This window comes from Sceloporus undulatus, chromosome 5 (genome assembly GCF_019175285.1).
Source record: "Sceloporus undulatus isolate JIND9_A2432 ecotype Alabama chromosome 5, SceUnd_v1.1, whole genome shotgun sequence".
NCBI classification, from domain to species: domain Eukaryota; kingdom Metazoa; phylum Chordata; class Lepidosauria; order Squamata; family Phrynosomatidae; genus Sceloporus; species Sceloporus undulatus.
The window spans coordinates 82,855,350-82,927,438 of record NC_056526.1 but is presented as its reverse complement, the minus strand read 5'-3'; the positions used below and the strand labels follow the sequence as shown (position 1 = coordinate 82,927,438).

Sequence of the window (72,089 nt, the reverse complement as noted above, 5' to 3'; positions counted from 1 at the left end):
CCTCGCTCTCTGTCTGTCTCCAGCAGCAGCAGCAGAAGCAGCAGCGCCGCCGCTCGCCTTCCAGCAGCAACTGCGGCCCAGAGTCCTCTTCCTCTCCTTCTCCCCCGCTTTAATTTCTTTCCCCTTCAGGGAGCGCCCAACACCTCCGATCCTTCCTCCCCGACAGCCCGGCACAAAATGGAGCTCTTTTTAAAGACCACACTCCCTTTTTCCACGCCCCTCAGAACCCTCGGCCTCCCCTGGTTGGCCCGTTTGAAATTTACATCACTCTCTGAAGCCCCGCCCCCAGCCTCGCCCCGCCCCCTCCCCGCCGTTGGCCCTCTTCTCAATTACTGTATCTCAACTACCTCAGGGCTTTTTTAAGGCCCTTCATGGAAGCCTCTGGAAGGAGTTGGCAGAGTCCTCCATGGTAGAGGCAGGCCTCTCAGTTGTTGTTTGGCTGAGGGAGCTGCTTCCAGCTTGAAGGGTTTGAGACAAGAGGCATCATACCAAGTCCACACAGAGGTCCAGTGTGTCCTCCTTTTCCCAGGGTGTGCCCTACATTTTCAACCCTCTGCCCAGGTGGAGTTGCAAAATGGCCTCCATTTTGAACATGACCAAATAGCCAGGTGTCCAGGAGGAATTCCAAAGTGTCCTCCATTTTGAACATGGCCAGTACGCATTTCGACCTTCTGTCCAGGAGGAATTCCAAAGTGTCCTCCATTTTGAACATGGGCAATGCACATTTCGACCTTCTGTCCAGGAGGAATTCCATAATGTCCTCCATTCTGAGCATGACTAAAAAGGATTTCAACCTTCTGTCCAGGAGGAATTCCATAATGTCCTCCATTTTGAGCACAACTAGGAAGGCTTTCAACCTTTTGTCCAGGAGGAATTCAAAAACATCCTCCATTTTGAGCACGACTAGGAAGGATTTCAACCTTCTGTCCAGGAGGAATTCCACAATGTCCTCCATTTTGAACATGGCTAAGAGGCACGAATTTACGTTTATAGGAGCGTTTTATAGGTTTTAGTTGGCCATGCCATACATTTTTCTTGAATGTCCTACATTTTGCTGTGCCTCATCCTCCTTTGCGGTGAGGACGCCATCTGGTCATCCTCGTGATATCTTCATTGGGACAACCAAAATGTACATGGACATGTTGCAAGCTTTCAAAGCTCCACTGGCTTCATCAGGCAAAGGGTTAAAAATGATACAGGAGAAAGAAAGGGTGGAATTGATGATGTTAGTTGTGGCCCTCCATTTGATCAGTTCAGATGTTATGGAAAGCTGTTCATAGAGGTGGGCCCTTCTTCCTTCTGGCCATGTGGATACAGTACTGGGAGATTCAATCCAGGAAGTAAAATTTAAATCCCATTAGCAACTTGAACACATCCAAAGGTTGTATCCCCTGAATCCCATTGGAGTCATAGTTTCAGCCTTGCATAGTGGTTCCCTGTTGGTTCCACAAAGTGCAATGCCTTCATTAATACCATCCACTTTTCCGTTTCTGTGCATGTAATCTTGGATCACACACCTTCCGGCAAAGAATAACATCCAAAATCCACACACACACACACAAAAATCCAAATGCAGTAGAAGAAGTAAGGTCAAGTCTACAAAAGCTCATGCGACCAATTTCTGTCTTTCATTTAGTCTCAAAATGCTGCAAAATCCCTTTGCAGACTGATTTTCCAGACTAACAGTCTTTGAAGCCTATCACAAAACAATGATACCGTTATGGGGCCAACCAAAAGGCACAAAATACATGATGCAAGCTTTTGAAGCTCCGCTGGCTTCTTCATCAGGCAAAGGTGTTTAAAATCCAGCAGACTGTTGAAATCAGAACAGTTTTGCTTCAAGCCACTGTGCATAGCTTGAATCTTAGCCACACCTGTATAAATACAGAAAAGCTGCTTTCGGCTCAGTTGAACTTACTTCTGAGTAAATATATAAGAAAGTGGCAGCCAGAGTTGGGAAAATTAAGTACCCATACTTCCTCCTTGAGAGCCGATGTGGTATAAGAGATTTTAGGAGACCAAGGTTTGAATTCCCAATCAGCAATGGAAACCCATGGGATCATCTTGGGCAAGTCACAATCTCATCCTTCGAAGAAGAGCATGGCAGACACTCACTGAACAAATCTTGCCAAGAAAACCCAGTATAGCCATTGTTGTGGCTGTGTGCCTTCAAGTCATGGCAACTCTATGGCAACCCTATCATGGGCTTTTCTTGGCACGTTTCTTCAGAGGGGGTTTGCTATTGCCATCCTTTGAGGCTGAGAGTGTGTGACTTGCTCACAGTCATCCAGTGGGTTTCATAACAGAGCAGGGATTCATACCCTGTTGTCCAGAGCCAGTCCAATGCTCAAACCACAACACCACACTGGAAGCTTAGGGTCGACATAAGTCGGAAATGACTTGAAGGCACACAACAACAACAACAAACTTCCTCTTTAACAATGCTCTTGTGATCATATAACAAATTACATCTATACTTTTCACTAAAATAATTAACATTAATAAGTTAACTTTAGGTTTAACATTACCATAAATGTTAGCACTGATGTTAATACAGTATTTTCAGTGTCTTAGCCTGTTGGGCTAATACAATTCTTGGGTTGTGCAGCCATCCTAGGAGTGTCATTGAGCTCAGTTGCTCTCAGAGTAAAAACAGAGAAGTTTGTCCTATACATGTATGTAGGGTTGCAAATTAAGTCTTACAAATTAATCATTAGGAGGCAATCCAATGCTCCCCATAAGTTTTCAACTGACTATTGCTTATGCTGGCTGAAGCTGATGGGAGTTGTGAGTCTGATAGGACTTGTGATCAAACAGCACTGCTTAGCTTTCTCTGGAGTAGGAGCTAGACATGACTAACTTCCTTTGGATCAGTGCTACTGAACTGTATATTTTTGTTTTTTAGGGTGCTATATGGGATAGTCAGTGGCATACAAATATTTGTTGTTGTGTTCCTTCGTTTCCAACTTACGCTGACCCTGAGGCAAACTTATCATGTGGTTTTCTTGGCAAGATTTGCTCCGAAGAGCTTTGTCATAATAGTACATGTAAATTAATATTGCTGTATGTGTCACAGTACACAAAAGGGACAGGTAGCCTGGTGCCTCTCCGATATTTTTTACTATGGTTCCCATAAATCTTAAGCACCACGGTCAATGTTACTTAAGGGAGCTGCATTCCAAAACACCTAAAGGGTACCAGGTTGCCTGGCACACAGTCATTTTTGTCTGTATACGAAGGCAGCAGTTTCTTGGATCAACAATCAGCCTTGTTCTTGGAGTGTCTGTTAACTGCAGCCTATAATTTTTAAAAGGTTACTGTGAAATTTTAGATGAGTGTGTACTAGCCACAGGTCGTAATGAGAGGAATGAGGTGCCTTTATGATGCCCCACAGACAGCAGCAGAACCATGGGGTTCGTGATGTTCAGCTCTTTTTCGTAATGGTACTTCACCATATGCAACAGTGATGCCAACTGGTGGCTTAACAGTTATGCCTCACTGGCACTAGTGTAGTAGGGTACAGGGGTGCAATTTCACCTTCCTTCACAGGAAGACTCCAAGAGGCTTGCTCTTGGAGATATTACAAAAATTGCAGAAACTATGTGCAGTCCTGCAAGTTGCAAATAAGCAATGGTCATGAAGAATACTCAGATGTAGCCACTCTCCCACCTTGCCTCAGCAACATCCTGCCAGCTTGCATCGGTAGTGCAACAGCACAGAACAAAACGTACAGACGTTGTGTTAAAACTGCCAGCTCAGCAGTTCATAGAACTGAGGGTCTTAAAGGATCAACATCTTACCTACACACAAAAGCTTAAATAGTTCAAGCCTTTTCATTCAGAAAGGAGGTGACATGAGAAAGGTTTATGAAATTATAAATGGCATTGTCAGAGGACTTATTTTCTTAGAACACTGGAACAGGCTGCTTTCCGCAACCTTCCTTTCGCCCGTTGCAAATAGTTGGAATTGTTCCCCAAAACATTTAAAGAGCACCAGGTTTATTTTCAGAGACTGGAAAAGTAATTGTAGGACTACAGTTCCCAGAATTCCCATCCAGTATGGCCACTGGGGCTCTGAAAGCCATAGTGGCTAACAATAAAATCAAATAAAACAAGGATAATTAAAACGGGAACAGATTAATTGAAGCACCCCACATAAGCTAATTAAAACAGGTGAAAGCATGTTGAGGAAGGTTGCACTAGACTAGAATATGGGAGTCATCTAATAAAATCAAGTGGGAGTTTCAGGACAAAGGAACAACTACGTCATTCATTCATTCATTCACATGTCTTCTTCTGATTATTAGTTTGCCCTGTGCCCAAAGGCACTTGAGGCAACCATGACTAATCTCTAAATGTCATGCCACAAGCTGTAGTGTTGGCCACTGCTTCATATACAAAACTAACAAAATGAATTTCAACATGGAGAAGTATAAGGTACTGCACTTAGGCAGAAAAAATGAAATGCATAGATATAGGATGGGGGACACCTGGCTTAACAAGATAACATATGAAAGAGATTTAGGAGTCCTAGTAGACCACAAGCTGAACCTAAGCCAACAGTGTGAAATGGCAGCTAAAAAGGCCATTGCAATTCTAGGCTGCATCAACAGAGATAAAGTGTTTAGATCAAGGGAAGTAATAGTGCCACTCTTCTGTTCTGGTCAGGCCTGTTCGACAGTGGAACACACTCCCTTAGAGGGTAGTGGAGTCTCTTTCTTTGGAGGTTTTTAAACAGAGGCTGGATGGTCATCTGTCGGGGATGCTTTGAGTGGGAGTTCCTGCATGGCAGGGGATTGGACTGGATAGCCCTTGAGGTCTCTTCCAACTCTATGATTCTATGACTTTTTAAAAAGAATTAGACAATTTCATAGGGGATAAGGCTATCATATGCTTTGTTGAAGTTACTTTGTACTTGCAAGTCATTTGTGAGTTATGGTGGCCCTAAGGTGACCTTATCATAGGGTTTTCTTGACAAGATTTGTTTAGGGAGGATGCCATTGCCTTCCTCTAAGACCGGAGAGAGTGTGATTTGCCCAAGGTCACCCAATGGCTTTCCATGGGTAAGAGGGGATTTGAACCCCGATCTCCTACATAGTTCTAGTCCAAGACTCAAAAGGCTACACCATGCTGGCTCTGGTATATCATGTGCTGTGGTAATTTAAATTAGATCTCCCTGTGACCTTTTTGTTGTTGTTTTGTTTTTATTTCCCAATATTTCAAAAAATAGGTCTGCTGAGGCAAATCCAGTCTATCACATCTCAGGAGCGCCTTATATCAGTTTTGGATGGTTCTTTACCTGCAGCAACATATAGAGAAGTTTAAAGTTCAAATTAAGAACCAGAATTTTTAGTGTCCATTGAGTTAGGAACTTCCAGTTCAGAATCTACTGTAAATGATTGGATTTCTTTTCCTCAATATACAGTCGTCCTCCCAATTCGCGGTACAGTATTGCCATTCCATTCCCTTTGTCTTTCATGGATGGCAAGCTGGGAGAGACATAATGGTACATATGGCCAAGGCATGCGCACCACACACAGAAACGTGCCCCCATTATAATAAATGGGGCTCCAATAGTGGCGGTTTTCCCAATTCAACAGTGGGGAGTCTGGAACGGATCCCCCACAAATCGGAAGTGATGACTGTAAATTATTTCTGTGAACCAATATAACTCCCTGGGTCAGACTGGTTGTGTCCCTGTGACCACCCACCCACTTCTCCCCTATGCATTATTGCAGTGTTTTACCATCACCTCTTGATTCTTTAGTAATAGTGGTGAAGTACAGTAAGCCCTCCACATCGGCAGCTTTGACTTTAGCAGATTTGATTATTCATGGATTTGATTAATATGCTCTCTCTAGGAATCTCTAGGTCATCCAATGCAATTTTATTGTCAACCTCTGGCAGAGTTCTGCTGTGAAGGACCTACAGATTCATGAAAAGAACACTTTTCTAGGCATTTGTAGGTCCTCCAACATGGTTCTATGGTCAGCTTCCGCCAAAGGTTGCATTTGAGGATCTAGAAATTCCTAGAGAGAAGACTTCTCTAGGCATTTCTAGTCCTCCACGCAATTCTATGGTCAACCTCCAACAGATGTTGACCATAGATTTGCACTGGAGGACTTAGATTCCTAAAGAGGTGTTTTCTCAGGATAAAAAAAAAGTGGTTTTGTTATTTGTGGTTTTTCACTTTCACGGGGGTCCTGTGCCCCTAACCCCAGTGAACATGGAGGACCCACTGTAGTGCTGTGTCAATATTGACTCACTATAATGTTATATTGAAAAAGCTAGTACAGTATAACATTTTGTCTACAAGTCTATGCAAACTTCTTGTTGTTGTGTGCCTTCATAGAGACACTAAAGGGAACCTATCACAGGATTTTCTTACCAAGATTTATTCAGAGGTGGGTTTGCTTTTGCGTCCCTCTGAGAGTGTTACTTGCCTAAAGTCACCCAGTGGGTTCCCATGGCTGAGCAGGGATTTGAACCCTAGTCTCCAGTGTCATAGCCCAACATTCAAACCACTACACCATACTGTCTCTCTTATGCAAGCTTGAGTGAGTGACTGTGCCTTCAAGTCACCTATCCATTTACAGTGACTCCATGAATTTCACAAGGTTTTTTAAGGCAAGGAATACTCAAAGGTGGTTTTGCCAGTTCCTTCCTCTGAAATACAATCTATAGCCCCCAGTATTCACTGGCGTTCTTCCATCCAAATATTAGCCATTGCTAACATAATCTTACTTTGGAGTAAATCCCTTTCTGAAAGACATTAGTAGAATTACATTGTTTCTCTTTCTTTGGAATCATTATCTTTTTCCGGGGGGGGGGGGGGAATGTCTTGACTACTTAATTATTGACTATTAAATAGTGACTATTTAATTATTGCATTGCTTCACTTTGTATTAGTCAAAAGAAATTAATCATGTGCACTCATACATTGCTCAAAACTGTAACTTCAGAGATATGACAGTAGTTTCTCACTAGAAATAAACTAATCTGAACCATACCAACCTGTCATTATTTTAAAATACCCCATGATAACTGCAGTTTCAAAACAGATGAACAGAGACTTGGAATAGAAATATGACAGCATAGTCATATGCATGTTTGCTCTGAAGTAAATCTCACAGTGTTTAATGAGTAACTATGTGTTCAGACTGTAAGCTGCAGTCTGAAAACTATGGAGAAAAAGGAGAGCAGGGAATAAATTTCATAGAAGACAACTCTGTCCATTATGCATAATTTTCTGAATTCTCTTAATATTTTGTGCCAATTTGAAATAGTTAAAGAGTGTTTCAGGCACTGTCAAATATGGTGGCTGTAAGCAGCTTTGCCAGTTCACAAAATGGCTTCCATAGTTGGTATAGTGGCCAGTCATAAAACATCAGTTTCACAGAACACTTGTGAGACCAGTTACATTTTTCTTGTTCCCATTTCAAAAAGAACTTCTTGCCAATATTCCTTACATTATTTTTCTTGTCAACAAAGCTGCTTTGTTACATTTCTCTTTTCATTTTTTAACAAAAATAGTTTTATTGTACATTATATTGCGGTGGGTTCTTGTTATCCACTGGGATTTGGTTCCAGGATCTCTTGCGGATAACAAAATCCATGGATGCTCAAGTCCCATTAAATATAATAGCATAAGAAAACGGTGTCCCTTATATAAAATGGAAAATCAAGGTTTGCTATTTGGAATCTATAAAATATTTTTAAGCTGTCGATGTTTGAATTCATGGATATAAAATCCGTGAATGAGGAGGGCTGAATGTATACACATACTAACATATACCTATTAATATAAAGCACATAACAGAAACAAAACAAACCATATAAAACATATAAACCACCATGGGCTTTCTTCCATTCATATTAATTCCTATCCCTGTTTTCTTGCCACTAATTCTTGCATCTAATCCTTCTTTCTCAAATCCCTTCTTCTTCCCCCTATTTCCTCATCCTTATTTCTTCCTTACCTTACCTTTAAATATCCTCATCTTTCTCCCCTTCTTCTAACTCCTCCATCTCCCCTTCTGTTAACTTACTTTACCTTTTCTTCTCCCAAGTACTAATGTTTCTAACTTTCTACTCCTTCATTCTTCTTCTTTTCCCTTCTAATATTAAATACCTATCTCTTCATCTATCTTTCCCTCCTACCATTTATCCACTTTCTCATACAACAACAGGCTTTGAAGAAGATGAAAACAAACTTGACAAAATAATATGGGTACCAGAAAAGAAAAAGATTAGCAACATTTATAAGATATTATTGAAAAGGGAATTAGACAGAGATGAAATAAAAGACGTATGATAAAGTGGGTGATGGAACTGGGACATAATATAGAACTAGAAAAATGGGAATCAGGAAGAAGAAAAACCAACAAATTTACAGCATCACAAAGCTTAAAAGAAAACTATTAAAAAATTGTCTACCAATGGTGTTATACACCACTTATCTTAGACAAAATCTACAAATTAAACAATGATAGATGCTGTAGGTGTAAAAAAGAAAGAGGTTCACTGATACATATGTGGTGAAGTTGTAAAATAATAAGAAAATTCTGGTTAAAAATAGACATAAATATAAAAGAAATGATGAAAATAGAATTTGATTTAAATCTGGAATTGTATTCATTGAATATAACTTCAGCGTTGGGGAAGGAGGAAGAAAACAAACATTGGAAAATCATTTTATATTTAATACTGCAGCAAGTATCTTAATCGCAAAAAACTTAGAAAAAAGAACAAACTCCAAAGGCAGAAGATTGGGGAAAAAATAATCTATGACATGAAAGAAATGGATAGATTGACAGTGATATTAAAGCCCCCCAAAATATGGACAAATGGGAAAAAGAATGGGAACCAATGATAGAAATAATAGAAATAGAGTAGAGAAACTAAATGGGAAAAATAATGATTTACAATAAAGAGATAAGGGTTGGAGGGAAAAAGAGAAGTGAAAGGTCAGATATTAGATAATAAAATAAAAAGGAGGAGTCTTGGTTATAGACTATGCACATTATTTTCATGTTATTACCATGAAAGTATTTATAAAAAGTAACTACAGGATTAATAATAGAATCCTTTGGAAATATAAATTTGTTGTTGTTTTTACTTGTAAAACGATACTCAAAAGAAGAGATGAAGAGAAGAAAAGGAAGGAAGAAAACCTTTGGAGAGTGGGAGAAAGGAAGTTACCAAAGAATTCAAGCAGAAGAAAATAAGAAGACAAACCAATAAGAAAACAAAGGGAAGACACACTTATATATTTTTACAATATCAAGAATGTAAGATTGTAATTCTGAAAAAATTAAATAAAGAAAGAAAAGACCCATTATTATCCCTTTAGTTACCCCTCACATGTAATGTGTCACAAGTGTTACCCCCATGCTCTGAGATGAAAAGATGAGCAGCTACTCCCCTAAGGAAATGAATACAATGTAGAGGTTGGGGCTGAACCCTAAAATGCAGAGCCACTCTTTTGAAATCACAGTTTTCATTTTACTAAAAGACAGACTACATACACTAAATAAAAAGTAGCTTGAACACCTCTCTCACAGAGAAAACAAACAAAACCAAGGGAGGTCCACTTCACTGATGGCCTCCTTCTGCAAAGGGTCATAATGGCTGAGAACCACAACTGAAAATCACTTGCTGGTTGCAACTTTTGGCAGTTGGTAAGACCATTGCTTTTGTGTGCTAAGCGGTTGCAAATATGGATGTGGTTTGCCAATGTTAATACTGTAGTGTTTTAAGCCATTTGGAGATATATAACATGGTTAGGATTCAAAGACATAGCTGTATTAGTCTGTACAAAGAGAGAAGTTGGCATCATGAGCTCCTAACATTGTTAAGAGATTGCCATATTGGTACAGTACCCCTACTATGATGCGCATATGTATTTGTAAAATGGATCCTCTTTGGCTGTCTGGTATGGAACAATCTGGGTTACCTCTGGTCAAATACTAAAGCTAGCATCCATATGGACATTCATTCTTCACTATCACTCAATTTGCTAAGAAAATTGATTAAATCATTGGGACACAGCAGAATACCCCCAGGTTTTCTTTTGCAATGTGTTCTCCTGTAGTTGACAAATAAGGCATTATAGGCAGGAAATGCCACTGATAGGAAATGTCACCTTTGGGACAATGGGGATCAGCTTAAAGCTTCTGTGATGTCTTTCTTAAGTGGGTGCTTGCCTGAGGCCAGGTAATACATCTCAGGGCGTCCGAAGAGACACCTTTTGTTGGTAAGACATCCCTCTGTTTTAGAGAACTTTGTGTTGTAATGCTTAGTTTCCTGCCTAAGGCTTTAAAGTGATTCCAAATTCAAAGATAGATGGTTTAGGGTGGCTGGGTTGGGTCTACTTGAAGCATCAACCCAGAATCATGACCTATCTTCTGTTTCAAGGCATCGTGCTGAAATCATTGCTTAGCCTAGACTTTCCTCCCTTTAAACCAAAATTACTATTTCATACTCCTCAAATCCATGATTGTGGAGAATCTTGCTAGTTCATTTTCTTTCTTAATTCTGGCTTAGAAGATTTTGTTTAGCTTGTCCTCTTTTCCTTTGCACTGTTCCAGCCAGGAGGGTGAATGGTCCATAGCTTCCCACAGTAAAGGTCCCGTGGAACCAAAGGAAAGGTAACTTTTATCATTTCTATAACTTTCTATTATCTTTACTTTTGAACATCTTTGTCCCATCTCCCTGGTCCTCTCAATAACTCCTAAAGCTCCACATTGCTTAATTGCAAACTCTCAAAGCACTTCAGGTTTGCTCATTTCAGTTATTATTTCCCTAACTATTCTCTCTTGTTGTTGTTGTGTGCCTTCGAGTCGTTTCCAACGTATGGTGATCCTAAGGCGACCCTAATATGGGGTTTTCCTGGCACAATTTGTTCAGAGGAGGTTTGCCAGTGCCTTCCCCTGAGGTTGAGAGAGTGTGACTTTCCCAAGGTCATCCATTGGTTTTCCATGGTTGAGGGGGAATTGAACCTTGGCCTCCAGACTTGTAGTCCAATACTCAAACCACTATGCCAGTGGGTGGTTAGGGGAAAGGGGGGCAGCAGCGAGGCTTTCAAACTGTGCAAGAAAGCCAAAGGAAACCAGCATCCTTTAAGACCATGGTGAGGGTGAGGGTTGCATTAAACCTCTTTTTAGAATCCCTTAAAAGCACCACACAGCTTCACTGATGTCTTCATGCAGCAGTGTCTCCCACTCTTCACCTCCCCACATGAGCTCATCCCCTTACACATGACATTCACTAGTAGTAGTGGTTGAAAAATTAGTAGTGGTGGTGTGGAGAAGTGGTGGCAAAAAGCAGGTTTCAGATTTGGGACCCTGCTTAAGTTTTGTGAGCTTTGCCAGGACATGTCTGGCAAGCTGGAGTTGAGCTGCTGTCCTGTTTTTCTTCTTCTTTCATTGGATAGGCCAAGAGAAGATGAAACAATGTTTGTTGGGAGGGATAAAAACTTGAAGCTGTGTGGGGTAGGCACATCTCTGGGGAAGGAGGGGGAAAAGTGTCCAGGGTCAATTCTTGAAAAGAGTTTTTTGCCTTGGTATGGCTCCTGTAGTCAAAATCTCTCTGTTTCCTTGTCGATGCCAATCTGCAGTCCAGAGCAGTGGCCTCTGTAGATCCCCTACACACACATGGGCTGTAGCTTTTGCCACTTAGGGTTCCCATATCCCGGTTTTGGCCAGGACATTCCTGATTTTTCAGCCTTCAGGAATGTCCTGATCTGGTTTTTGAAGGATATCCTGCTGCTGCTGCTGCTTTTGAGAGTCCTTTACTGGGGAGAAGTTTCTTCCTTTGCACTTGGTCACCTTGGAAGCAGAAATTGAGCAGCGACTGAGAGGCCTCTTGCCCATACTGACCTTTGCAATAACTAATGATATCACCCTGCACTGATCTTCTTCACTATGGGACCATACTGAGTCTTTAGTAATGTTTTTGTAGTAATGTTACACCTTAATAATTCCATATATCACTGAATGTAATGGCAATAGTTGTGACATAAACAACTCCTAAACAACTTCTTCATCCTCATAACTCCTGATGCTGGAGGTTGCTGTCATACAATAGCAATAGCAATAATAAGCTAATTGCCCCCAACAAGCTGTGTGTTTATTTTAGCGATCTATGAAAGAATGCCAGGCCTAGTCAACCCTGAGCCCCTGGCTGACATTGAACTCATAACCTTGTCACTTGTGAGTGAGTGGCTGTAGTACAAACATTTAACCACTGCTCCACCAGGGTAGTAAAAGAGACTCTAGCTTCATGAGTGGAGTACAGAAGGAATCCAGGGGTTCCTCTCCTGTTTTACTCCCAAAGCAGAAGGCTGTTGTGTCAATGGGTGACAGCAGCCTCCAGCTCCTCCTAACTCTTGAAGCAGAAGGCTATTGCTAGAGTGAGAGTTAGCAGATAACTCCTGAAGCATAATCTGTGTATTACCCCTACACTGGAATCATGAGGCTGGAGGCTGCCATCTCCTATTCTAACAAGAGTCTCCTGCTTCAAGAGTTAAGAAGTAGAAGAATTGCTGGATTCTTCCTGCATCCCACTCCTGAAGCTGGAGACTATTGTCTCCCATTGACATTCTCCTGCTTTGGGAGTTTGGAAGATGAAGAATCCCTGGATTCCTCCTGTACTCCACTGCTGGAGATACTTGCAACCAACCAACTTCTTCTCTACACAAATTACTAGGCAATACTGATGGGGTCACATTTATCTTTTTGCAGATGATGTGGATACTTTAAAGCAAAACCAAAAAGCAACAGGATTGTCCTCACCTGCTTGTCAATCTCTTTTCCTTAAAATGTTCCTCTTGTACTATATGAGCCCTAGGGACATTCTGAGATTTTTATTTTTATATGTTATATTTTTCTTTTATATTATATGTTTACATACTGAAGAGGGTCATGGAGGAAAGTGCCAAGTCAGGCTTAATGTTAAACATTAAGAAACAAAAATAATGGCCACAGAAGATCTACAAGAATTCATCCTAGATAATGATAAAGTAAAAATAGTCAAAGTGTTCCCATATCTTGAATCAAACATTGATCAGAATGGAGGCTGCGGTCAATAAGTTAGAAGAAGACTACGATTAGGAAGGACAGCTATGAGAACTGGACAAGATCCTAAAATGTAAAGTTACTGTATAACTGTCCAAGCCATTGTATTCCCCATCACTAAGTATGGATGTGAGGACAATGAAGAAAGCTGATCGAAAGAAAATCAATTCATTTGAGATATGGTGCTGAGGATACTGTAGATAGCCAAGACAAACAAATGGGTTCTAGAACAGATCAAGCCAGAAATCTCCCTAGAAGCCAGGATGATTAAACCGAGGCTCTCGTACTTTGGCCACATCATGAGAAGGCATGAATAATTAGAAAAGATAATAAAGATAGGAAAGGTAGGGGCAGTAGACCACATGGCAGATAGTTGGACTCAATCAGAAATGAGCTGTGGTGTTCACCTGTGTCCCTTTAAAATGCTGAAGAGATGGTGTGTGTGGGGAAAAGCCCTGGTGGTGCAGTGGTTAAATGCCTGTACTGCAGTCACTCATTCACAAACTGCAAGGTTGCGAGTTCAATACCAGCAAAAGGGCTTAAGCTCAACTCAGGCTTGCATCCTTCCGAGGTTGCTAAAATGAGTACCCAGGTGTTGGGGGCAACTAGTTTACACTTTGTATACCACTTAGGGAGTGCTTAAGTGCACTGATAAGCAGCATAGAAATGTACTTGCTATTGCTTTCTATAGGCTCAGTGAGAGGAGAAAGAAGAGTATTAAAAATCTATTTTTCTAAAAAATTAAAAATTGATTTTAAAAATTATTATTTAAAAAAATTATTTAAAAATAGCACCTGTTAGAGTCTGCCCTCATATCCACAGGAGATCTATTCCCACCCCCCACACCTAAAAAAGTTGTTTATGTCATAAGCATTACCATTACATTTAGTTATATAGATGGATTATGATTTAAGAATAACATTAGTACAAGAAATATTACTAAGGCTTCTGTATGGCGTGGTATTGGTCACGGGGGTGGGGTGATATCATGAGTTTCCATACTGGGTGATGCCTCTCAATAAGCCAAGACTTGTATCCAGGACTAATCTATTACAGAACAAATGGAGGGCAGAAAATGAAAGAATCCTTCCAGCTGCCAACTGGGACCACTCATCAATGAACTGCAACCTATTCTGGACAATAATGTGGCCCTCACAAGGTTGAAGGTCTTTATTTGCCTATAGATAGCTTCCAAACCTCAAGCAGTTAGTTCCCTACAGGAAGACACACAACAGATGTTGACATGGGTACAAAGCATTGCCACAAATTCAGATGCCAACTCTGCCTACACATCTATTCAGGAAATGTCATCAGAGGACCTAATGACATCACCCACAATCAGAGGATCTAATGACATACTCCAATGTGATTTATATCTTACTATGGGGCCATACTGACTGCCATGGCCTCTGTAGAGCACAAGAAGGACCCAGAAAAACTGGCTCCTTTTTGTGCCTTCAAAGGGGTGCCATAGCCACCGCTGTGTGGTCATGACACCCTTTGGTGCTGTACTGTTTGGATGCAGAACCAGAGGTGCGTCATCATGCCATGTGCCATGTGGACTGGTGCATGCCAAAATGGCGCCCTGGTGATGGGGTCATGGCATCCAGCATGTAGATGCTATGCTGTGGCTCTGCTCACAGGCCAGCACTTTTCGCCAGTCTGTACAGGGCCTATGTCAGCAATGCCCCTCTACACTCTACAATGGGCAAACAGGCCAGAAGATAAATGGATATAAACCAGACACTAGGAATGGGAATACACAAAACTTGGTTGCAGAACACTTCAGTCTTCCTGGGCTGTCCATCTGGGACCTCAGAACATGAGACTTTGAACAAAACAAAACAAAAACTACAAAGGAAGATTAAAAAGAGAAACACCAGAAGTGGACTATATCCACAAACTGCAGTCTATCAATAGTGGGTTGAACAGAGAAAATGTTTTCCTGGCACACTACACACATTATAACACATTATAAACCTCATGGGGGTTTGCTTGGCCGGTTCACCCCATCCTCTTTTTGGTTCCCACACTACATCCCAGTATCATTCATATGGATATATACTAACCTTGGCTTTCGGCGACATCCTTCCTCCTGCTTTGTCCACCAACCACCAAAGTTCAAATTGAACTTGTCACCTCCTCTCCACACCCCAAAAGTTGTGCATTTCTATGGACATTCTCACACAGAGACTGCTTATAGAGGTGTGTCCCTGGACTCTTTACTCCACCTCATTCATCTTAGGAAGTAGGATCAAGTCAATGAAAGTTCAGGCTACCATCTTCTCTCTTTCAGTTAGTTTTAAAAGTGATGGAAGATCTCTTTGCATACTGGCCTATGATGTTAGGATTCTAAGGGGAGCCAGCCAGTCAGAACAGACCTCATTTGCATTTGTCTCAGAGCCTCATGGGAAAAGAGTTGTGAGCCATAAAAAAAAAATAGCATGTTCTTTCCAACTTATTGAGCTTCTGTCCCCAGAGTCTTTCTTTTTAGCATTAAAAAAGACTATCATTTAGCTAGGACTAGCATTTAGACAACAGGGAACATGAGTCAGTTCACTATAACCTCGTGAGTCTGGCTGGGAGAGGGTTATATATAGCAAGCACGCTTCTGACTTTTCCTGGCAAAGTGTTGGTGAACCTCTGTGGTGCGTCCTTTTCCTTGCCTGCCTTGGCTGAAAAGGCCTCCTCTGCAGGGAGGACAAACAGCCTTCCAAGCCCCATCAATAATCCAATACCCAGGGCAACACTACTCTCACCTTCCTTTGCCACTCAAAGAAAGAAAGGCCACATGGAAAGCCTACCATGGCTGCAAATTGAGTCTCAGACAAAATCGAAAAAGAGGAAACTGGAGAAAGGCACTGATGTAGGGATAGGAGGTAGGCCAAGCGCTTCAGAAGCCAGAGAGAGAAGAGGACACACAGAAAAAGGAGCAAGAACACATGCCAGGGATTACTTGATACAACTCTGGCAGGGCCAGGAAACTTTCTAGCTATTCCAAGGGCTTCTAAGGATTGCAAGGGATACAGAACAACCATCTAACAAACAAAACAAGGAATCTTGACAAGCAGCCAGGAATGTATCCACATTCTTCTTCATTACACAGACTGGGTCAATCACATTCATCTACTGGACATCCTGATAGTTCCTGAGTCCAAAACCAGAGCAAAATAGAAGCCACCAGCATGCAAGGTATCTCAAGCTCGTCCATGAGCTTGACTTGGAGAATCTACATTCTGTGCACTCATTCAGAAGACAGCCTGAGATACCAAACGATGAAATAAATCAGAAAATGGAAACAAATATCAACACTGAATCATAAAGAAATCAGTTCACTAAAAAATCTTTTCCCATCTTTTTTTCAATTTTCGTAGAATCATAGAATTGGAAGAGACCACAAGTGCTATCCATTCTAGCCCTCTCCTGCAAGAATACATAATCAAAGCATTCCCAACAGATGGCCATCCAGCCTCTGTTTAAAAACCTCTGAAGAAGGAGACCTCACCACTCCCCAAGGGAGTGTGTCCACTGTCAAACAGCTCTTATTGTCAGGATGTTCTTCCTAATATTTGTGGTTTGAATCCATTGCTCTGTATTCTATTCTCTAGAGCAGCAGAAAACAAGCTTGCTCTATCCTCACCATGACATTCCTTCAAATATTTAAACAGGGCTGTCATATCACCTCTTAACCTATTCTTCTCCAGGCTAAATATCCCCAGCTCCCTAAGCCACTCCTCATAGGGCTTGATTTTCAGACCTTTCGCCATTTTGGACACCCTCCTGTGGCCACACTGCATATTGGGAACATCCTTCCTGAACTGGGGTGACTGAAACTGGACACAGTATTCCCAGTGAGGTCTGACCAAAGCAGAAGAGAGTTGCACTATTACTCTGTTTCATCTAGACATTATAGTTCTATTGATTTAGCCTAAAATAGTGTTGGCTTTCTCAGGGGCTGAGAAGATCAGCAAGAAAAAATAGGCTGATACCTGTTTTTACTAACGAGCAGAAGCCCTGCTGTCCACAGGACCAACTACAAAAGCAGACCAAACACCCATGGGCTGTATGCAGCACGGGACATCAAGCCACACTGCTTGGGTTTTTTTTTCTTGCTTCCATGCATGTGCACCTCTCTCCTCCCACGCAGCTGCCATCAGACATTGTGTGACCAATCACACAGTTGCATGTGCAATACGCCACCTGTTCAGTGTATTAGTGTGCCCGCAGTGACACACTGGCAAAGCATACTCATGGAGGCCCTCCCCTCCCCACCTTCTCCCATTCCCCCCGTTGGACTGTTTGCTTTGTGTATGTTGTAATTACATCCATTGCATTATTAGCGACCTGCCGTGTTTGTCGTACTTTTGCATTTTTGCTTTCTCTCATTCCTGCATTCGTGCCTTGCTGTTTGTATGCGTGTGTGATGATATGCATTTTCTGCATTGAGGGGGAGTATCAGAACTTCTTCTTGCTCTGGTTTTTAGCCTGAGTGCAGCTTCGTGTCAGGCTCCACCTGATTTTCTGTCGTATGTCGTCTAAACAGCTTGGCCTCAAGTTGGTTTGCTATTGCTTTATTGTGCCAGTGAAGACAACCTCTCAGCTGCTGCATCACACTGCTGACTCATGTTTACCCTGTGGTCCACTAAGGTTTTGCAGGGTATTGTGAGAAGATAGCTGGAGTTTCTCTCCTTGGTAAAAGCAATTCAATAGAGGAATGAAAGAATATTAAGGAGGTTCACCTTGGGGTTGCTCTAAGTTGAAAATGACTTCAAGACACACAACAACAGCAGGATTACCCGACTTCTTCCCAGAGCTTGGAGAAGTGATGTTTCTGGATTATATGACTCCCTCTGGACATGGCTGCTGGGTTTTCTTGGCAGATTTTTTTTTTGGGGGGAGGGGGGTGTCTTTGCCTGCCTTTGAGGCAAAGAGGGTGTCACTTGCCCATGATCAATGGGTTTCAGTGCAGGGATTCAAACCCTGCTCTACAGAGTTGTAGTCCAAAGCCCAAACCACTACACAGGGCTGGCTCACTCTGCTATTGAGTATCTGTTGTCATTATATTACATTTTATTTATGTATTTGGCTGTGACATTAGCTAACTCAAATAAACATGAGACATCTTGTTGCCCAAGTTGAGAAGGGACAGTTGGAAATCTTGAAGTTCTGGGTTGATATGAAGGACGGTGGTCTCCCCTCTGAGCCTACTTGGACTTTGGGGTGAGGAAGCCCCTGTTCTGGCCTTGCCCCCTTCTGAAGGGGATGCTTTGATTGTGATTTCCTGCATAGCAGGGGGGTGGACTGGATGGCCCTTGCGGTCTCTTCCAACCCTATGATTCTATGATTCTATGAAGAGGCAGACTGGATGAAAAGAGGCTTCCCAAGGGGAGCTAGGCTGTTTCCTTCCTTGTTAGCTCCCCCCATCTTTTTTTTTTTTTAATTCAGGGAGGTCCTTGCCAGTTCCCCTCAGAACTGGGTCTTAAATGGGTGTTTGCAGCATTATCAGCAGGTGAGTTTCACTTCTATCAAAACATTCATTGATGGCTTTTGAAAGGCATGTGGTGTCAAGCTGCTTTATTTGTTCAAGCCTACTCTGCTCCTTCAGCTAGAGTGGCCAGTTACTGGAGGGGCTGGGCAACTGTGGCCTGACTTGTCTTCCCCCAAATAAATTTTCCTCAAGCACACGCCTATGGATGGGTGACAATCAAGATTTTGTCCTTGACCAAAAGAAGTGGGTGGGCAGGAGGAGAGGGGCCACCGGATCTTCTTGGAGATGGCCAGCAAGGGTTGCACCTGCAGAGTCCTGCCTTGGAAAAAACGGGGGTGTCTGGCCAAAGCTTTCAAGACTAAAAGTCCAGTCTCACAAACTAATAGGGTGAAAACATGAGAAGCTTGTGTTGGGGTGTGATCAACACTGTGGGTGGTTGAGGCCACCAATGTGGACAACTTTGTGTGAAATGTAGGTGGCTAGAATCATGTGCTATGAACCAGATGATGGGAAGACAGTCTGGAGAGAGGATTAGCTGCTTTTGCATGCCCAGACATGTTCTGTGGAGACAATAGCAGAGGCCTCAAGCACTCTTCAGAGGCTTCCTATTGGCTTGCCAGTTCGGACCTAATGATTTTGTGGGGACCAAAATTGGTTCATATTGGTCAAGCGTGGTGAGACATGTTCCCCGGGAGGGGGGGTCACATGACCCAGTGGGTCCAACTGGAGCATTCATAGGAGATGTACCACAATTGGACCACATGATTCTGAGAGGTCCAAAATCAGTTCCTATTGGTCGGGGTGGTGATGCATGTTCCTAGAGGGGTCAGATGACAAGTGTTTTTGGAAACCTACCATCATTGGTCCACATGGTTTTGAAATCCTTTTTTATTGAGGTGAGGTCCGGAGGGGAGACTCTTCTGATTGATCAGCACATATGCTCTCTCCTCCACATCCAAGTGTGCAATAAAATTTAATTAAAAAAATAAATATTCAAACAAAGGTAGCACACATCCCCCAGCTGGAAATGAAAGCAAACAAAATTAAAATTGGCAAGATCACAATTACATGACCTAGATAATCATCTACCTACTCATCCCACCCTTAGTCACCTCCCCAATTCCACTCTGATCCTGATTTGGGTGCAAGACACACATATAAAAAAGCCAGTTTTTCTTAAAAATGCAGAGTAAAAACTGAATTTTTTTCTAAATTGCATTAAAGCCTAAAGGAAGTGCTTTCACTGTGAAAATAATTGTGCATTGTGTGTTCCAACAGCACCGGAATCGGCATGAGTACAGATTTTTATTTTTATTTTGGTACTGTGGGTCCAGCCACAACAAACAACTTTCTTTCACAAACAATTTATTACTTCTTTCGCCACGTACATGGAAATTCCACAAATTTCCTGAATTGCCTAATACAGTATTAAACAGTGTTTCAAAGAATTTGAAATGTTGCTTCATTATAATAGGTTATACACCAGATATGGTTGTCTAACTAAACCAGACTCCTTCATTACAAGAAAATTGTATCTTTTTATTCTTTTTGTAAATGGATGCAGACCTCCTCCTGTTCATCTATAATACTGGAGCAGTGTCTGTTTCATATAATAGTTTCTCAGAGTATAAAATATGATGGTTCTGCTCTAAATGTGAATCTCTCTTGTGTTCAGTATATGTTTGCATTCCCCTATTATTCCGCATGTATTAGATTTTCCCCCTTCACTTTAAAAATAGCTTGTAACTCTACTCATTTTGGTTGCCCTCCATTCCTCCACATTTCTACTTGTCATATTTAATGCTAGATGTGCTAATCCCCATTAAATGTAAGCAATCCTAAAATTACATAGGCCATGAGGCAATGATATGCTTTGCCAATTGGTATTTTCTTCTCCTCCCCCTCCTGCTTCAAGTCTCCAGAGTACCCAAAACCTGCTGCAGAAGTTCTCCAGAATATTATTGCTGTTGTTGTTTTTAAAATACCAGGATGTAATTTTTGGAAGAATGAATGAAAGCCAGAGGAAGTCCACAGGTATACAGCAGGTATAGCATGTTTGTAGTTGTGTTATGACTTTAGTTTTAAGATGCAGGCTACACACAAACTGTATTCTAATACATTCTTAGTGTTCATGTATCATTCCCTCTGTTGACATTGTTCAGGTTGTGGGCATCTTTGTTTGTGCAGCCAGATTAACAACAACCCACATAAAAGAGCAAGGCATTTACAAAAAATGTACGAGATGAATATTTAGAGGATGAGGGATCCCAAAATGGCTCATGTGGACTAAATGTGCTCATTGTCCCTAAAATGCTGTCTGATTGCCGTGTGTATGTGTGTGTAAAAATAGGTGAGGAGGGGAAAACTGAATGGTAGGGCTGCACAGGAACACTCCACACTTCATCATTTTTATTATAGATGTCAATTTTTAAAAATATATAATTACTTAAAACATTGCAAGTTTTTCTTTAAACTTTGTGATAAAGTTTCAGTGATATTAATTATTAAGATACCCCCCCCAAAAAAACTTGTTTTCAAATATTTGACCTCTATAGCAACTACAAAGAGTCTGAAATTAATAAAATAAATTAATTTAAAGGTAATTATAGAGTTTATCAGAAGCTCCTTAAAGATGTGCTGTGCCCACACACCTTTTACAGTCTGTCGGATTTCAGACCATAAACTCGTATGTAAAAAGGTTTGAGAAAACTATTAGTCTATTTTCTACCTGTCCAGCAGATGTCACTATCTGATGTTGTTGGGGTTTTTTCCCAAGCAGAGAAGAATCTATTTACTCATACAATAAAACTAGAAGAGAAATTCATTTAAATATCTCTTGAAATACGTTCCTTTTAGCTGTGTTGGCCAGTAGTATGATCTTTACCATGACGTTAGGTTTACTGAGCACAGTTACTCTCAATTGTGTGCCTAGGATTGTAACAGTCAGTAGCTTTCTATCCATTACCCCTCAACCATTCCCTTCTCCTTTTGTGTCGTGTCTTCTTAGATTGTAAGCATGAAGGCAGGGAACCGTCTAATTAAATGATTTTATGTACAGTGCTGTGTAAATTTACAGCGCTATATAAATAAAGTTTAATAATGATAATAATAATAATAATACTGAGTCTGGTTACTCCCAAATCTGTGCTCAGGATTGTAACAGTCAGCGTGGCAAGTAGGACAGAGCTATCAACTGCATGTATTGCTAAATGGCATGTATTGCATGTAACACTCAATCAGTCAAAATTCTCCATTGCTCCAGGGACCTGAAAAGCAATCCGATGCTATGTATTTATGTAGCAAAGTATTGGATATCAGTCAAAGTTAGAAAGAGATGTCTTTTCTCTACAGTTTGATAAGAAAAGAGGGAGGGTACTTTTTCATCCAACAGAAGTTAGTTTGACAACCGAACTGATTCATGTCTGCACAGCTTTTACCAAGGTACAGTCTCTTGAGCAGAACATTAGATGGAATTGGAAGCCAGCAATTAAAAACAAAAATGATAAAACATTGAAATAAAGCTGAAATGCATACCAAATAAACTGTGACCCTTCACAGTAACCATCTTTCCATAAAGCTGATTTACCGTACCCCTCAATAGCTAATTTGCAGCATTTCCCCTCTGATTAAAAGATCTAGGAAAAGGTCTATGAATCATTACCTCTGAAAATTCTGCTCTTACCTATTTTTATATTAAGTGAAAGGAACAGGTATTCTTATTTATATTCTTATTTAAAGTAGGGATGCAATGTTTTAACTGATTATTTTAAAAAGCTCATATGACTAAAAAGGTGCTGCAGGTTGATCGGACAAAGGAGGGACTTTGGAGCAGAGGTGTAGAGCTGTGAATATCCTCCAATATCCTCAACAGAATGAGCAGAAAGGTCTCCAAAAGTAGTGTTGCTAGCATTGGATTTTGGTATGAATTTGGGGTTAGGGGTGAAGGACCCCTATGAATGTGGGGAAATCACAAACAACAAAACACTATTCTTTTTACCTGAAATAACACCTCTTTAGGAATCTCCAGGTTCACCAGTGCAATTCTGTGGTAAACATCTGGCAGACCTTAAAGCATAAGAATAAGAATAAGAATGGCTTTATTTTTACATGCTCTCAGCCTTAGGGGAAGGTAATGGCAAAACTCCTCTGAACAAATCTTGCCAAGAAAATCCCATGATAGGTTCACCTTAGGGTTGCCATAAGTCAAAAAGACTTGAAGGCATACAATGCAACATACACATACATATATAACATACACACACTACACTAAGCAAAACTACAGATTTTAAAAAGTACTTATTTTAAAAATTGATCTACAGGATGGATGCTTTTGTCCCTGCTCTGCTGCATTTGTATTACAGTATCTAAAAACCCCAAACCTGCCTGTCACCTCAGGACTATTGTTTTTACTCAAATACAGATATAAAAGCTGCAACTCCATACCATCCAACATTTTACAGATGCAAACTGGAATGTATGTGGCCAAACAACATCAGAGTGTGGTCCAGATGGTAGAAGTTATTAATGAGGAAGACTAGACAAGCAAGGAGAGGCTACAGCAGTTTGTGTTTGCTTGAGCTTCCCAGGCAAAATTCCACCCTCTCCTCTCTTCTCCCCCACCGCAGTTAATTGAAATCAAACTACTTCTGCATGTTGGACTCTGTTTCCAGAAACTGAAAGAAACAGAGGATGAGGTGGGAAAGTGGAAAGAGAAAAGAGAGACTGGGACATTTTAAAAGCATCTGAAAAAGGGGGATGATTGAGGATTAATGAAGACTACTCCTGCCAAATTGGGACAGTTGGAGAATATGGCCCAAAACACACTGCAGAAATAATCCAGTCTGAGACTGCTTTAACTGCACTGGCTCAATTCTAGGGAATTCTGGGAACTGTAGTTTTGCGAGACATCTAGCCTTCTCTGTTAGAGAACTCTGGTGTCACAATAAACTACAGTTCCCAGGATTCCCTAGCATTAAACCAGAGCAGTTAAAGCAGTCTCAAGATGGATTATTTCTGCAGTGTGTGCAACTCATATGACTCAAGGTCTAAGATTTCTCTTTTTTCAGGTGACAAACCCAGTTCAAATATCTCTTCTATTGGCAACTGTTTACAGTAATGTTAATTCTGCTTATCTGCTTGATATTCTAAGGAGCACACATAAACCAAACAAGTGAACAATATAAATCAAACATTTACTGTTGTTACTATATGACACTGCAACCCTTTTCCTTCTTTGGACTATACTTTTTGGCAATGGGAAAACTGTATTTTGAAATTTCTGCTTGTCAATAGCTTTTGTAGAAAATGGAAAAAAATACAGTCCTCATGCCTTGTAGCAAATGTAATCAAATGTGAAGTTGCTAAGAGATTAAAAACAGTTTTTAGAGTCACAGTTAAGATAAACATGATGTAGAAAAATATTTGCCAGTATATAAATCACAACAATCACATTCTTTTTATTTCAGTGTTCTCATGTAAGTTCATGACCACAAGCCCCATGTAATTATTTTGAAAGGTGAAATATGGGGCAAATGAATGCATTGACTCCGGTTCCTCTAGTTTATATTAGCAAAACTCATTGCCTGTTTGCTTGACTAATTTTGATTAAAATTGCTTCATCTAAATACCAAATGAGGGCCTTCCTTCTCATTAATTTGTGCAGCTCTTGGTAGTTAGATAGCATCCTTGGATTTTTGTGTCTTTATCTAAAACGTTAAGAAAAAAGTGACTAGTCTAGTGGAAATTTTTAATGCTGGGTAAATAAAAATTCTCAACCCCAGAGAAACAAAGCAACTCATTACATCATTGTAAGAATGTTACCTTACAACTGACCAGGAAAAAAAAGTCAGCTTGCTCCAGTATTTGGACAGAAGCTTGATCTGTTAAAATCAATGTTATGAAGCTTTTCACAGTACAGGAGTAGGCTTGATAACCAGCTGCTATTTGCAGATCAAAATGATGTTTGGTGGGCAGTTTAAAAAAAGCTGGTAACCTAAATAAGAATGGATAAAGTAATTGCTGCAGCTAATTCAGAGGATAAAGCAACTTGCATATACAGCAGCTTTATTATCCTTTCCAATAATATCCTTACACAAGAAGTTGCCATTCCATAAAACAAGGCAGGAATGTATACTGAACATAATTGTGGCTTTATATGGTAAAGGAGATGCCATACTTTCCCCAGAATTGTATCCTTAGGCTGCAATTTCATGCACACTTACCAAATCCCATCAAAAACAATGTGACTTATTTCTGAATAAATCTACCTTGGTGTGTGCTATTAAAACTGTTGTCACGTGGTCTGAGAGAGGAGCTTCAAGCATTTCCATCATTGAAATAATGCAGGACAGGATCCAGTCATTACTTGGAAGGGGACACTAACTGGGAATCTCATGATGCAGGCCATGTTCAAGCTCCTTGAAAGATGGATGAGATACAAATATAACAAAATAATTATTTATTGGGAAAACTCAATACTTAATGCGAAGTCGAAGGCTTTCATGGCTGGCATCCATAATGTTTAGCCTGAAAAACCCACAAAAAACTATCGATACTTAATATTTGCAAATATTTATAAAGTCTCTTAATTTACAAGTGATTGATATTAAAACAGAATACAAACAAAACTGTGGTCATGATATACTCTAGTGTGATGAGGATCAGATTGAATGATTCTCAGGCTGATATCCTCCTCCCTTCTGTTCCCCTTTTACAGCTATGCTAGAGGAGATGAGGAGACTTGCTTCTGATAAGCCACAGTTTAGTATGCCATCTGAACTATAAAATGTGGTTATCCACAAAGTTTGGAAAAGTTAATTTCTGAACTATAAGGCTTTGGGAGTTTCTCTAAACAAGAGGCTCTGTGAATTTTCTCCAAACAGGGTCCCTCCCCCTAAGCTCTGCCAAAATAAAGATATAAAATTTCCAGAAATTTTAAAGACATAGGGAGAAAATTATAGTGGAAAATGAAATGTTTTGGAGGCAAAAAAATGTAATGTAATGTAAAAATTGCAACAGTAGCACCATTTACCCTATCTGTTCAATCCTACCTGTTCAACCTGTATGCAGAAAATATCTTGTGAAGAGCAGCCTTGGACACAGAAGAAGGGATGAAGATAGGAGGAAGGAATATCAACAACCTAAGATATGCGGATGACACCATACTACTAGCAGAAAACATCATGGACTTGAAACAGTTACTAAAGAAGTTTGAAGAAGGAAGTGCAAAGGCAGGCTCAATGCTGAACATAAAGAAAATGAAAATAATTACTACAGAGGGCCTACATACATTCAAAACAGAGGAGGAAATTGAAATAGTAAAAGAATTCCTGTCCCTCAAAGATCAATCAGGAAGAAGACTGCAGTCAAGAAATCAGAAAATTAAGAATGGGAAGGGCAGCTATCAAAGAACTAGAGAAGATCCTAAAGAGTAAAGACCTCTGTACAACTGAGCAGTCAAGTCAGAATCCTACAAGCCACTGCATTCCCTATGTATGGCTGTGAGAACTGGACAGTGAAGAAAGCAGATAGGAAGAAAATCAATTCATTTGATATGTGGTGCTAGAGAAGAGTGCTGAGGATCCCATGGACAGCCAAAAGAAATGGGTCCTTGAACAGATAAAGCCTGAAAGCCAAAATGATAAAGTTGAAGTTGTCGTACTTTGGACACCCCAAGAGAAGGCATGACTTATTACAAAAGCCAATAATGCTTGGAAAGGTGGAGGGAAGTAAAAAAAGAGGAAGACTGTATGCCAGATGGATGGACTCCATTAGGGAGGTCACCTATATACATCTGCAGGACCTAAGCAGAGCAGTGGAGGACAGGAGGTGTTGGAGACGTCCCATCTGCAGGGTCGCCATGTGTCAGGATTGACTCAAAGGCTATTAAAAACAACAACATCAACAACAACCCTGCAACAGGGTGACCAGATGTCCTCCTTTTCCAGGAGATGTCCTGCAATCCAGCCTTGTCCAGGAGGGATTCCAAAATGTCCTCCATTTTGAGCATGACTAGGCTTTTATTTGGTCACACCCTCCGTTTTCCTTAAACATCCTAATTTTTTTTAATGGTGTCTTGTCCTCTTTTGCAGTTAGGACACCCTGCAGAAATAATCCACGTTGAGACCGCTTTAACTGCCCTGAGGCCTCAATGCTAGGGGATTCTGGGAACTGTAGCTTTGTGAACCATTGAGCCTAGGAGTTTATCACACGAAGGAGATTGGGAGTTTATCCCGTGAATATCCCAGGAAAATCACTTAATAATTAGGCACAACGATTTCACACAACATTGCACAAAAGTCGGCATTAAAGTGGTCACAAAGAAGCATCAACGTTTATCTTTTAACTTCTGGGTTTTCAGCAATTATGCATTTCCAATGTTGCTTTATTTGCGCACCCGCGCATGATAATCATTCACCATAATTACTTGCTATTTTTGCTTTATTTGTGGGATGCTTTAAATGCGCTTTAATCTCTCTTTAATACTGATTTTTTTTTTGATAAACTCCATAGAGAGAAAGAGCGCTCTGGGACAGAATAAACTGCAATCCCTAGGGCTCCCTAGCACTCAGCCAGGGCAGTTAAAGCAGTCTCAAACTGGATTATTAACCTGTTCACACAGGCTTTTAAGGAACTTTTATAAGGACAGGCTGGGATGTTGTACCATTTTAAAAATTTTATATATATATATATATATATATATATAGTGTTATCTTCTTATCTTTTTTTATATATAGTGTTATCTTCTTATCTTTTTAAAGTGTGTTTTCTTCTTTTAATAACTATCTGTTTCAATACTGTGCTAATTTAATTCCTTTTAATGTATTTCCCCTCCCCCCCCCATGTTTTTAATTGTACTGCTTTTTAATGTTGTTAAACCACTCTGAGTCCCTGTTCTGGGAAAAGAGCAGGATAATAATAATAATAATAATAATAATAAATTACACACACATATTATACATATATATTGTATATTAAATATACAGTATATATATAAAATATTTAATTAATATTATATATTAATATATTAGTATATTAAATATATTATATATGTATTATTATTATTATTATTTATATCCTGCTCTAGAGTCCATCCATCTGGCAGACATTAAAGAGGAATTAAATTAACACAGTAATAATAATAAAAACTGTATTATTATTATTATTTCTGCAGTGTGTTTTGGACCCTGGACACCTTGCAACCCCCCCATGCCATTTTACACAGCAAAGCTCTGTTGCCACAACTAACGACCATTCCCAGAATTCCAGAGCCTGGAGCCAGGGAGGGCACTTAAAGCGGTGTAAAACCGGATTATTTCCCCAGTGAAGACGCAGTTTTACAAGAACCCTAGTCTCCAGGGGCTTCTGTGGAGCTCTTTTATGGAAGGCCTAGTCAAGGGGGTGGCTCCCCTGAGAAGGAACTCCTCCGTCGCCTACAGAAACTCCTTTTCCTTCCTAGGCCCCTAGGCCCAACTTAGGCGTTTGCCTGAGACTAAACGGAGGAGGAGGAGGAGGCTGAGGAGGAGGAGGGCCTCTTGGGCGGAGCGGGGTCACTCGGCCGGCCATGGTCGGGGCTGAGGCCTGGGGAGGGTGGGGACCGAGGCCTTCTTCTTCCCCTTTGTAGGCGGCCTCCTCCTCCTCCTCCTCCTCCTTTACTCTTCTTCCCTTCTGTTTACTTCCAGGGAGAAAAAACTGAGGAGGAGCCCTGCTGCTGAGGAAAAGCCCTGAGCCAAGAAGAGCCTCTTTGGGGGCGCCCTCAAGGAGTAAGGCGCTAGTAAGCAACACTTGTAGTAGTAATAGTCCCCTCCCCTTTCATTGTTTCTTTCGTAATTTTGGAGTAAGGTTTTTTTATTTCTTAGCAAGTTTTCTTGGACTGCATCCATACTGGAGAAATAACCCGGTTTGGCCCCGCTTTAACTCTTCTCTTTGGTTGAAGAGCTATGGAATTCTGGGAGTTGGAGTTTGTTGTGCCCCACAACAAACTCCAACTCCCAGAATTCCATAGCCCTTGAGCCCCAAGAAGGCACTTGTCCCCAGCCATGACCTCCCCTTGCAATAACCCTCCACGTTGCAGTCAGGCTTATGGCAAGGTTCACCCAGTTCTGTTATTGTTATTGATGCCCATGGTTGAAGGTGGAGATGTGCAGTAGTACTCCACTTATATTATTGTTATTCAATTAAAGAAACCAGCATATCCAGGTTTAATCAACAGTCTCAGCCATGCAAGGTCTAATGTAGCAAGCAGCTTAAACATATAGGTAGTTTCCAGAAAAGGCTTTTGTTGGGTAGTCTCCTCTTACTCCAAACACATAATTTTTATCCTGGCTTCATAGGAGTTTATCACACGCAGGAAAATCCTGTGCAGAAACAGGATTTTAAAACTATTATTATTATTATTATTATTATTATACATTATTTATATAGCGCTGTAGATTTACACAGTGCTGTACATACAGGCAATAAAATCGATAAAAATGAGACCTGCCAATGGCGTACATTCTGCAAAATGCATTATAAAACAATAGATAGTAATGCAGGATAGAATTAGAAGCAGGTTGTTTTTCAGATGTGTTGGTGGAAAGAGAAATAATGCCGACAAAACCTGAAAGTAAAAAGGAGCGGGTTTTGTTGGCTTTCCGTTTGGGTTATTTTTGTGTTGTTTCTCTTTCACGCATAGCTCCAGAAGAACCCATATTAGTGGGTTGTTTCTACTTTCTATTTGTGTTAACCCCGAACGTCATGTGAAAAACAACCTGCAAAAGCGGGTTGATTTCACTTTAAATCTAGTTTCTGCACAGGATTCGCCGTGTGTGATCATATTTCCCTACTGCTTCTTTTGTCTTTTAAAATTTCTTCTTCTTATAGAGCTATCATTTTAAAGAAGAGACAGAAGAAATGCACAGTGTCTTGAAATGTACTGCTAGGAGCCCTTCATTTAGAAGCACCCTTACGTATTGCCAAAGTGTGGCCCTGGGGCTAAATGGGGTCCCCCCAAGCTTTTTTGTTGGGCCATAATGCTCCCATACTAACTTTTCCATCCTGAGACTGAGAAAATGTGACTTTCCCAAGGTTACCCAGTGGTTTTACATAACCGAACTGGGATTCGAACTCTAGTTTTCAGAGTCCTAATCTAATGCTCAGACCACTACATCATGGTAGGTCTTAGGGTTTCCATAAGTCGGAAACTATTTGAAGGCATACAACAACAACAACTGACTGGATTTACAAAGTGGTTTCCGTCACTGGACTCAGGAAATATGTGTGAAACAACCTGAATGTTTAAAGCTGCCATATAAATATTAAGTACTATATGATTTCATATTGATTTCCTGAGGAAGGAAAAGTTTTCCCCCCATTCTTTTGTAAGACTGGAACCAGGGGTCATCTTCTGAGGTTGAACAGTGGAAGATTCAGGACAGAAAAAAGAAAGTACTTTACAAGTGCATATAGTCAAGCTGTGGGATTTCATTTTACAATTTCTGGTAATGGTCACTTGAAAGGGTTTTATGGAAGATAAGGCTATCAGTGGCAAACAGTCATGATGGCTGTGTAACAACTCCAGATTCATAGATGATAAGCCTCTGAATACCAGTTGCTTGGGAACATGAGCAGGAGGGTATAAACTGCACTCATGTTCTGCTTCTAGATTTTCCTATAGATATCTGGTTGGGTAGAGAAGGCTGGGCGAGATAGGCCTCTGTTCTGATCCAGCATCTTTAAATGATTTATTATTGTTGTCAATTGCTGTCAAGTTATAACATCAACTTACGTCGACATTATGAATGGAAGGCCTCCAAGTCACCCTCTTATCAACAGTCCTGCCCTGGAGATTCAGGGGTGTGGCTTCCTTGATTGAATCTATCCATCTGTAATGTGATCTTTCTCTTTTCCTACTGCCTTCTACTTTACCAAGCATTATTGTCTTTTCTAAGTGTGTCATGTCTACTCATGACGTCCCCCAAAATATCTCAGTTTAGTCATCTTGGCTTCTAGGGAGAATTCAGGCTTGATTCGATCTAGGACTCAATCATTTTTAGCAGTCACAGTATCCATAGAACTCTTCTTCAGCAACTGCGTTTCAACTGAGTTGATTTTCTTCCTATCAGCTTTCTTCACTGTTCAGCTTTCACAAATGGGAAATACAATGGCATGGACAATCCTTACTTTGCTATTCAAGGACACAGGTATATCTTTACACTTTGGGATCTTGCCTGGTTCCTTTATAGCTGCCCTAGCATCCACACTGCAGAAATAATCCAGTTTTACACCGCTTTAACTGCCACGGCTCATTGCTATGGAATTCTGGGAACTGTAGTTTTGTGAGACATTTAGCCTTCTCTGTTAGAGAGCTCAGGTACCATGACAACCTACTGATCCCAGAATTCCATAGCATTGAGCCATGGCAGTTAAAACAGTGTCAAATTGGATTATTTCTGCGGTGTGAGTGCAGTCTAGTTTTCTTCTGATTTCTTGACTGCAGTCTCCATTCTGATTTTTGACAGTCAAGGTTTGGAAAATCTTGAATTATTTCAGCGTCCTCATTATCTACTTTAAAGCTATGTAAATCATCTGTGGTCAGTAAAAAACGTAGTATAAGATCAGTGCAATTCCTGGTCTCGTTTTCTTTTTCTAAGGCCTGCCAAAATAAAGCTGCTTCGGGTCTTTTTGGAGGTATGCTGTTTAAATGATGCATGCATCCTAAGAATCTGGAAGCTGCACCAAAGCTGCACTCCAGTGCTTAGGAATGGAGGGTGGCTTTGGTGAGACCTCCGGACTCTTAGGACCCAAGCATCATTTAAACAGCATACCTCCAAAGAGACCCGAAGCAGCTTGATTTTGGCAGTCTGTAACAGGCCTAAGTTTTTTTGAGGCTATGGGTGTGTTATATCTGCATGACACTACAGAAATCCAGTAAAGACAAAATTGTTTTCTTTTTTTTATTAATGATGATAGTTCCTTATGCTTTTATTATTTTTGCCTGCTCCTAATAAATTGGCAAAGAGATTACTTACAGTTCAAATGTTCCTTATGCAGGACTGCAGAGCTTGTTAAAATGTGTGTGTGTGTGGGGGGGAGTAAGTCTGAATAAATTCTATTTTTAATACATCAAACATGGTAATTTTATGCCAAACTAAATTACACATAGACACTTTATGTTCCAAAGTGACTTTTAATCTGTAAATGATGCTTAACATGGCATTTAAAAAGAAAAAAAATTCTTTTTTTTTTTCCTGCAAAGAAATGCGGAAAAACTGTTATTTCCATGCTTCAAAGTTTTCGTCATTTTCTGTGGTTACTAGTTGGGAATTTTCAGTCTCTATTTTTGAGCTGTTGAATATGATGTTGATGGAGCACAATTGCCTTGAGCCTTAGGGCCCAAATGCATGGTGTTAGGAAGTTTCTAATTAGGGGAATTTCTTAATTTAGCTCAAATTGCTGAGAGGGGTCCTAACAACACCCCTCACAAGACTGTGTCCCTTAGTGTATACCAGAGGGCCAAATGATCCCTTAAGAGACGATACAGAGACAGACTGCTCCAATTAAGTCTAAATATTTATTAAAAGGGAAACAAATGCACAGCAAAGGACACACACACACACACAATTCTCAAGGAGGGAAAGGAGGGAGAGAGTTGAGAGAGGCAAATCTACGGGAAATACTTACTTCCGAAGGCTTCTCCGGGAACCGGATGTAGATGATGGGAAGACACGGCTGCCGAAACATGGGGGAAAATGGCTGAGGGAGCGAAAATCAAAGTCTGGTTTGACGTGGAGCCAGGCTGTATTGTGACTATAGCAGACCTGGGTCTAAGGGTTATATAGGAGCCCTGGTGGTGCAGTGGTTAAATACCTGTACTGCAGCCACTCACTCAAAACCATAAGGTTGTGAGTTCAAGACCAGCAAAAGGGCTCAAGCTCGACTCAGGCTGGCATCCTTCCAAGGTTGTTAAAATGAGTACCCAGATTATTGGGGGCAAATTAGTTTACAGTTGTAAACCGCTTAGACACTGCTTAGGCAGTATGAAGCGGTATATAAATGAAGCTTATTATATAGGGAATCATTGTTCCGGGTTACGAATGTTTTTTCGGGTTACGAAAAAACTTTTGGTGCTTTTTTCGGCTTTTTCGCACGGAATCGCGGCTTTTCCCCATTAGCGCCTATGGCAATTTGGCTTACGAAGGCTTTTCAGGTTACGAAAGCGGCCGCGGAACGAATTAATTTCGTAACCCGAGGCACCACTGTAATTTTTTTTGCAAGCTGGAACCAGAAAAACCTTCAGCTTCATAAGAAAGAATGGTTGTAAAAGAGAGAGCTGAATCACATCAGCTCAAAGGGTTGGCTTGATGCCGCCTCATTGAACGCCAGGTTGGGTGGCCCCAACCCAGCTGTTTGCCAGCACGAAAAGAAGAGGGAGAAAGTCACTCCTTTTTGCACTGGCAAAATGCCGGCTTTTCCACCGCCATGGTGGCTTTTCAGTGTTCCTGCGGCATGCAGAGTCTAAACACTGTGCTGCTGGAGCGCCGCAAAGCTGCCCCCATGTGGTTGGGTGAGTCACATCCCAGGAGCTTCCTGACAGCTTGGGGGTGTTGTCGTCTAAATGACACCTCCCAGCTGCTGGGAAGCCACTACAAAGAGGCCATCTGTTTTGCCCCAGAGTTTGGAAAAGTAACTTTTGAGGAGTGCAACTTACCAAAAGGGGGGCTGTGGAAGCTGTAACTCCTGAAAAGCAAATTTCCAAAAATTTACAGGTTTTTACAAGAAATAGATAATTAGCTGAAAATTTGGAGTATTAGTTTGTTAATAGTTTGTTTCTAAAGACTCTGGAATCCACCCAGAAAACATGAATTGTATACACATTCCATTTATATCTGAGAAGCTAGTGCTTGCCTATAGATTTTAGTGGAATTTAATAAGCAGATGTGATTATCTTTTGATTGTTTGGGGCTAAATCCTGTTCCTAATGACAACTTACTAGAGTAGATCCACTGAATCATTGAAACTTAGTGTTGACTCACCATGTTCCAGTTGATTCAGTGGGACTAACAATTGGATCTAGCCTGTGCTATTGAAAAATCACTTCTCTACCCAGCAGGACCTTCAAAGCAACATATAAACTTGAATAAAACAATACATAATATCACAACAGAATAAATGCTAAGACAAAGTATTATTTAGAATCAAGCTGGAACAATAGTAACTTACATCAAAGACCTACTGAAGCTTCAGTTTTTATTGCCAGTTGAAACACTGGCAAGGATGAAGCCAGACTGGCTTATTTGAGGAGTTTCATAGCTGGGTGTTCCTGCATATCTAGCTTGGACACTATTCTGTGGTTAATCTTCTCTGAACTGTATGCTGTCAGGAGTCAGACTGAGTTCTTTCTTCCTTTCTTTCTAAAGAGGAGCCATATTTTGAACTAATAAAGGAGAAAAAGGCAGAGCTAAGGAGAACTAATAAAGGAGAAAAAGGCAGAGCTAAGGAGAACTAATAAAGGAGAAAAAGGCAGACTAAGCTCCCAGAATTGCTGATGGAGCATAACTGCTAGTTCAAGCTTTATCTTTTTACTTTTGCCAGAGCTTTTCACGTTTTCTTTATTTTGTGTGGTTATTCGTCCAGTCATTTGAATTGTGTGTTTCAAATAGGGTCAGGGACATCACTAGGGCTGCATCCACACTGCAGAAATAATGTGATTTTACACCACTTTAACTGCCGTGGCTCAGTGCTATAAAATTCTGGGGACTGTAGTTTGTTGTGGTACCCAGAATTCCATAGCATTGAGCCAAGGCAGTTAAAGTGGTGTCAAACTGAATTATTTATACAGTGCAGATGCAGTGTAGAGCTTGCTTATTCAAAAACCTGCAGGCATGCATACATTGCACACACAGCTGGTTTTATTTTGATGTGTTATTGCAGTGTGTGTGTGTGTGTGTGTGTGTGTATACTGTGTATATATATATATATATATATAAAGAGAGAGAGAGAGAGAGGATGACATTCTATTAATGGTTTTAAAAGCAATGTATTCAACTGTTTCTCATACTTCAGAAAGTATACAGTTTGAAGTTTTACTTATATGCTGATTTATTAAAATATAATTGATTAATCATCTGACTTTTTTTACTGATCAGCCTAAAAAATCTGTTTTATGGCCCAAGCGTCAAGGAAAATATTAGTGTACTAGTCAAGTTCAAAATAGGAACTATTATTTACATTGTACAATTATGTAAATTGCACCAGAGTAACAAAACAAAGATTTTCAGTCTTATCCATGTGTCTCCAAGGCTTTTTTTTTTTTTAATCGTGTAGAACTTTGCACTATTATTCTGTATTAATATACGCACCAGTTCTTGGAAATGCCTTTAGACATGCATAACCTCACCACAAAGGGTTGTTAAGAGATACAAGCATTTGCATTATTACATATTGTATGCATTAGGGCATGGACAGTGTGTTCCTGAAACACAACATTCTTCTTATTTGAATCCCAACAGAATTCAGGTACCTCTTGGCATGTAAATTTCTGAAACTTCTTCTTTAATAATAATTTAAAAATAGGATTCATGAACATTCCCCTTCAATGTGAAATCAGGTATGCAATCAAATATTTAAAGTTTATTTGTGTATTCAAAATAATCTCTACAAATGAAGACCTGTGCTCCCTTCTCATCGGTTTGACCACTTCTGCAGTAAATTTTTTTGTGAATAGGATATGTATTTTTGGCATCACTTCAGAAAAAGATATTGTAAATATAAAACACTTCTATCAGTGCTTTGTGTTTAAATAGTACAGAGATCATTCTGTAGAATCAGTAAGTGTCATATTTTAATTCTTGATTTAAAAAAAAAACTAATAGAAAAATGCAAGTTGTTATGTTTTCTGACCTGAGTTCTTTTCTGAGATTGATCATCCTGATAAATAGGCATCTGTAACTTACTACATTTTTACATAACAAAATGAAGCAAGCATAACTGTCATAGCTTCCTTGAGTGAATTCTAGAAAGGCCAAATCAAATCTTATGTAGGAGCTGTGGGTGAAACCGGCCAGCCAGCCCTTATCTGGGTCTTTCAAATGAAAAAACGACAGAGGAGTGATGCTGCCAGTCTGAGTGTAGGGGATGACTGCTTAACTCTTTCCCTTTGTGCCACTCCCTTGCTCAAAATCAGCCCTGCAAAACTGCTCTTTCTGCTGTGGACTGTGGGCTTTTGCATCCATTACTGCCATTGGTTGGAAAGTTGCTTATTTTGAGTAGGGAAATGGCAGGAAGAATTAAGTAGCCCCTTCCTCCTACCATTTTTCTACAGTACTTTTGATTGTCACTCTAGTCAAGTTTCATTTCAAGAAAGAACCCCAGTCAGGAAGCTCTTCCTATATCTCATGTGAAATATCTACTTTGTGGTCACTTTTGAAAGAACCTGGTGGTGGGAGCTCTAGTCTATTATAGTCTCATGCCCATTTTTCATGTGATAATTTCCTTCCCTCCCCTGCTCTCTCTTTAGGTCTGAATCTCTCTCCTTTATTCTTTTTCTGGTATATTTGCTTGAGGAATATGAACTTCACATCTATTATAGCCCTCAGATGTAATCAGGAGGAAGGTTGTTATTTCTATTAAACATTCAGTTACCTTCACTATTTAAATATACAAATGGCATTGCACACACCAATTGAAAACCAAAACAACTTTGCAACACAGTTGTTGGATCCTACATGATGATGTTGAATGAGCCTGAAGTACTTGGCAGTAACAGAATCTCGGCCCTGCATTGAACACATTTCCTGCTGTGACAGAGTTCTTGTCCATTTCTTTGCAGTATAGGGTTAGGAATTGTGTAGTCCTCTAGCCTTTGTTAGATTGCAGCTTCCAAGAGCCCTAGGCAGGATAAGAAGCAATAAGGGATGCTGGGAGTTGCAGCTCAGCATTATCTTGTGGGAGGGTAGATACAGTTCTTAAGAATTAGAAAGTGGTAGTGCATGTAATAACTCCTGTGATATCACAACCATTGGAAATTTAGGCTCTGTTATTATACAGAGGCAACATGGAGTAGTCAGTGGTTTGAGCGTTGAACTACAATTCTGGAGATCAGGGTTTCATTCTCCACTCAGCCATGGAAACCCACTAGGTGACCTCGGGTGAGTCACACATTGTCAGTCCCAGAAAACCCAATGATAGGTTTGCTTTACGATCACTATAATTTGGAAACAACTTGCAGCCGCATAACAATGACAACAATTGTCCATGTTGGGTTTACCTCAGTGGTAGGTTGGAGCTGGATTGTTTGGCCTTGATTTTGGGGCATAAGGTTTGGTTGTAGTCTTGACATTTACAATATATGACATTGCAAAAGCTGTGCAGAACAGGGACCAGCTCTGACGTCTTCAAACATTTTAGTCACAGCCTTTAAGCACATAATACCTACTAATTTTATTTAATGCAAAATGCTTGTGTTCTCTGAGGCACAGAAACAGGTCATGGTGTCAGAGAAGTGGAAAGTGTGGTGTGACTCTGATTTACAGATATGGTTGGTAGCTCAGTCTATAATAAGGTGGAAAACATGGCTGAAAAACCTCGCTTTTATGAGGAGCCTATTCAATGGGCTGCTGGATCAAATGAGTTTGCTGCTGTGTTTTTATTCTTACTTTGTTTTGTTCTCTTACAGAGTTGCTCTTGTGGACTTTTACTTCAAGAATGTAATTCTATGAAGATGAGGAATGATTTTTGTCACAGATATTGCTCCACTTCCCCCTCTGGAGCCTGTTAGCGTCAGAGTTCAACTGTGAAATTTTTGACCACTGACAGAACAAGGTATATAAGCCATAATCAGGGAAAGTTCTTTTAGTTTAAGGTCATCTCACTTATATGGTGTGTGTGTGTGCGCACACACATGTGCATATTGGCTGTGCATGGGAACTATCTTTTTTCTCACTCTTTCTCCTCCCTTCCTTACTTCTTCTCTTTGTCCCCAACTGCATGTTCCCAGGCCTTCTTCCTTCTCTAGCAAGCTGTTGGGGAAGAGAAGAATTACTGTAACTCATGTCTGAATTGATCAGAGTTTGAAAGCTGCTTTTTTGGAAGAAACCTGGAATCCACCGCCAGCATGACTATCAAAAACTGCTAATACACGTGTAGCCCTCAGATAAAGGCTGAGCACCCTGCAGTCTGTGTCAAGAAAGCAGTGCTTCAATAGCCATGCTGGCTGGCAAAATTCTGTCAGTTGTAATCCAAAAAAGTAATATTTCCAAGCTCTGATTCCAGCCCCCTTGATTTCTTCCCTTTTGTCCCTATGGACTCCCTCACTTTGGAAAAAATGAGGCTGAGAGTCACATCCCTGGCTACTTGTTGCTTGAGGAATGCAAATTGTTTTTGCCTTTAAACTGACCTGAGTGCAAAGTGTGACTTAGTTCTTAACAGCAAAGATTTTTGTTAGAGAAGGTGATGTTTATTTGTTTATTAAAATTATAACAGTTTCACACACAATGGCACTGTTGAGCAATATTGGTAAATGACAGAGATCAAAGTGACAATGTATGGATAGAAGTGTTTAACAACCTTTTGGGCAGTTTTTAACTACATACCTCTTAGTCCTTGATCACTTCCTTTCCTGTATATTATAAGCTGTTGTTTTTCAGAAAGGCTATAAGCATGTTCCAGGTGTATATTTTGTGAGGAACAAAGTGCTTATTATTTTGGAGATATTTATTTGCCTCACTGGCTCCATAGAGCCTTCCAGGATACCATCTGGACTGGGAGGGGATGAGTGCCCTGAACACATGGATTGTGGCTGAGTAGCTGTCTAATCCAGATGCCTGTAACTGAAAAATTCTCTGCCTGGAAGCACATGAGTTGTATTCAAAGGCTGCAAAATATAACACCAAAAGATGTATGGTTTGAACTTGAATTGTTATAGGACTTCCATCCTTTTTCTTTGCCCAGAAGAGCATTCCTCAGATATTTGGTCCATTTTCAATATTCTTAATGCTTTATTTTCCCACCTGTTTTATTAGTTACAAGATTCCCTTGAAGTCAGGCCCCTCAGTTTACTTAAAAGAAGAATGAATTTATTTCTTAAACTGAATATCCTGTAATTTTCTCACCCAGTTATTAGTTCTTAACAAATTCTTCAGGCATCTTGAGATCAGTCTTCTGCCCTTCTAGACTTTATCTTCTGGCATCGATAAAAAAAATTGACTTAACACAAGAGTATGCAGAAATTTTTCCACACAATTGTGTGCAGGTTGTTGCATGAGTTCACTGTTGTAAGTGCTATAGAAGAGGAATAAGTCTCTTGGCAATTTCCCAAAACCACACTGTTAGTGCAACAGAGTAGCCATCTTCATGAATTGTTGTGATGATAGGGCAAAGTGCATTCAGTCTCATAAATGTAATATGGATCAATGAAGATTCTTTGAAAATGGCATTCAGCCCAAGTGGATCTGGGCAGGTAGTGGGAGGAAAGCTGTATCTACTCTGGATTGTGTTCCTCCCTGGATTGATGCACTCTTTGCTCCTGGCCTCCCATTAAACTAGTAACAGTGCAAAATATGATGCAGTTTGTACAATTTTTCTCCATACTTAAGAATTCATTTCTTGATTTTTGGGACAGCTTTTATCATGTGCCCCACCCATGTTTCAAAAAAAGTGTTCCTCTTTTTCTGGTTACCATTACCGTAAGTATTTGACTGCTCTAACAGGAAAACCATTGACTGCTTTTTTCAAAAAAACAAAACACAATCATGTTTATAACCAAGTGGTTTAAAATTTCCTTCCTGGTTCTAGAGCACTTCCTTTGCATCTGTTTATCAGAGCAAACAAGAAAAGCAGAACATCTTACACGAGTAACTTTTCTTGTTGTGAGTGGTTGTTGTTTTAGGTAGGCTTAAAAAGCTATACAAATGAATCTTCTCCAGCTGCTCAGTTTCTACTTTGCAACCAGGTAATCTTTTGTTAAATATTGCATCTTTTTGTTTTATTTTATTTGGCACTTAGGAAAACTAAAAAAAAGTTCGAAGATTTATGCAATGATGATGTTTGCTTTTTGTATTCATTCCTTATTCTAACGTTTTCTGGTAACAAGATATGGAAGGGGTTGTCATATGGATTTGTATATGTAATTTTTTTTAATGTAAATGTTGCTGTTAAATAACAGACTTCCTATGAGTTAAGGGAACACTAAATTAGAACTTGTCTTTGTCCGTTAATTTTCATTTCATTTGATGTTGTAGAATTTAAACTGTGAGAAATAATTTTTGTATAAACGAGATAAGATGAAGATAGTGTCTCCTGGGGGCAAATTATGAGTTTCTACTAGCTTTCTTTGCTTATGAATTTCTACTAGCCTGGACTAAATGGGTTTTGGGTTTGATCTATCAAAGCCAATTTGAACTATGTTAATTTTTAAAAATTGCTTGGTACGCAGTACACATTTTTCTACAATGTCTTTTCAGCTCTCTGCTTCTGGTTGTGATACTGTTTTAAAAATTCATAATTAGTATTATTTGAAGTATAGAAATATATAGCTAATCATTAATTTTTGGTATGTTAGCATGCGGTAGTGGTTTGAGCATTGGACTACGACCAGGGTTCGAATCCCCCCAATGCCAAGAAACCCACTGGGTGACCCTGAGCAAGGCACACTCTCTCAGCTTCAGAGGGGAATGGCAAACCCCCTTTGAAGAAACTTGCTAAGAAAACCCCATGATAGGGTCACCTTAGGGTCACCATAAATCGGAAATGACTTAAAGGCACACAACAACAACAAGGCAAACTTATCTGAGGATTGAGAGTGTGTAACAATAAAATTATTAATTAATTAAATATATAGCTTCTAACTTGCATTTTATTCATTTATTTATTTTTCTCCAAAACTGAGACTCAGCATGGCTTACAAATTATAACAAATACAATATAATTAAAATATGCAAAATAACAACATTTAAGATGGAATGAAACTATTACCAGTTTAAAATGTACAATAAGAATGTTGAAAAGCAGTTTGAGAGTAGTAAACTTCAAAAAGTACAGTGAGAGTTATTAGTATGACATACATTAAATCATTGCAATTGTTTAATTTTATGGTGTAACATTATGCTGATAATTCAAATTATGCTTTTGTCTTTATGCTTCTGATTTTCTGAACAAATCTTTCAGAAGGGATGACCACCTAATACTTGGGTAGGATCGACTGCATTCCTTTTCAGCTCCTCCTAACCCTACTGCAACCATGTAGGATAAGTAGAATGATATTCCAGAAATCAGAAATCACTTCTGAGTGATTTGGGAGCAATTTTCTGCTATTCTGGGCTAGCTCCTGTCCCAAAAAATTACTAGGACATAAAATTGTGCCCCCAGAATTTTTTTCCCTGGCTCAAGAAATTTTCTATTTTCCATCTGAAAACAAATTGTACTGTTTTCCGTTGGAGGACTGATAGGGTTCAGGAGGCAGAGTTTGTATGGGACTCCCACCCATGGCTGCATGAGCTCTGGTGACATGAAATAATTTCTTATTCAGAAGCTGGAAACATACTTTAAATTCCTAATTATCTCCATTGGTACTTCAGAAGTCAGAATCAAAGTTATGGATGCCTGGGTGATACATCCAGGATGAGCTCCTAGAATTTTTCTTAGTTCAGTGTATATGTAAATGGCATACTAGTAGATGATATACAAGTAAATGGATTGTTAGTAAGTCACTTACTGTTTTTATTATAATTTAAAACTTTTATCTTTAAGCGTTTGTATAGTAACTTGGATGATGTTGATGAAGATGATTATATTTTTATGTTGTGCCTTTCCCCCAATTTGAGACTCAAGGCACTGTACAACTGATGTGAAAAAATAGTTTAAAATCATAAAATACAAAAGTTAAAAAGTAATTAAATTATCAAAAAATTAGAACCAGTTAAAAACAGAAACCATAAGGAACACAATAGCACAACAGAACTAACAAATAGAAAATCCAACAGTCCCACCTAAACAGTCTGTCCTCAAAGACTTGTAAAAACAGAACAGTCTTCACCCATGTGTAGAAAGAGTGTAAGGAGGCTGTCAGTCTAACCTCTCTGGGAAAGGAGTTCCAGAGCCCAGAGCTAGCCACTGAGAAGGCCTTTTCTTGCGTTCCCACCAGACATACATGTGGAGGTGGTGGGACAGAGGGGGGGGGGAGAAAAACCAGAAGGAAAAAAGCAGTAGTGATGGTGGAAATTGATCCTGCTAAACAGTAAATACAATTGTGAGGTGCCTAATGAAGTGTATATTTAAAATTAAACACAGATCACCTTAATGATGGGTACCCTATGCATGCTATTCTGAGCACTTGAAAAGATAGCAATAATTCCAAAGTTTACCTAGCATCCTGCATTGTATGTACGTATTTGTAACCTAGATCTGTAACTGCTCTGTATTCAGCCATGCTCCATATTCACTACAGCCATGATCACAGTTTCCCCTCAACCTATCTTAACAGCCAGCAGCCACATTGAGTCAAGGAGATGTGTTCTGCTTGCTATCAGGGTGCAGCAGGATGACATTTCCAACCCACTCCCACCAGGGTTCTCTAGTATGACACTAGAAATTGCTGGTTGCAGTGGGTTGGAAGCATCCTGCTGTGTTCTGATCACCAGCAGAACAAACTTCTGACTATATAATAATATTTTCAGACACTACGGCTGTATTTGCTCACTATTCCCCAAAGTTAAAAGTCTAAATGATATTGTATTGTTAGTCCCAACACTAAATTGGTGAAAGTTATTTAAGTGCTGAATTACCAAGTTCCCATTGATGCAATGATTTATTCAAGTTGAGACTAACAATTGGATTTAGGCTAAGCTGTTTTAAATCCAATTAGCATTAAAGGGGGAAAATCAAAGGGAATTAAAAGGCTTTAAGTTTTGCTTGTTCATGTTGCCTACCAATATGTGAAAATTATTTTGATGATTGCATTTAATGAAAATCCAGCAGAAATACACTGTGCACAGAAAACAAAAATGATCTAATCCTTTTCTGTATTTTCCTAGATACCCTCTGGCATGGAGCTGGAGAGGAGTGAACAACCTGTTGTTATGAGAGACGACAATAAACGGAGGAGAAGGAGGATGAAACCACACTGTACAGCAAGCAGTTTGTCTGCAACAGAATTGATAACCATTGAATTTGTTCTGCCCACAAGCAACATGTTAATAGATATAGCCAGCAACTGTACAGTAGAACAGATGAAAGCACAAGTTTGGATGCGAGCAATAGAGCGGAATCAGAACTCAGAATACTACCATAAATTCACTCCAGATCAGTTCGTTCTTCACTACCAAAAGAAGGGTCAGTGGTATGAAATTTATGACAAACATCAAATAATACAGACACTAGACTGCATATTGTATTGGAAAGTGTTACAAAAGAAGGTTGGGAAAATTCATGTGGTCCAAAAGCAAAAACCCACAAAGGAAGTTCAGGAGTTTCAAAAGCAACTCAATTACTTGATTGGCTATGATGTCACTGATATAAGTAATGTGCATGATGATGAGCTGGAATTTGCTCGCCGTAGATTAGTCACTCCACGAACAATTGAAGTATCTTGCAGAGATCCAAAATTATATTCATTGCACCCTTGGACTACATCCAAACCACTCCCAGAGTATTTGCTTAGTAGAATTGTCAATAATAATATTTTTATAAATATCCATAGAGGAACAACTAGTCAGAAGATTAAAGTGGCCAGTGATGACACTCCAGATATGATCCTTCAGAGCTTTTTCACAAAAATGGCAAAGAAGAAATCTTTGATTAATATTCCTGAAGATCACAGTGAACTAGACTTTGTCCTTAGGGTAAGTGGCAGAGATGAATATATTGTAGGAGAGACACCTATTAGAAATTTCCACTGGATAAGACAGAGCCTTAAAAATGGGGAAGAAATTCATCTTGTTTTGGATGATCCACCTGACCCAAACCAGGATGAAGTGCAAAAAGAGGAATGGCCCTTGGTAGACGACTGCACTGGAGTTTCAGGATTTCATGAACAATTGACAATAGATGGCAAAGATCATGAGAGAGTATTCACTATATCATTGTGGGACTGCAATAGGAAATTCCGGGTCAAGATAATTGGCATTGATATCCCAGTGCTACCAAGAAACACAGACCTTACTGTGTTTGTTGAGGCTAATATTCAACATGGGCAGCAGCTCCTTTCACAGAAAAGAACTAGTGCTAAGCCATTTAATGAAGAAGTCCTGTGGAATGTTTGGCTTGAGTTTGATATCAAGATTAAAGATTTACCTAAAGGTGCATTACTGACTCTGCAGGTATTTTGTGGCAAAGCACCAGCATCATCCACTAAGGCTAACCTCCAGCCACATGATTCCCCCAGTCCAGATTCTAAATGCAAAACCCAGCTTCTCTATTATGTAAATATTTTGCTGATCGACCACCGCTCCCTGCTTCGGACTGGTGATTACGTGCTCCACATGTGGAAAATTTCAGGCAAAGGGGAAGAGCAGGGGAGCATAAATGCTGATAAGCTTACCTCAGCCACCAATCCAGATAAAGAGAATTCAATGGCTATCTCAATTGTTCTGGACAAATACTGCCACCCAATTGCCTTACCTAAACACAAGATAGCAGTTGATCCACAAGGAGACAGGACCAGAGCTGAAATGCCAAACCAACTGCGCAAACAGCTTGAAGAGATCATAGCCACCGACTTGCTTAATCCACTTACTCCTGAAGACAAAGAATTACTGTGGCATTTCAGATATGAAAGCATAAAGCATCCAAAGGCATATCCTAAGCTTCTTAGCTCAGTGAAATGGGGACAGCAAGAAATAGTAGCAGAAACATACCAATTATTAGCTAAAAGAGATGCTTGGGACCACAGCACTTTGGATGTTGGATTACCAATGCAACTCTTAGACTGTAACTTTTCAGATGAAAATGTGAGAGCCATGTCAGTACAAAAACTAGAGAGTTTAGATGATGATGATGTTCTTCATTATCTCTTGCAACTAGTTCAGGTAAGATGTACATTCTTCAACATCTGGCGTTTGGTATATGTGTTTGATTGCAGGAGCATTCTGACGTTAGAAACATAGTTTGTTTTCAGATTCCACTAACTGTATTATAATAATGTCATATCAGCAAAAACCATTAATAAGCAATGAGCTGATATACATATGCATGTCTATCTTAAGAATATTCAACAACATTTGCTGTCTAGCAGCTGACCCTATTATCTTTGAGGTGGCAACAGGAGATAGGGACATTCTTATCTGATGGGTCATCCATAAATGCAAATTGCTACTTCAAGTTGCAGCTGACATTCAATGAGCATACATGCATGAAGCAAACCTAAAATTGTAGTTTATGGTTACCACTAGATTGTCACCATGGCCAGAGTGGCCGAACAGTTTGAGCTAGTACTCTGAGGTGAAACAGATGGCCCATTTGTACTGCCTTCCAGACTGCTTCATAGTGTGGCGCTTTGACGCCACATACCCTGAAGCTGCCCGGAAGCTGGCTTCATGCCACCCAGTTGACAATATGTGGGCTGGCTTCCAGGTGCTCTGGCAGAATGGGATTTATATGCTGCATGCCGCAGGAGTACCGTAAAGCTGTGACGGGGTGGGAAAGGCAGTCTTTTTGCCGGCGCAAAAAGGAGTGTCGATTTGCCACTTCTTTTTGTGCTGGCAAAAAGGTGGATTGCGGCTGCGATGTGTGGTTGCCACAGTCCCAATTCAGCTTTCTCAGGGGGAGCTTCAAGCCACCCCTTTGGGGTGGTCTGTTTCGCCCCTTGGTGCCTACAATGTAGGCCCTACATGCTCTATATGTGTTGCATTAGTATTCCTAAGGACATTGTTGGAAGGTTTTAAAAAAAAAGATTAGTTAATGTCTGGGGGTAAGGTAGGGAACTCTCAATCCCTACCTTAACTCTCAATCCCTACCTGAGTGACAATTAAAAATGCCCCAAACTGACAAAAAGAAATTGTGAAAAAGATGCAGCAACTTGCCTTTAAAAAAAACCCTCAACCTCCCAGTCCTTCACTTACTGCCAAAAATTAGGTCAAAACAAGTCAGAGAACTCAGGAAACAGAAAAGGGAAGTCATGTCTGATCTCTTCGGGGTGGTATTTTGGTCTAGTTTTCAGAAATTATATTTAAGGCTTCTCTAATTTAGCAAGAATATTCCTTTTGGTATAATTTTCCCAAATATTTCTTCCATCCTACCCAAAGATGGGAGGAGGAGAGAAGAGGAGTTTCTGTTAGGTCAGTGCCTCAGGGAATGCCCCTGGGATGGAAAACGTGTACAAATTAAAATGTGAAAAACATAATCAATGTAACAATTCAACAATCAAATTAGCAGTATAAGAAAGTGGAATACTAAGATTAGAGAGTTCATCAGTTGTTTGAAAAAGCAGAGTAGATCAGACTGCTTTAGTACTCAGCAAAAAAGAGAGAAGGATGGAATGGATCAGACTGAGTTCATAATGTGGGGAATTCCAGAGGTTGGGTGCTTCTGTAGGTCCATACTCTACTAGTCTAGCTAAAGGTGGGGTGTGGAACAGAGGTCTCTCCACGTCTCATAATAAGTGGACAGACCCATATGTGGGCAGACATTTCACTCTATACAATTATAGTACACTGCCATGGTAACATCCTATGGAATCTTAGAGTGTGTAGTTTGGTGAGGCATTAAAACTCTCTGGCAGATAATTCTAAATACCCTTCCCTAAATTGCAAATCCCATGATTCCTTAGAATGGAACCATGGCAGTTAAAGTTGAATTATAGCACTATGGTTGTGTATGGTTATGGGCATATATAGAAGTCCTTCAGATACCTGGACATGGCTTTTAGGGCCCTAAAAGCTGTAAATGTTGTAGCAGGCGCTTTAAAGTGGGCTCAGAAACAGTTTATAATTCACTTCATATATCTTACCCACTCATCTGATCCAATCCCTTTATCAGCATCACTGCTTCTTTATCATCTGCAGGCAGTTCTTATTCACCCCTAGACAGGTGGCTAGTGACAGTACAAACTAGATTTCATAATTGTACTAGTACTCTCCTTTTACTTGAAATGAAGCCAAATACTTTGCAGAAGTACATATATGGAGCTTTTAGGAAATAATGTTTATGTACAGGTTATTTTATCAAAGAATCTAAATGTGGGAAATTAGCAAATAATCTATATTATTCAGTAGTAATAAGATCTATAATTTTCTTACTTGGTGAACATCTGAAAGCAAAGTTCTTACTTGGCACTTGAAAGATAAGAAAAGATATGACCTTCAGTATGTAAATGAAAGCTGGGAGACTCCATTATCTGAAACCACACATTTCTCTATTGAAAATGTATGAAGCACTGCAGGATTAATGATACTTGATGTGCAGGGTCACAGGTGATAACTTACAAGTGAGTAGAGAAAAGTTTATACATTGAAATACTAAATAAACTACCAGCTCATCCAATTGGAATGTAGCCGTAAGTAAGATCTAGGACAAGGATATAAACACTGCTCTCCAATATGTTTTAGAAAGTGTGGAAGCACAGGTATAGCCCAGGATTAGACTGCTAGGAATGTTTCTCTTGTTAGAGAGACCAGATGATCACCTAAATTGTGGATGGAATGGAAGGGGTTCTAGCTCCATTGTCATTTTTCTGTTCTGCTAGTAAAGGAATGAGGAGGAGGAGGATTGTACTGGCAGTTCGCTTGACAAAAACCACATATTGACACGTAACGCTTCATATTTAAGCAAGTTCCTGGTTTAAACTTAGACATCTTTTTGTATTTTTATAGTTTTTTGTGCGTTTTTCGGGCTAGAAGAGTTTGTTTCTGACGTTTCGCCGGTATCTGTGGCTGGCATCTTCAGATAAATTTTTGTATTCCTTTTTGTTTGAACTTGTCAGAGTATGGGGGGGAAAATACTTTTGGGGTTATACCTCTATTTGGCAGGCTCAAGAAGTCATTTCCAGATTTGGAATTGGTACATCAGAAGTATTACAGTATGTGTTGGTTGTGCAATATATATTTGTTCCATGATTTAGTAAGGAGATAATTTCTCCAGCTTTATTATATGCAACATAACATATTCAGTGATGTCATGAGTAAAACTGGAGTAATTTGTTGTTGTGTGTGCCTTCAAGTAATTTCCAACTTTTGGCAACCCTAAGGCAAACCTTATCATGGGGTCAGCAAAATTTGTTCAGAGGAGGTTTGCCATTGCTTTCCCCTGAGGCTTCCCCTGCCTTATGCCTCTATGACTTAAGTGTATTTAATGGGGCAGATCTTTACGAGACAAAGGGGATTACTGCACTACACTCTTATAGTGCTGCTATTCCACATTTACTTCTCTGGCTGCCTCCTGTTGCATTCTGGGGTTTGTAGTTCAGTGAGGCCTAAGAACTCTCTGGCTGAGAACTCTAAATGCCCCTCCCTCAACTGCAAATCCCAGAATGCAACAGGAGACAGCCAGAGCAGTTAAAGTGGAATAGCATCACTATAAGAGTGTAGTGTGGTAATCTAGAAAGACATTGAGAGTCAGGAAATTACATATAGTTCCTTTCTCCCCCTGCATAATCACAACATCTAAAACCACTTAGAGAAAGAGAGAGCGTAAACATTGTGTGTCAACAATTCATATCAGATTATGTACCATTTAGAGTTCAGTATTCTCCATCCCTTTCAAGCATATCTCCTTCTGCCACAGAGATAGAATGAGTTAGAATGAAAAAGTAACAGAAGAACTATAGAATATTAGTAGAGGAATTGGTTGAGTAAGTTTTGTGAAGGATTCTCTCTGAATTGTATCATATTAGGAAACATCTTCCCAAATGACAGAATGATACATCTCATTGGGTACTGTTTGCCTTTAAAGTTGTCTTTTGTACGGATTTATTTCAGATAATAAGAAAGCTCAAACTTGTTTCCACTTTTCTTATCTATTCTTCAGGCTGTGAAATTTGAACCTTATCATGACAGTGCATTAGCCCGGTTTCTTCTAAAACGAGGCTTAAGAGTAAGTTCTTGTTCAAATGAGATGAAATTTATGAATTTTGCCAAAATCAGATGGATTTGGGAGATCCATTTAATTTTGACATGTGTTTTCCTGTTTGATGACTTTTGTCTCTTCATTCATAGAACAAAAGAATTGGACACTTTTTGTTCTGGTTTTTGAGAAGTGAGATTGCACAGTCCATGCATTATCAGCAGAGATTTGCTGTGATCCTAGAAGCTTATTTGAGAGGTTGTGGGAAAGCCATGCTGCAAGACTTCTTGAAACAGGTTCAAGTAATTGAACTGTTACAAAAAGTGACCATGGAGATAAAGTCACTTTCTGCTGAAAAGTATGATGTCACTCCTCAAGGTATGTACAGTTCCTAAAACTACATTCTAATCTACAATATGTTTAGTTTTTACTATGACTTTAAGCCTACCAGTGGCACTTTCCTCCTTGACATTCTTCAGTAATTGCTCCCGGTCTTTATTTGTTTCTGCCAGTAGTATTGTGTCATCTGCATATCTTAGGTTGTTAATGCTCCTTCTTCAGACCTTTAGTCCTCTGCAAACAATATTTTTTGCATATGGGCTGAATAAGTTGATAGTATGCACAGGGTGACCAGATTCCCCCTTTTTCAGGACATACCCTACATTTAGGGTTGTCATGTCCCGATTCTGGCCGGGACATTCACGGGTTTGGGCCTCTTGTCTGGTCCCCATGCCGCCTCATCCTCCAGCCCACATCCTCCTTCTTTGGGCCTCCTCTTCCAGCTTGTTGCCTCTGTCTCAGTCAGCAGGAAGCGCAGCTGGACGTCCTGCCCCTTCCTGGCCTCCCAACCAATCAGGTTCCTCTTGCAACTGCAAGCCCTAGTGGCCTTGGCAGCCAGAGGTCCTGCACTTTCCTTTGGCCGGAAGCCTCCCTGATTGGTAGGTAGGCCAGGAAGGGGCAGTACCTCCTGCAACTACAAGCCTTAGCAGCCTTTGCAGCTGGAAGCCTTCCTGATTGGTTGGGAGGCCAGGAAGGGGCAGGACATCCAACCACTCCATCCAGGTTTTGTGGAAGACAGTTATGGCAACCCTACCTACATTTCAATCTTCTCTCTAGGAAGAATTCCAAAATGTCCTCCATTTTGAGCAGTAGAAGGAAAGGAAGACCATATGCCAGATGACTGTACTTGATTAGAGAGCCCACAGGCCTGAGCCTATAGGACCTCAGCAAAGCAATGGAGACAGGGGGCCTTGGAGATGTCTTAGCCACAGAGTCACCAGGAGTTGAGGTCGACTCAAAGGCAGTTAGCAACAATAACAAACTGCAGTGATAATATGTTTAAAACTTTGACTGATAATTGTTGATTATATTTTGCTATCATTATAATTTAATTTGATTATTATTTTAAACATAAGTATAATGATAGTAATTTTAATGAAAACGCCCTAATTTTGAAATACAGTTAAGATGCTTGTTAGTTTGTCAAGTCAGACAAGATGCTAATATTCTGAACAGTTACTGAATAGATTGTCAACTAGATTTTGGTACAAAAATAGATTTGATTGATTTAACCATGGATACAGATGTAGCCTGCCATGGATGTGTGTGTGTGTGTGTGTGTTTCCTTTTGTTCCCCTTCTAGTCAGATAATGTGCAGACCTTATTTACCAGAGGAAAAATTGTGCTGCATGCATATTATGAAAGCAAGAAGTCCTTTCTATTGTTTATTTATTTATTTGCTTCATTTATATGCCACCTTTCTTCCAAAGTGGGACCCAAGGCAGCTTCCAAAAATAGAAACTGAAAAATGCTTACAATACCAATTTTAAAAACAATTAAAAATCCATTTACTGCCGACTGACTCTTAGGCTGATAGTTTTTGAGTTTTGAATCTTTCTTTAATTGTCTGTTTTCAGTAATCACACAGCTCAAACAAAAGCTTGAGAAACTACAGGACAACAAGTTTCCTGAATGCTTTAGAGTTCCATATGACCCTGGATTGAAAGCAGGAGCACTTGTGGTAAATATTATTCCTTTTGTAACGGGTGGCTGAGTGCCAATAAGATTGAAGACAAAATAGAAACCACAGTATGATAACCAGGAGAATACAGAGTCATGGAAAAATATGTACTGTAATATCTGAACAACATAAAAAGGCAGAGGTGACAAACATGTTTTAAAAAGAGAATGCACAGTGTTTTTAAGGAGTGAAAAATCTTGGTTGAGGGAGTTGATGAATTGACTTGTATGAGCTGCTTCTATAACATGGAAGAGTGGGTGGCCAACTGAACAGGAAATATGGTGCTGCAGGTTTTTTTATTCCTCCAGTCCTGAAATTGCAAGTCATGGATTTGTGATAACATGTATATGACTTTAAGCATTTCTCTTTTATCAACTCCTCAATGGAACTTTTCATGTTCCATGAAACTTTCTTGAGTTTAAAAAAACAATTGGGGCTGTGATAGATAAACATTTTAAAAGGAAGCTCAGAATAATCTTGTATGTAGCTACAGCACTTTTTCTTTACATTCCCAAATGTCTCTTTAAACCAGTGGTCCCCAAATTGTGTTGAGGAGAAGAAACCTTTAGAAATGAAAAGATTTTCTCTCAGAAAAGCATCAATTCTTTAGCCTCTGCTTCTGATCCTTTTAATTTCTCAGATGAAGATGAGATTGACCACAGAGGAATATGTGCTAGGAAGTTCCAAATCATAACATATACAGAGAGACCTTTGATAAATTAATTGGACTGTAATTTCCCCAAATCCCCATAGCCAGCAAGTAGTCAATTGGATGTTTTTGTAGTCCAAAAAAGTAATGTTTCCAAACTAGGCTTACTGAATCCAAGTTACAGTGAGGTCACTAGCTCCCGATTACTTCAATAATCAGTAGGGAATATATTCATCTGTTTTGGGTGCAATATGATTTAGTTGCTGCAATGCAAGCTTCTAGTCATTTCTTCATCTCATCTCAAATCTTGTTTCTCTTAAAACTTGGTCTTCAGCATGTTTACTGAAGTAAATTCCACTGTGTTCATTATGGGGCTGTTCCCAGATGAGAGAATGGAAAAAACAAACCATAGCATTAAAAATGAAGACCTGTGAAGCTGAGTAGATGCTTGGAGCTACTAGGTGCCTGGAAGTGATTAAGGATCAAAGAAGAAGCGATACTAAGGTGTATTGTGGGCATGCAACCAGAAAAATGATCGTAAAACATAGTGTTCTGTTGCTGAAAGGAACAACATTGATTGCAATCATAGCATTAAATTTAAAGTTAGCCTTGCTGATAGGAGACCATTGAAATTAGAAAAAATTGATAAATCACAACTGAAGTACCCTTGATTTTAGTGGATCTACCTTACATAGGAATAATGTTGGATTTAGCTTAGGCATGGACATGCATGGTGGGTTAGGGGGGCATTTTGGCCTCTTTCTGACCCCACTAAAGTCACACTGGAAACCAGAAGTGATGCGCTCATTCATTTCTGTTCAGTTTTGGAAGTGATTTTCACTTTTTGGGCTAGGATGGGGTGAGGGCCCAGAATGGTAAATCACACCACTTTGTCATTTTGGTCATGTTTTAAATAAAGGATTTATTTAAAATAAAGGTGGTTGATGAGATCTCTGGTGAGTCCAAAAGCCAAATGGGATCTCCAAAGGCTACATATAGCTTTCAGGCTGCATGATTGCCACTTCTAATCTTCTTCCAGAAAAATGTGTCCCTTTGACAGAGAAAGGGAATATTTTTCCAACTGTAGGGCTTAATCTCTTAATACATTTCACTATGGGTTAGACTACAGCCACATTAATTTTAAGGGAAGTTTTTATTATTTCATGGTATCTATTCTGAGCGTGGACACAGAACTTTAACAACTTACATATTATAATTTTTAGACATCAGTTATGACTGTAAAGAAATATATGAATGCGTTGTCTTGCAGATAGAAAAATGTAAAATAATGGCATCCAAGAAAAAACCTCTTTGGCTAGAATTCAAATGTGCAGACCCTACATCACTATCCAATGAAACGATTGGCATCATCTTCAAGCATGGGGATGATCTGCGGCAGGACATGCTAATTTTACAGGTATTTTCTGCATGATAATTTCTTGAAAACTAAGTTTAAAACTTTGTTTCTTTAAACTAAAAAATATCTAAAAGCAACGTATAGGGAGCTAGTATAGTCTAGTGGTATGAGTGTTGAACTAGGATTCTAGGAGACCAGGGTTCAAATCTGCACTCAGCCATAGAATCTAATTGGGTATCCTTGGGCAAATTATACTCTCTCAGCCTCAAAGGAAGACACTTCCTCTCTAAAAAGAGTTGCTAAGAAAATCCTACAAAAGAGTGTTATATGTCATTGTTGACATGATATTACACAACAGTAACAAAGCAACAAAGTATGCAAGCAAGGACAGCTGGGTGACTTTTCTTTTTTCAGTCCTAAATGTAATCGGCTGGATGATGTTCTAACAAGTGGTATTGCTTTATGTGTTTGTTTTTTAAATAAGCATTTGTGTAACAAACAAACAAACCCTAAGTTAACCCTGGCTTTTCTTTTGTTTTTTGTCTACTCAACTAAAGTTTAAAATGTAACATTTTTTCCAGCTTTTGTTATTGGGGCAGTTAAAGTTTCTTTACTTTTAAATTAGTGGCAACTTTAAGTCTTGCACTCAGTGACAGTTGTATTTTTTTTTCTAATCACATCCCAGAATAATGGGCATGAGTCCTTTTATTTGTAGTCATTGCAAGATTGCCCGAGTTATGTTGTCTCCAAACATTCCATCTTCTCCTATGCTCTCTCAGGATAGGTATATCCTTTCAGTATGGATGTTTATATGAAAACTTTCTGCATCTTCCTATTCTTATTTACAACGTGCCCATGCAATACGCAGCTTTCACCTTACACTGAAGCTGCATGGCGGGAAAAACAATATTTTTAATGGGGCTTGAGCATACGCATTTTTCCCTTACGTGGGGGGGGGGGTCTGGAATGGATTCCCACATAAGGGAAGGGCCCACTGTATTTATTTATTGCACTTATATCCCACCTTTCTTCCAAAATGAGATCCAAGGCGGCTGTTTTTTGGGATGATGTTGCTCCCACATCACTCAGATTTATTTAATTCCCCACATCACTTCATTGGGCTCTCTTAGGGGTGGAACAGATGTGCAGGAAGGACTGGTCACAGTCCACTCCCACCTGGAGTGCTCCTGGACCACGGCAACCACATGCTGCAGTCCCAATGTCAGTCCCTGTCTGTGATCCCAAATGGGCAGCGTCCAGGAGGAGAAAAGATCCGCTCCTGCTTGGGCTGGGTTTGGGCTGCCTTAGGTGGCCTGGGAGCAACCCCAGTGCAGCTTCCGTGCAGGTTAGGGGTGTGCATCATCTAAACACCATGCCTCCTAGCCACACAGAAGCCGGTTTAAACATGTCACTGGCTTAGATTGGTGTGAATGCATTGAGTTTGTTGCCTTAATTTTACAGGACAAACTCCAGCCCTTCTCGTGAGGCATAGTATTGGAATCATTGTCTTATGCACAGAGAGGAATATGATATGGGGATATGTACTGTATTTGGAGAGCCATTTGGTGCATTGGTTTGAGTGTTGGACTAGGACCCTGGAGACCAGGGTTTGAATCCTGACTTCGCCATGTAAACCCACTGGGTGACTTTGGGCAAGTCACACTCTCTGTCTCAGAGATGGCCCCTCTGAAGAAACCTGCGAAGAAAACCCCATGATAGGGTCGCCTTTGGGTCACCATAAGTCAGAAACAACTTGAAGGCACAAAACAACAGCGACAACACTAATATGTGTATGGAAGCCAGATTTTTTATATATATTTTACCTTTAGCTTTGTATTCTGAATTCTGCTTAAACAGATTTATTAAGCTTTGTTGTATGTTTGTCTCTTCAGGATTATTCTACAAAATGGATATAATTTCTTCAGTTTCAAAAACAGATTTGTAACTTCTTTAAAAATGGCACAGTTATGATGAAGTATTTATTTATCCATGTGTGGTTTTTTTTACTAGATACTTCGGATAATGGAGTCCATCTGGGAAGAAGAATCCTTAGATTTATGTTTGTTGCCATACGGCTGCATTTCGACAGGGAATAAAATAGGTAGTGGATTTTAAAAGATCGGAGTTTTAAAACATTGTTTTACTATTAAAGATTGAAATGCACTGTTTCTGTGTCTGCATCTGTACTTACTCAAATTTTCTTGATGTTTGAAATGGCTGTCTGCTTCACCCCTTACCGATCTTTGAAGTAAAAACTAATCATCAGGTACGATGATGATAATGATAATGATAGTCTTTTTCTCTTTAGGAATGATTGAAATTGTAAAAGATGCTACAACAATTGCCAAAATCCAGCAAAGCACAGTTGGAAACACTGGAGCATTTAAAGATGAAATACTAAACCAGTGGCTCAAGGAGAAATGTGTAATTGAAGAAAAGGTGGATATTCTCTTTCTCTCCCACCACCATATAATGTTGTTTTCAGGGTGGGATGGAGTTGTATGTTACTATGAGATGTACAAAACTAGTGCTTCTTTTTTTTCTTTAATAGTCTCAGTATTACAAGTTAGTGTTCTTCCAGGTGTTCCACTCCAAAAGCATTAATATGTAGTAGGAAGCCTCTACCTATTTTCCTGTCAAATATGTCATACATCAGGAACCTTTCTAAAGTTGTGGGCTGTGTTCCCTTGGATGAAAGTAGCTGAGGTGATGCATGTTGGGGATGTTGAAATCAGCAATGAACAAGACAATAACTAAAAGTGATTTTACAATGATCACAATTTTTTTTAATCCAAGAATATCAATATCACTATAAACTGCCCTGATGGTTTTATGTAACTCGTTGAAAACATTTTGCAGAATTTTGCATTCATCATCACTCATCAGAAGAGAGGATTATATTCTTGCATAGGTAAAAATTGTTATTAAAGGGATCAGTTTTAACAATCTTCAATATTCTTATGTCTGTCTTCTATTAGTTTCAGTCAGCAGTGGAAAGATTTGTGTACTCTTGTGCTGGTTACTGTGTGGCGACCTTTGTCCTTGGAATAGGAGACAGGCATAATGACAACATTATGATTACAGAAGCAGGTAAGTGTTGATTTTACAGCTGATTTTACAAAGTGACAGTTGTTTCCATGAAGTTTTGACTTAGCCTGTGTTCAGCTGTTCCTTTAAAATGGATTGTTGGTTGTTCATTATATTCACTGAGTTCTTTTTAAAATGCTGCTTTTAACATTTTAAAGAAGGGAATCAGGTATGATTTTATCCAACAGAAAGTAACTGTCTGTAAATGAGAAGTAGAAAGTGGAAGATGGCTCAGGAGAAAACAGTTACTAAAAGATATCTGTATGAAGGCAGAAATACTCACAGCATGCTTTTCTGCACTGGTGTGAATTCAGCTGTGCAACAGATAGTCTTAACAATAATTCAGTCACCCATTTCAGCCTTTAATATTTCCCTGTTCTTTTCACACATCAGGAAAGCTGTGTGCTTTTGCTATTTTTTTTTTAAACCATTAGCTCTCTTTAAAAGATAATAATGAACAAACATTTCAAGCAGTTGCATAACTGCTCTGGGAATTGGGAGAATAAGGTCGGCTGAGGATCTTATAGGCAGTAGAGGTGTTTCTCCAGCTGTTCTTTTTTCCCCCCACTTGAAGCTGAATCACTCAAATCATACAAACCCATGTTTTTCTCACACAGAGAGAAGGAAAAAATACTTTTGTTTACAAATCCAGTCACCAATATTTTTAGAATGGTATGACTGGAATCCTGTTGGTGACATATGTGGGGGTAATCTCAAATTACAACTGTGTGCATTCCATTGGGTTGTTATGGGTTGAAATATCTAGCACCTCCACTGACAACAGCTCCTTTTTCACACCATCTACGTCTTTCCTTGCCCCCAGTGGCTATTTAGAGGGTGGATAGACAACATTCAGCTGTGTTTCTACAGCTAGACACATGAACAAGTATCCTGCTCTTGAGGTTTTCTGATGGTTCAGCAGGATAATGTCACCTTTGTTTTTCAGCTGTAGAAATACTGCCATTCAATGTATGGTCACTCTGTCCCTCTCTTTTGACTACCAAATGGCTGATAGGTGCCAGTGGGGAGGGAGCTAGATGGCTCATGCAGAGAGAGGCTAATGAAGCACAGTTGCCTGGCAGAGCTTTATGTTTCACCAGGTCAGATTAGGAACTTTGTCTGTATCTGTTTCCAAATTTTTGATTTATTTGAAATGGGAAGATAATGGAATATCATAGTCATTAGGTTATAGAAAAGCAGACTTGGGGCTGAAGCAGACTGGCGGCTTGGAGCAGCCTCTGGCTCTAGTCCCAGTCAGCCCCCAATCATTCATGGCCTACAGTCACCAGATGCCACAGTCCAGAAGCTGGCTACTGCCACAGCCCTAAACAGGTCACTGGCAAGGAGTGGCTTTTTCTCTTTATGCTGATCCAGGAGTATGTGTCGTCTGCACACCACACCCCTGAAGCAGCCAGAAGTTGCTCTTTTTTGCCTGTGTGTTTCAGGGCTTGGTCAAACTAGAAAACTAGTTCCACTAAAGGGAAGAGAAGGGGAGAGAAGCTCAAGTAGACTTGACAGTTTTTGAAAGCAGTCATAGGATCCATTTGCACCACATAATTATAGCACTGCTATTCCAGTTTAACTGCGCTGGTTCAATCCCATGGAATCTTGGGATTTGCACTTTAGGAAGGGGCATGTCAAATTCTCAGCCATACTGCTCTTAGTGCCTCACAAACTACAAACCTCAAGATTCCATGTGATGCAGCCTTGGCAGTTAAAATACAACAATAGCACTATAATTGTGTAGTGTGAATGGGTCCATAGTTGCAAATTTATTCTTAGGTGGAGCCTTAAAAAAAGAAAGGTATGTGCAGGATCACTTTTTTTTACCTGTAAATATGTATTTCTTAAAATCATCACCCCGCTTCATATTGGTTTGTTCTTCCCAAGGTAATCTCTTTCACATTGACTTCGGCCATATTCTTGGAAATTACAAAAGCTTCCTTGGAATTAATAAGGAACGAGTTCCTTTTGTGTTGACACCAGATTTTCTTTTTGTTATGGGAACCTCTGGAAAGAAAACAAGTCCACGCTTTCAAAATTTTCAGGTACAGAAGTGAACTCTTTAGACCAAGCTGAGGCACATTAGATAGATATGCTATCATAATATTTTTCCCTCTAAGATCCCTGCCTTTTTAATCTTAAGGAGGGGGAAGAGAAAGCAGAGGGATGATGTTAAGAAAAAAAACAAATGGTTGAAGGCTGTGTATTGTTCCTTCTGCAATAGACCATGTTCTGTTCTGTGTTTTAAATGGGCAATCTTACTACACCAAGTCTGCCTGCCCTTTATTACATGTACTTTGTGGAAACAGATTTTTATCACAAAACTGACAGAGGGTACATTATCTCCAGCATTGTTCTAATAATGCTTTATAGTTCTGCAAGGTGATATAAAAATATAAGCATATACAAGTAACATAGAATGTACTGTGCATGTATTAGGGTGTTAGAACCTAAAAAGCTGCATTACATTGAGATACGAGGCCAGTTGAGTTGTCAATAAAGTGTCAGCTAAGAAGGCCCCCCCCCAACTGGAAGTGCCAGAATTTAAACATTGGATCTTTTGATGACAAAGCATATGTTATAGCCCTTCCCATTTGGGATTGGCTTCTGCTCTTTCTGTTTGTATGTAAAAATAGCATGTGAAAAGTATTTCTTCAAATATAAGAAAAAATTAGGTAGTGTATTGAAAAAGGAAAGTAGCCTGCTCTGTTTCTGCTTTCTTTGTGAATATGAAATGCTAACTAATCTTGGCAGTATTTTTCCACCCCCTACTTCCTCAAGTGCATTAATTTTCCTTTAAACAATTAGTTTGTATGTACGTGTACAATTATTTTGTCAGCTGTGTTGATGATTTTCAAATTCAGTTTTCTTGGGAATCTGGAACTCCATGGAAACAGTAATTTCAGAATGAAAATATTAGAAAGTGTAGAAAAAGCTCCTTAAGAAAGGCTACTTGCATGTTTTTACTTCTCTCTTCCCACTCCCCTGCAATATGCAGCTATTGGATACTTGTGGGTGCATTTTGTGTCAGACATACACCTAGTGCAGAACAGTAGTGAGGTGCAACAAACTAAAGAGGCATCCTAAACGAACTGACTACTTCCTTGAACAAGTCTCTGAATTCACTATGTTTGAGGGTTCGTTGCCGAAAAAATCCAGAGAATAACAAGTTCCATAATGGAAGGAAATTAGTTCTATAATTTTCAAAGTAGCCATTGCAGAACATTTGCACAAAATAGCCATCTCTAAATCCCTTTGCAACAAAATTTAGTACAATATGACTGCTCACTTCCTCCTAGGATTACATTTTTCATGGCTTTCAAACACTTCTTCACAGTACTGTACTATCATACTTTATTGGACCCTTTAAAATAGAATAATGCAAGGGCAGACATGGTAAAGCAGTTTCATGTTCACTTCACAAGCTGGGATGAAGTGAGACTGGAAAAGATCACATAAAATCAGTCCCAACTTAAGTGAATTTCTAGTTCTTTTGCTTCATAATGTTTGCTTATTTTCATTAGTCTGCTTTTGTGTCTTTTCTATTAGGATATCTGCGTGAGGGCTTATCTTGCCTTACGGAAGCACACAAACCTCCTCATCATCCTGTTTTCTATGATGCTAATGACTGGAATGCCTCAGCTGACCAGCAAAGAAGACATTGAATATATTCGTGATGCACTAACTGTTGGTAAAAATGAAGAAGATGCTAAAAAGTATTTCCTAGATCAGATTGAAGTGTGTAGGGATAAAGGCTGGACTGTGCAGTTCAATTGGTTCCTACATCTTGTGCTAGGAATTAAACAAGGAGTAGAAAAACATTCTGCCTGATGAGGATGTGTACAAATAGCTGGGAGGTAATCCTCTGCTTCTTCTAATGGTTCTCACCAGGGATGGCCTAAAATGCTTCTAAGGACTTTCCCCCTGCTGACCCCCCCCCCCCCCAAAAAGATCTTATTTTGGGGCATGACAGTACTGTACAATAATGTTTTAACATAGATACTTTGCTGAGGTGGCTTTTTCTCTCTCAGTGCCACTGATATTTAATAAATTATTGGTAGAATTTGGATGACAGAACTGAAAAAGAAGCACCATGCTATTTCCCACTTGGTTCATGAAACAATATAGATACTTGAAAGAAGAAGGTTCTTCTGAAAGCTATGGGGCATTCAAAATATTTTAAAGCAATATTTTTGTATTTTACTTAAGCCATTTGATTATTTTAAGGTCTTCAGTAATACATTATTCCCTTTATTGTAGTTTTAACATGTTTTTTCTGTTCATAATACTGGCAAAGTAGTCTTTGTATTACGGTGAATTAAGGCTAAAAAGTTGGTAGAGAACATGATATGGTCTTTGTAAGTGACTAAATTGTATATAATGTGTCATGTGCAATTTGGAACTACTGTATATACTGGACTATAAGTCGACCTCATGTATAAGTTGAGGGCAAGTTTTGGGGCCAAAATTATGGATTTTGCCATGTACCGTTGATAAGTCAAGAGTAAAACTTGGCAGTTCCTTCAGTGTGTGTATGTATGTATGTGGCAAGAGAGACTCTTAAAGAAGCAGCGATCAATCACCCACTAGTCTGTCTGCTTCAACGTTTCAGCCTTCACTCCAGAGACACCAGTACGCGGGTTGGAGAGGGATACTTAAGGAAATGGCAATCAGCCACTGAGGACTCTTTCTGCTTGGCTCAAGAGAGAAAGGAACTGCTCTCCCAACCTCATGGGGAAATCTGAAAGAGCTGCTATCACATTACCATACTGACCCATAAATAAGTCAACCTGGGATTTTGGGGTCAATTTTTGGGCATACATTTTTCGACTTATAGACGAGTATACAAGGTAGCTAATCAATATCTCTGAAGCCAAAGTGATCCACTCATTGAGTAGTTCAGATAATCCCTTCATCCATTGAAGATGAAGGAGCATATTGTTAGAGCCAGTTTGCATCTTGGGGGGAAAATCATTCAGATTAATAAGAAGACATTAGTTGACCTATTTTTTTGTGACTTGTACTAAGGCATGGGCAATAATCACTGTATTTATAATATCACTTTGTGCCTGCTTCTGTTCCATACAGAGAAACAGTAATGGGAAGCTCTCTATCATCATTTACCCCCTCCAATGGAAGAGAAATGCTTTTAGTAAATATATTTCTCCACCTAATTTTTATGGTTAGCAGTGTATCTGATTTCAAAAGTTTCAACATTTTTTTTCTGAATTTATTTTTTTAAAGGGTGGTATTTTTTATTTTGCCACGGGAGGTTATATATTCATAATAAAATTACATAGTAAGCTCAGATTTTAAAAGTTTTATGGTGGTGGTACTATTCCTTTAAAAAGTGCTGTCTAAGAGGTCCTCATTTTTTAAGCAAATATTTGAAAGTCATAGCAGTTACATTTATTTCCTCAGTTGCATGGTCTAAAAAGCTATCTTGAACATGCACAAAACTTGCAGATACATTCGTGTAGCCTTTGGCTAAACAGCACACAGACACACACACACAACTATTTGAAAGTCCTCTCCACATTTGCTGTTTGGTTTGCTGTTTGGAAAGTAGTGTTTGGGGAATAAAAGCGCAGAGGTGTATCAAACATATGGATATGATCATATCATTTTCTGAAACATGGCTAAAATCAAGAAAATCTTTACATTTCCATGATGGTTGAGTTCTTTGGCTAATTTTATTTATCTTATCTGAAAAATAGTATAGTTTTTTTTAAATGGGATAATACATATATTTAATATTTCACCATGATGGGAACTAAAAAAAGAAAATATTCAGTATGCTGTATATATTAACTATACTATGTGTATGAATGATATTCATATTTGCTCAAAAAATGCTGGGAATTTATAATTTATTCTGTAACTATGAAATTACAAAACATTGCTGAAATACCAGTTCTGTCTATGACAACCCTAAATTCAGTTGCAAGTCCCAACTAGAGTCTACTCTAATTGGAATTAGCAGTTGCATTTAGGCCTTGAATTATAATGCTTACACTGTGTGCATATGTGTATTTTTATCTCTAAAGCAAACATAATTTGCTGAAATATTGGCTGGTTTCTTGCTGAAGGCATACACAGGCACAAGTAAAAGTTAAACCTGTGTACTGACCCTTTTTGATTGCTGTGGAGGGAGGAATTAACTGCCTTTCTCACACAACTTACCAGAAGCCTTGCAATTCTCACTTTCCTAATGTGAAGGATGCCCTTTCATGGCTGTTTAATGTCTGGTGGAGAATGGGAGTCTTCAAAGAAACACAAAGAAGAAGGAAATAGTGGGTTCAGTAAAATTATAAAATTGGATGTTAAAAATTGAAAGTACACAGCGTTGAAGACCAAATCGATCATTTTACACAAGTTTATTTTAATATTAGGAACATGCATTTTCAGATGAGCACAAAATGTAATGTCTACATTCTATGAAATGTTCTGTCTACCTGTACTAGTTAGAATGCACCCTTGATTTTAAAATGGGTTCCTTTCCCTCTGTTAATGGTACATGCATCTGGACGTGTAAACACGTAGGATTAAACCTGAAAGGGACTTTCACTGCTGTAGGGAAGAATGCCCTAGCTCAGACATCAGTAACTTGTGGTCCTCAAAATGATGCTGGACCACAATTCCTACCATCACTGCTAATTCAATGGTTGGGACTAATGGGAGTTCCACAATGTGGAGGTTTTGGAGGTGGAATTGGTACACGAGTCTCCTTAATATCATTTCTCTGCTTTACTGTCATATGGTGGAGAACTATTAATACATTGATATTGCCGTCACCTATGAAGAATGGTGAAAGAGGTGTGGTTCCTCACCCCAGTCTCTTAGACTGAGGGATCAGGGATCCTTACCACTTCTCAGCTAATTCAAGACTCCTTTGGTAATTGTTTATGCTATTGATTATAAGTGTTCATTGACGTACACATACATACACATTCCCTCCAGGGAGAATCACAGACATAGCATTGTCTGGGAACTTCAGCGTAGGTATATTCCATAACATTATATGTAAGGCATTATTCCATTATGTTGACTATAAGGCATCTTATATAGCCATCACATCATATTCATCTGGACAATAATAGGGACTTTATCTTTCTATGCAATTCTTTAACAGCTTTGGCAGTAAGTAATACATGTAAGAACATCAGCCTTCTAAACCAGTTATCATGTAACATTCTCCTTGTACCATCATAATTAGATTTTCCCTAATCATAGTTTTTGATAGTGCCATTATAGAGGCAATTTCAAAAGGTTTTTAAATATTTACTATCTTGTCTCTTACTGTATTCTTATCCATTTTATACTTAACCAATTATCCATGCCAATCTCTTCTGTTTCAGGAATTTTACAACTCTAACAGGCTTTTGTTAGATTTGTATAACACAGGCATTCAAGGGTTAAACTTTAAGCACTTCTTAAGCAAGTCTTGACTGCATTAATCACATGCAAGCATCCTGAACTTAGCCTGGTGAAAATCAGCATTTTTTATTTTTCAGGAAGGCTATGGTAATTGCCTTCTCTTCCCATGTTGGAGGCTTACCAAAATGGCAGCCAAAATATGTGGCTCCGGTTTAGCTTTTTAATTCTCCCCTGATGCCCACTCAGTGTATCAAATGAGAGGTTTACATCTTATCTAGCTATTCAACTATATATTGCAGATCGTAAAGTAACTGAGAAGAAACTAGTTACTTATGAGAAATTGGAAATCAGAGCACTACCTTTACATTGTAGCCATTAGTGGCAATCAACTATTGGGAAGTTAACTATAACCAAATACTTCTAAAATCTTTTGTCAACTCTGAAAAGGACACACAGTTTTGTTTTCTCTCAGTCCTTTCATATGAGTGGTTATTACATTATAAATTTGCCTCACAATTTTGCAGTTTTTTCACAGGTTCCAAAGACATCTGGAGGGCCAGAGTTTCCTAAATAATCTTAAATGCTTGCTCTAGCAGGATTTTGTATATGAAACATGTATATAACTTGCACTTTCAATTTTTTATTTTCCTCTGAATGATCTACTCTGAATGATATAAATTGTGCTGGGCTATAATTAAACAAATTTATCTGACTTCTGTCATGTTGCACGATGTATTTTCCTCATAATTTATTCTGCCTTAGCTACTCATGGATAGTGAACAGAATGACAACACTCACTCTTCTCAGTTTAAGTATTTTTCAGCACCTCCTCTGGGTTCTTAAGCAGACATTGCTCATCTATTCCAACCATCTGGCTAGAAATATACGCTACAGTGCAAAAAATGGCCTTTGACTAGCATTGATGTAAAACCAGCAAACAGTCCCAAGAAATAATTGAAATGGTTGAAATCAAATTTATATATGGCATATCTCAGAGCCAGCCAAAATTATTAGCAATTTTGCTGCAGAAATACAGAAACATAAATAGTGGTTCAAAACACACGGCGAAATGTGAAGTCAAAGGCTTTCACTGTTGGCATCCATAGTTTTTGTGGCTTTTTCAGGCTGTAAGGCCATGTTCTAGAAGAGTTTTTTCCTGACGTTTCGCCAGCAGCTGTGGCTGGCATCTTCAGAGAATGATGGCATGGAAGAGAGTGGGGTATATATACTGTTGGTTGAGAGGAAGTGATTTACATGTTAATCTGTGTGTTGTTCTGTTGTTGAATGGCAAGGCCTCAGGGTGCCTGTGCTGGGAAGATGCCAGCCACAGCTGCTGGCGAAATGTCAGGGATAAACTCTTCTAGAATACAGCCTCTAGAATAGCCCGGAAAATCCCGTGAGATGAATAACACTGTTAAAGTAAAAATAAATTATGGAAATTAGGACAAGAACCACCAAAAATTATATTCTTGTGTTATTATCACAACAAAAACAAAAAGGATTCTTGCTGTAAGAGCAAGAGCAAGGTATTCTTGAAGAAGAATTTAGGTTTATAGCTTGACCTTAGGGGGAAACTGTGTTATTTAATAGTATTCCTAAGGTGTTGTTTGAACTATCTGTGTGATGGGGAATTGATACTATGTATCTGGGAAATCCATGACTACAGAGAGAAACGTGTCTTTTAGGGAACAAAAACACTCAGAATGAAAAAAATAATTTGGAATTGACATGAGCTGAGACACGAGTTAAGTTTTTGATGAGATAAAGCTTAGCTGTTCTAGCATTGAACTGGCACTTAAATGATTTACACTGAACCTCCAACTGTTTCTCTTTGCTGTTGTTTTATGCATGCATGTACACAAAGACACATGGGGTGGGGGGAAGCCTTATTCTCCATTCATGTAATTTTATGCCTCTGGGATTGTCAACTATCCTATACTGATCTGATCAGTAAAATGACATTACAGCAGGTAAGTTATTATCATGGAACCCAAACAACCAGGTAAACATCAAAGTTGTCCTTAATATTTGCTATTAATGCTGCTCAAATGCCATCTCTTAATGAACAGGTTCTGCTCCTTGCCCCCATCTGTGACTTGATCCCCAGCTAGGCTGAAGGACTTGTGTGCTTTTTCTACCAAGAAAAGGTAACATGTCAGAGAAAATTTAATTTAATGAAAAGACAATTTAGCAGTGAAGGATACTGAAGGTAGTGAAAGTAGACAGCTGTTGGTCCTCCAGATATTTTGGACTTCCACTCCCACAGTCATTTATAATTAGGGTATGATGAATGGGGCTGATGTGAATCACAGCCAAAAGAGCTGAAAGACCAAAGGTTTCCCATTCATAAGTATGCAGTTATTATGTGAAAAAAGAAAAAACGGTACTCCGCCACCACCACCATGACACTAAAATCGTGTGGGTGCCTTGAAAGGGGCACAGTATGGCTTAAAAACAAGTTTCAAGTTGAACATCATCCATATGTGACCTCTGATTTTCTCTCACTTTCCCAATCTTTTTTCTCCTTAACCACAAAACATATTTGTTGGTAGGGAAGAGACTAAATAACTACTGTATTGGGCCAGCTGTCCATCTGGATGTACCAAGGGTTATTCAGAGAAATTGACTGGCATTAGGCAAAATGACATAATTTATATAATTCATACTTAGTTTATGGAATTGGGTACTATGTTGATATCCACAGGCTATAGGGGTGTGAAGAGGGAATTAAAACTGATTATTGAGAACAGGTCTATTAATGTTATTTGGCATTATTTATTTAGACACATTTTTGTATTGGAGCAGACCTCAGACATAGTGGATTACAAATAACTGGTTAATTATAATTCATTACTGTATCCAATAACTATGGCATAACTACGCTTGAAATATTATTGTAATTTCACTCCTTTTGTGGCATGAGTGATGTAGCTGTCTAACAACAAATAGCATTGTCTAAATAATAGTCAATAATCAACCAATCTCTTCCATAGCAGCTTCAGTTTTGTAGAATTCCTCTTTGCCCCTCCATGCAATGTGTGATCACATACATTTCCTGATGATACAGTAAATTTAAATCCAGTATTAAATGTTCATTTTAAAAAGCCACCACATTACCTATGCATTGCCTTTCTTTATGTTGCCAAGAAGAGTGTAAGGCCTTAGCCACTTGAATTTAACCTCAAAGTGGGTGATGAACCATTGTCCTCCACAGGGGGAGCAGAAACTAGCTTAGAGGGTGGCACAGGTATCTAATTCTCTGAAGATGCCAGCCACAGATGCTGGCGAAACGTCAGGAAGAAACTCTTCTAGAACATGGACACATAGCCCGAAAAACCCACAAAAAACTATGGATGCCAGCCATGAAAGCCTTCACATCTAATAGAGGGCTGGCTCTGAGAGGAGGACCTTTAGGATGGTTGAGTTGAGGGTCTGCTACTGCTGCCCATAGCATCTGCCATTGCCAGATGCTTGGCTGGACTGGCCTTTGCTTTTCCAGTACTTGTTCAACCTGCATAGCTCTAAATGCATGGATATGATAAAACTATGCTATAAAACGATGCAAATCTTCATAATTATTTTCAGCTCTAAAGGACACTGGCCCCACAGAACTGTCCTGGAGGTCATTCCCAGTGGAGTGGAAATGGAAATTTAGTAATAAAGCAAGAGGACTGAAAGTATAGAGCAGCAATGAGGAAGTGGAGCACTGGAGGAGCTGAGAGAGAATGACAAGCTGCCACTCAAGCTAAACTGTGAAAGAGAAAGATCAACTTCTTTGGTGATGGTGCTGTGTGTGCTGGCACAACTGTACAGTAGTTTCCTCTACAAACCACCATGGTTTCTGATCACCTTCTCCCATAAAAGAGGGACAACTGCTCATCCCCTGTGTTTAATAACCTGTTGTCTGAAAAACAGAGAGAGTCTTGATTCCCTATACCAGGAGAAAGGCAGGATATAAATCAATAAAATAATAATGATAATCATGAAGTTCCTGATCAGAGTTCCTTTAAAACAGCCCAGAGGAAACTGGTGAAGTATGCCAGCTTTTAAAAAGTCCTTTGGACAGCTCCTTGTGATGATCAGTTGGACTGTGCACCTAATCCAGTTTTTCCACTTAACAGAATTTACTGGGGGAGAGGGGATGATGGCTTTTTAAGAAACAGTGGAAAGATACAGAAATGTGTTGTCTGGACCTATGAATGAGGAAGGGTGACTGCATTGCAAAAGTTTTTGTTTGGAAGCAGCTGTTCGCTTTCTTTGCTTCAGAGCCTGGGTAAGATTGTAAATTGTTCTAGAAACTAATATGTTTTTAAAAGAACACCCTGGAAAGAGATAAAAGAAAAACCTCTGATACTGGTCTGAAGCATAGACTGGCTTTAATAATTCTTATCTTCCTGGCTGATAATCAAGCCCATAACTTAGAATCTCAAGGAAGGGATGAGGAGAAGCTTTACAAAAAGATTTTCATTACCAAGTGTTATAGAACTGAGAAGATTCAGTTCATGTTCCACTCAGTCATGAAGTTTACTTGGTGGTTTTAGGTCTGTCACTATCTCTCAACCTAATCTATCTTAGAGGTATGTTATGAGGATAAAATGGGCAAGAGGACAACCGCACAGGTGAATTAATTACTTGGGGAGAAGGCGGTTTATCAGTCAATTGATAAATCCACCCATCCTTTTATCCATCCTATGGTTTAGTCATTTAAATTTACTCACTGTATATTGGAAAGTATGTTGGTGGATATATTTATGCATCTAATTGTTCAGATCTAGGAAACCATATTTTGACTAGAATCAAAAACATAAAAATATGTGGTATGATAGTCAATATATACAAAAGACCATATTTGTGACTGTAGCACTGAAGGTTGCATGGTAAAGACTCATTATCATCTGAATGGAAGATGGGCATGTGCTGAGAAGATGTGGTTGATCACAGCTTCCCTGTGTGCATTTGTAAGTGATTTACATTTGCATCACACTTTCAGACATGTCACTGTGTTATCAGAGAACACCCAGAAGAGTGGACTTTGAGGTGCTGTTGCTATATAATATGAGACTTTCCTCTGATATCTTGGCATGTAATGCAACCTTCCACTCCTGGAAACTGAACCAGAGAAAGAAATCATATTGCACCTCCACAGCCATTTCCTCAGCATGTCAATTCCATGACATGTCAGTACTAAAAATAGCCCACTTTGGCATGCCAGCTGGAGCTGCTTAGATGAGAAAAGAAACTAATGTGCTCTTAATGAAAAGTGATGGGTGCAAGCCAGAATATATATTCAACACAATGATATATGTACCACTACCATCACATGGGTTTTGTGCCTGAATATAGTCACAAGGATGCAATTAGAAGGATTTTAAACCTGGAATAAACACTACCTGTTATCTCCCCCCCTCCCAAAAAACAACAAGAATCTTGTGGAACCATTTATTTTAGGTATTAATTACAGTTACGACATACTTTTCCTCCAGTGAATGCTGTGAGAGAAAGTCTCAAAGGTTAGACTCAAGACCACCCACTACATTTCATGGTTCAGTAAGGACTTGAAACTTGGTTACTCAAATCCTGATCCAACACTCTGACCACTGCACCACATGCGCTCTGTTTACATCTTGTTTTAAGATGTTCAAATGTCAGAGCCTGAAATGACGATCCCTTAAATGTCTTTTTTTAGAAACTTTCAATCTGAGTGCCTAGATCTTTCTAAATATAGAAGTAAATTATAGATGGGACATGCATAAACCCTGTATGGTGGACTAAACCCATATTGTGAGGGGGAAATGGGAGGGGAATTGTGTTACATCAACTTGAACTACCAAGTGTTAATTAAATTATTTCCATCATACCCAAGCATCCTAGGATCCGGAAATCAGGCCCTTTGTGGGAAAAGGTATTGGATGTGTTTAACTTGGAGAGGAGATTAAGGGGAAATATAATGGCAGTCCCGAAGGGCTCTCACATAGAACATAGAATATGCTCGTCTTCTGACATTTTAATGCAAGGATAGTTAACTGTGAAAAAAGAAGGTGAAAAAAATATTTGGTCGACAATACTGTCTCTGAGTACCTTTTTTTGTAAAAAATAATAATAATGAAGTGTGTGTGTATATATATATATATATCAATGTCTCATCTACAATGGCTTAAGTGTGCAATCCTGTACCTGTACCTGCTTCTCTGGAAGTACTAAAGCTGCACTGAACTCAGTTATAAACTTGCATAGGACATGAAACAGAGTTTTAATAGCACCCCAAATGTTGGGTGTCCTCATTGTCCTGCCCCATCCATTCTGGTTAAGTTTTGAATATTTTTCTAAAAATTGCATTTTCATCCTCTTTAGCGACTGATGCTTGACTGCACTCAGGGTCCATTCCTGTAACAGAAAACAATAAATGTGGAAATAATGCAGCATGCCTCTCTTTCACTCTCTCTCTCTCTCTTTCTCACTCATACACAGGGTTTGTTGAACGCTTGGTGATGTAAGTCATCTAGCAGGTTAATAATAATAATATGGGATGACCTTTCATGTATGGTTCAGTGCTTGGCAGCCTTAGAAGTAAAGCTCAATGCTGCCAGCTTTGGAAATGAAGAGGAACTGTTTGTACTTTGCACTATTTGTTCCAGCTAGACATTTCTTTAGCTGATGACAGGCACCCTCTTCCCTTCCCCAGGCGGCATGTAAACCCCACCACCCACCCCCAGGAATTGCTCCAGGCAGTAATGTGGGTCTCCTGCCACCTCAGCAAGGCCATGAATGATTTGTTTTACAACACGAACAGCTCATAGCAACTATGGCATTGCTGCAGATGTCCAGTTGGGGCAAAACCTCATGCAGACTCATTCCACCCCCACCTAACATACCAGGCAACTGAAGGAAAATTTGCACCCATCTGGAGAAGCTCCAAGTCAGTGGGTATTTTTTTTAGGTAGTCACACTCTCTCAGCCCCAGAGGCAGGCAATAGCAAACCTCCTCTGAACAAACCCTGCCAAGAAAACCCCATGGCCTCAGGGTTGCTATAAGTTAGAATCTGCTGGAAGACACACAACAATAATCTTTTCCCTCATTCTCTGTTAAGGAAAGGGAAGGGGAGTCAACAAAGGAACACCTTCCAGAGGAATGCCTCTCGGGAAAATCAGGGGTTTAAACAGCTGATCATCCCATGCGAAACGTGATATCACATTTAAGATTTTCAGACACATCACTATTAAAGAGGCTATAAAGAGGCAATAAACAGCAACAAATCATTTTGGGGATTTCCCTGTGAACGATTTGTTGCTATTTATTGCCTTTTTATAGCCTCTTTAATAGCAACATCGTGTGAAAAACCTAAGTGCAATACCGCATTTTGCACGGGATAATCGACTGTTTTAGCCCCGATTTGGTCCTTTCCCTTGTGTGATAAACTCCTATGATTGCATCATCCACTCTTCTATTGTAGGAGAGGAGGGGGACTTGAGGAAGGGAAAGCATTTAAAATCAGCAGGGATGATTTTTGTGCCATGTTGTAGCTATACCAAGGCATGTGGTGTCCTGGGATCTTTGGAAATCTTGCTCCCCAAATGAAGACCTCTAGGGCTTCCTTCCAATTAGTGTTTATTCATCTTTTCTATTTAAATGTACACTTATGACATGAAAGCTGTCTCCTTTCAACAACTTTGAGGCTGGTAACCCTTGGTTAATATAGAGAGGAGGTCTGCCACCTGACCAGCAAAAAAGAGAAGCCTCATCTGTTTGTGATCTTTAACAGCAGTCTGATTTACAGAAACAAGCAGGTTCATGGAGGAGATGGATACTTGACATTAGCACCAATTGGTATCTGCAGATCAAGGCAAACAAGCAGGGATGGTTAATAAAGTATTGCAGAGGTGGGAATCATGCAACCCCTCCAGATGTTGTTGAACTGCTACTCCCATCATTCCTCACCATTGGATATGATGGCTGGGCTGGTGGGAGTTGCATTCAAGCATCTGGAGTGTGGCATGAACCTCACCCCCAAACCTACTGCTTGCAGGGAGGCACCCTGTACATGCTCCAAAGCATGGCACCCATTCACATGGCAAAGTTATAATGCTAACGTTTCACTTTAGCTGTCACAGCTGCATCCTATGGGGAAGCTGGGATTTATAGTTTGGTGAGGAGCTTGGTGGCTGAGAATTCTAGTTTTCTGTTATTGTTGTTATTGTGTGCCTTCAAGTCATTTCTAACCTTAATCTTAAATCTAGGTTGGGAGAAGTGATTCCCATGTTGATCTGTGTATTGTTCTGTTGTTGAAAGGCATGGCCTCAGGGTGGAAGAATATGCAAGGAGGATTAGTGTCTGACCCAGAAAAACCCAGAGGAGTGAAAACAGGCAACCACCCAAAGGGAAGGTATTTCTATCATACATCAAAGGAGTCACAGACAGAATAGGAAAACTGGTGAGGAAGCATAACCTGCAAATGGTTTACAAACTGACAAAGAAAATCCAGCAAATGCTTCGCTCAGCCAAGGACCAGAGAGACCTTCTCACAGCCGCAGGAGTTTACCGCATACCATGCAGCTGCGGACAAGTCTACATAGGGACCACCAAATGCAGTGTGCAAACAAGAATCAAGGAACACAAGAGGCTTCTGACTGCAGACTGGGCCAGTCAGAAAAATCAGCAGTAGCAGAACATGCCACAAACCATCCTGGGCATAAAATACTGTTTGAAAACACTGAAATTCTGGACCATGCCAACAGCTATCAGTTCAACTATCATTTGTGGCTTTTCCATATTCACGGGGGTCTTGTGCCCCTAACCCTAGCGAATAGGGAGGAGCAAGTCTGTATGCCATTGGTATCATGAGGATGTCATTTCAAATTCAAAATCCTTTGTGTGTGGAAGTGAAGTAGCACATCATGCCAATGGCATATATACTGTATATGTCTGTCCCTGGCCTCCACAGTCAAATGGTAGACTTCAAAGATACAGCCAAGTTTGTCTGTGGAATCAATGTGCAGAGAGGTCTTGTAGCACCTCTGAGACTCACTAGAAGAAAGAAATGGGCAGCATGAGCTTTCATAGACTAA

General features: G+C 39.6%; 2 protein-coding genes across 7 annotated transcripts in view; one reads left to right on the top strand and one right to left on the bottom strand.

Moving 5' to 3' along the window:
* Positions 1-187, bottom strand: part of CCDC71L (coiled-coil domain containing 71 like) — a 2,712-nt gene extending 2,525 nt beyond the window's left edge. The window contains exon 1 of the mRNA XM_042470854.1: positions 1-187. This exon is cut by the window's left edge and continues 2,525 nt beyond it. The gene's annotated coding sequence lies outside the window, so the exon portion shown is untranslated.
* A 27,850-nt stretch (positions 188-28,037) lies between these two features.
* Positions 28,038-63,738, top strand: PIK3CG (phosphatidylinositol-4,5-bisphosphate 3-kinase catalytic subunit gamma). Of its 6 annotated transcripts, XM_042468430.1 has the most exons (13): positions 28,108-28,335; positions 37,219-37,364; positions 42,572-44,563; positions 48,498-48,563; positions 48,686-48,911; positions 50,450-50,553; positions 52,473-52,619; positions 54,570-54,660; positions 54,868-54,998; positions 55,538-55,649; positions 57,537-57,694; positions 59,199-59,509; positions 59,600-63,738. In XM_042468430.1, exons 3-12 carry the CDS (start codon positions 42,584-42,586, stop codon positions 59,478-59,480), a joined length of 3,297 nt encoding a protein of 1,098 aa, XP_042324364.1. In that variant the 5' UTR covers positions 28,108-28,335; positions 37,219-37,364; positions 42,572-42,583; the 3' UTR covers positions 59,481-59,509; positions 59,600-63,738. The 6 variants fall into 6 exon arrangements, with proteins under 6 accessions (XP_042324368.1, XP_042324367.1, XP_042324364.1 ...); XM_042468431.1 differs by having other exon boundaries at positions 28,109-28,324; positions 59,199-63,738; XM_042468427.1 differs by having other exon boundaries at positions 28,109-28,335; positions 59,199-63,738.
* The last annotated feature ends 8,351 nt before the right edge of the window (positions 63,739-72,089 follow it).

Bases quoted from the DNA above. Each gene is read 5' to 3' on its own strand.
- PIK3CG (XM_042468433.1), top strand. From the start codon at position 42,584: ATGGAGCTGGAGAGGAGTGAACAACCTGTTGTTATGAGAGACGACAAT. The intron at 50,554-52,472 runs GTAAATATTATT...GTTGTCTTGCAG, and splicing joins TGAAAGCAGGAGCACTTGTG to ATAGAAAAATGTAAAATAAT. The intron at 52,620-54,569 runs GTATTTTCTGCA...TTTTTTTACTAG, and splicing joins AGGACATGCTAATTTTACAG to ATACTTCGGATAATGGAGTC.